Source organism: Ciconia boyciana, chromosome 1, assembly GCF_034638445.1.
Source record: "Ciconia boyciana chromosome 1, ASM3463844v1, whole genome shotgun sequence".
In the NCBI taxonomy this organism is placed as follows: domain Eukaryota; kingdom Metazoa; phylum Chordata; class Aves; order Ciconiiformes; family Ciconiidae; genus Ciconia; species Ciconia boyciana.
Window position 1 is genome coordinate 97,947,225 of NC_132934.1, and position 70,211 is coordinate 98,017,435.

The 70,211-nt window shown below is 52.9% G+C and overlaps 1 protein-coding gene across 3 annotated transcripts; it reads right to left on the minus strand.

Annotated features, from left to right (window-relative positions):
* Nucleotides 1-219: 219 nt before the first annotated feature.
* Nucleotides 220-31,238, minus strand: CIP2A (cellular inhibitor of PP2A). 3 transcript variants are annotated; one of them, XM_072884677.1, is made up of 21 exons: nt 31,031-31,238; nt 29,279-29,426; nt 27,828-27,940; nt 26,131-26,225; nt 25,400-25,496; nt 24,307-24,429; nt 24,006-24,151; nt 23,242-23,317; nt 21,901-22,128; nt 21,259-21,418; nt 20,260-20,401; nt 19,391-19,490; nt 18,413-18,531; nt 13,237-13,339; nt 10,863-10,937; nt 10,669-10,779; nt 9,710-9,906; nt 7,928-8,041; nt 4,040-4,122; nt 3,398-3,537; nt 220-2,347 (listed from the first exon to the last, which is right to left on the minus strand). In XM_072884677.1, exons 1-21 carry the CDS (start codon nt 31,130-31,132, stop codon nt 2,177-2,179), a joined length of 2,643 nt encoding a protein of 880 aa, XP_072740778.1. In that variant the 5' UTR covers nt 31,133-31,238; the 3' UTR covers nt 220-2,176. The 3 variants fall into 3 exon arrangements, with proteins under 3 accessions (XP_072740778.1, XP_072740765.1, XP_072740771.1); XM_072884664.1 differs by having other exon boundaries at nt 13,147-13,339; XM_072884670.1 differs by lacking the exon at nt 10,863-10,937 and having other exon boundaries at nt 13,147-13,339.
* Between the last annotated feature and the right edge of the window lie 38,973 nt (nt 31,239-70,211).

Genomic DNA, 70,211 nt, shown 5'->3' on the forward strand with positions numbered 1-70,211 from the left:
CTGCATGAATTAAGTGTAAAAATCTACAGGGTTTTCTACAGTGAAGAGAGCTATGTGTTTTGAACAAAATCTTAACCAGACATCAATTTAGTTGCTAGTTCCATTAGCCACTATTAATTACCAACTGGAAAAGCACCGCCAGGAAAGAATGCAGAAATGCTGTCAGAGTAGCTTGATGTGTCCATGCATTTATTTGCCACGCAACCCAGAGTTCAGCAACACTTGGCTTAGAACAGCATACTGAAGCAGCACATTTTTCCAGGGAAAGAAAAAACAATCAGTATTTATACACCATGCTTATTACTGTGGATTCTATCATGTAAACTCCAAAGATTTGTTTACTATTTTCTAGGGACATGAACCTTATTACAGCATAACCTTACTCTGGTGAGCAGCTTGATGTTTTTGCCCTCCCATTCCACCATTTGAAAACAAAGTCAGACCAGCATTTATCAGTTTAATTAGTAACACACTTGACACTTCCTACTTTAATTTCTTTACATGAGCAGTTTCTGGCAGAAAAGGAGAAAAAAACCCCAAACCAGCACACCATTTATTTACCCTTTCCCCATGACCAAAAGACTTAAACAGAAGTGAACCCACATCTGCAAATTTACTTTGACACTCACATTTCTTAACCCATTAGACTGAAATAAAAATTTATGGTTAATGAAGCTTTCTTTCCCAATTGAGTTTGCAAAACTAACAAAACCCCTCACCTCAGCAATTCTGATAACTTTTTTTTACCTTCCTAAGCAATAACTGCATTTTATGCAAAGAGGCAGCCAAACTGCATGTATTGTGCACAAAGTTGGCAGTCATCCCTATAATCTACCTCACTTAAGAGAATACATAAAACACAGAAAATAGAACAATTTTTTTTATTCCCCTGGTCTTCACAGATACTAGAAGAATGTCTATAAATCTTACCTGTGGTTAAGTTATAAAAAATATATTTCAGGAACAGATACAATTCATCTGGTGTTGTATAATTGCAACAGAATGTACAAGGCTGTACTTCGACATGAGTTGAACAGATTCAGTAAGACATATCTATTACACAACTGAAAAAACAAAGAATCTCAGTATTTTAAAATCTAGCCATTACAAATTAGATACAAATAAAGACAGTAATGCTACAGAAAAAGATATATTAGATCACCCAAAATTCTGGTAGTTCTATCAAAATAGAGATACTAATGAAATAATTCTGCCAGCTGCTAAAAGACATGTTATTCATGTCACATGTGAACTAAGGACAGTGTTCTGCCACTCAAAAACATGCATTAAATTCTAGTACTAGTCTTCCATAAGAAAGTACATTTAAAAAAAAGATTACCTAAATAGTTATACTATGAACTATATATGAAATCATGTTGGTGTACAGCAGAAAGTGACAATGCTGACAATAGCTAGCATGCACCGGATAGGACTGTCAAAAAAGTGCAGATCTTTTTTAAAGAATGAAAGGAAGTGTTGTAGGATTAGGAGAATTATTATCTAGTATTTAAGAAATATTTTCACATTCATGTATTTCATTTTAGCATGCTTTCCCTAATTGATGCTATTTGCTGAAAAGTCATTCAGATGTGGTGTTCTACTTGCTCAAATTCGTATCTCCTCATAATTAGAAACGCCTCCACATATTTACTACACGAAGCTCTTGCACCAATACGCTGATAAATACAGCTTTCAATGTAATATGTTCTAATTTATATAATCCATTTTATTTTTATGTTTGTACCTTAGACATGAGGAAGCAACATTGCAGAAATAGTAATGGTATTCAGAAGAGTCAAAGTTAACAAGATTAAACTATAAAAGTGCTTAACCTATGAAGCACGCTGCTTGCCAGACAGCCAACAGAAGAATATACAGACAAAAAAGTTGACAGTGATTCCTGTTTTGCTTTATGTTTCCCTATATATATATTTAGGAAGGTTAGTCACTGACAGAAGTTGCATTCAGCTCCCAATACAGGTGATAATAGTTCTACCAAGACCATCAGTAGCTCAGCTTTTTTTAGACCAAAGCTTCCACAACTACTGCTTTTTCTTCTCAATTGACAGTTAAGCTACTTTAGATTTAAGCCAGATAGTATGCTAGCTTCAAGTTTAAAAATCTTTACATATATTCATACATATGTATAAAATACTAAAACCTTAACAACACAGCCCTATAAAGTGAGGTTCACTGTTTCTGCACTTAACTTGCCACCACTTAGACTGTGAATCATTGCAATCATATTGGAGTGTTTGTTCAATTCCTCCTTCTGTAGTTTTACTAGAGCTTCTTTTTCTTCCAAGCGTCCTTCCAACTGGGATTTTTGAACTTCCAGAGAAGATGCCTGCAGAAAAACTAAATGTTATCATTTGCTCCATTATCAGCTGAAAAACATATACAATACAGTGAAAGCTGAGTGGCCTGGTGGTAAATTTAAGTAATTAAAAAGTACAGTTTTAAAATTACAGGCTTGTTTCAGAAATATCTCTCAGCTATACATTTGGTGCACATGAATGATTACAGCTACTGCCATATTTCAAAACATTAGATACCACGGAAAAGCACCAACACCCATGTTATCATTGTTCTATTTAAGCAGAAGTGTTCACAGTGAAGCTATCCATATTTCATTTCAAGCCCCACACCAGTAAATATTTACCGAGAACAAGGGAAATTTGCTATATACCGGATAATATTGCCTGGAGAGATTAGACTTAGTTTCCAGGGAATGCAAATACCACAAATGCTTTGCCAGACTGCACAGTTGCTGATCAGTTTGCATGTAAAATGAATCTCTGCCTTGTGAGTTTATAGGCTACACTGAAGTTTTGGGGATTTTGTTTTGTTTTTTAAACATTACCTGGTTAACTTGGTATAGCCAAAGTGGTCGCTGTTTTGAAAAAAGACACTATTTTTCTTAGAGATAAAAATAGATATTAGAATTTCAAAGATCAAAAAGAAAGTCAGATGCATTTTGGTGTGTACATATGTAGCATATGTACCTTAATTCAGGACACAAGAAAGGAGAGAAAGTAAGCCAATCCACATTTTACAGTAGTGAAAACTACTGAAGAGGAGTGTGCTACTTTCTCTTATTTAATATTGCACTACAGGCGGGGGTTTTTTTCTTCCAAACTTTGTGTACTCACACACCATCCCTCATATAGCCTCATTAGAACCTGACCCTAATTTCTTTTCTCTTAAATTCAAGCTCAGATGCTCAAAACTCAAAAGGTATACAATTAAAGCTGAGATTATTTGTTCTTGTCCACTACATAGACTGCTCTAGTTTATTTAGGCACTTTACCACTGAAATATCGATTTACCAAATCTATCAGTTATATAGATTGCTAAAATTCCAGTCTCTAGAATGCAGGTGCAAATAATTCCTTACCTTGATACTCAGTTCCTTCCTTGCTTGTTCCGTTTTACTTAATTCCTTTCTAAGAATATCTATAGTTTGTTCCATATCTGTTTTTTCTTTCTGCTGAGCTTTCAGTTTTTCTTCCAGAACTTTTATTTTCTGTTGCAAGGCTTAAGAAAATGAACACATTAAAAGATGGGTTGCCAAACTTAGAAAAGAGGTACTGCATTGCCTGGGAAACAAGTTTGGTGGGGTTTGGTTTTTTTTTTTTTTTAGACTCAACATGGCTGCTAGTAATTGTATTACTGAGTAGTGCCACCTACTGCTAAGTTTTAGTGGTTGCTTCCAGTCATTTACAGAAGAGTTAAATTAAGCTCTTGCAATTTGCAGTTCCTATAGAAAATAGTTCTATGGACATGCTGTAAAAAGATCCTGAAGGGACATATGATGCTGTGCAGAGATTCAGTGAAGTCCATATAGTCTAGGAAATCACATTTGTGTATCACTTCAAAAAATAAAAATCTATATTTGTTTCATTCAACTGTTAAATTACATATCCCTGGCTAACTAAGATTTACAAGTTACTAAGTAAGACATAGCTGCTTATCTAGAGCACTTAACATCTAGTTAACCAGTTAGTTGTCTAGATTCATTGACCTTTAAGTGACTTACTCTCTATTTTCCCATCTCTCTCCTGTAGCTGTTGCTGTAATTCTTTTCTGTGATCTTCAGTTTCTACCAACTGTGCAGCAGTCCTAAAATTGCAGAGAAATAGATTTTAATGATCAAAATGAGATAAGCCACCATTTCTTTGTCCTAAGAAGCTAGAATGATTTTTGTATCATTTCCAATTGCCATCAGGCACTTCAAATCAACAAACCTATGAATTTGCAGGGTATGAGTACAGACAAATTCCCCCCCCGCCCCCATGAAACAGTCATTTCCCTTCTCTGATTATGGACACATGGTAGAAACTACTGAAAAGGTTCATGCCTGGAGCTTAAACACCAGAAATTGTTGCCTTTGCTTACAGCCACAAAGCATTCAAAACACCATGATAGAACTGAAATTGTTGTTCAACCCAAGTCAAAATTCACTGCCATTAGTGTTTGAGTATGCTGGGTTTTTAACTCTTAGCATGCTCCTGAATTGACTGGGGCAGGCAAGTCAGGAGGACTACAAAGGCATAGCAAGGTTGAGCAGGGAGAAAATTAGAAGGGCCAAAGCCGAGCTAAAGCTCAATCTGGCTACTGCCGTAAAAGACAACAAAAAATACTTCAAATACATTAGCAGCAGAAGGAGAGCTAAGGAGAATCTCCAGCCTCTAGTAGACGGGGGAGGGAACACAGTGACAAAGGATGAAGAAAAGGCTGAGATACTTAATGCCTTCTTTGCTTAAGTCTTTAATAGTAGTGCCAATTGTTCTATGGGTACCCAGCCCCCCCCCGACTCAGAAGATAGGGATGGGGACCAGAATGGAGCCCCCATAATCCAGGGGGAAATGGTTAGTGACCTGCTGCACCACTTAGACACTCACAAGTCTCTGGGGCCTGATGAGATCCACCTGAGAGTACTGAAGGAACTGGCAGAAGTGCTCACCAAGCCCCTTTCCATCATTTACCAGCAGTCCTGGCTAACTGGGGAGGTCCCAGTTGACTGGAGATTAGCGAATGTGACACCCATCTACAAGAAAGGTCAGAAGGAGGATCCGGGGAACTACAGGCCTGTCAGCCTGACCTCAGTACCAGGGAACTTATGGAGCAAATCATCTTGAGTGCCATCACACAGCACATAGAGGATAACCAAGCGATCAAGCCCAGTCAGCATGGGTTTAGGAAAGGCAGGTCCTGCTTGACCAACCTGATCTCCTTCTATGACAAGGTGACCCGCCTAGTGGATGAGGGGAAGGCTATGGATGTTGTCTACCTAGACTTCAGTAAAGACTTTGACATGGTTTCCCACAGCATTCTCCTGGAGAAACTGGCTGCTCATGGCTTGGATGGGTGTACTCTTCACTGGGTAAAGAATGGCTGGATGGCTGGGCCCACAGAGTGATGGTGAGCAGAGTTTACTCCAGTTGGCGGCCGGTCACAAGCGGTGTCCCCCAGGGCTCTGTGCTGGGACCACTCCTGTTTAATATCTTTACCAATGATCTGGATGAGGGGATCGAGTGCACCCTCAGTAAGTTTGCAGACGACACCAAGTTGGGCAGGAGTGTTGATCTGCTTGAGGGTAGGAAGGCTCTACAGAGGGACCTGGACAGGCTGGATAGATGGGCCCAGGCCAACTGTATGAGGTTCAACAAGGCCAAGTGCAAGATCCTGCACTTGGGCCACAACAACCCCATGCAATACTACGGGCTTGGGGAAGAGGGGCTGGAAAGCTGCCCAGCAGAGAAGGACCTGGGGGTGCTGGTTGACAGCCACCTGAATGAGCTGGCAGCGTGCCCAAGTGGCCAAGAAGGCCAATGGCATCCTGGATTGTATCAAAAATAGTGTGGCCAGCAGGAGTAGGGAAGTGATCATGCCCCCTGTACTTGGCACTGGTGAGGCCGCACCTCGACTACTGTGTTCAGTTTTGGGCCCCTCACTAACAAGAAAGACACTGAGGTGCTGGAGCACGTCCAGAGAAGAGCAATGAAGCTGGTGACGGGTCTAGAGCACAAGTCTGATGAGGAGGCAGCTGAGGGAATTGGGGTTGTTTAGCCTGGAGAAAAGGAGGCTGAGGGGAGACCTTATCCCTCTCTACAACCACCTGAAAGGAGGTTATATAGAGGTGGGTGTCGGTCTCTTCTCCCACGTAAGAAGTGATAGGATGAGAGGGAATGGCCTCAGGTTGTGCCAGGGGAGATTTAACACTGGATATTAGGAAATTTTACTTCACTGAAAAGGTTATCAAGCATTGGAACAGGCTGCCCAGGGAAGTGGTTGAGTCGCCATCCCTGGAGGTATTTAAAAGACGTTTGGATGAGGTGCTTAGGGACATGGTATAGTGGTGGTCTTGGACTAGATGGTCAAGGACCACCTTGGACTAGGTGGTCTAGGTTTACAGTTGGACTAGATGATCTTAGAGTTCTTTTCCAACCTATACAATTCTGTGATTCTGTGAATTGACAATACCATTAGTAAAACCTTTCTGGTATTATCCATGCAAGCACATCTATGTGTAAGGATTTTCCAGTGCCATTCTGAACATCTTCCAGATTGTCACACAACACTCAAAAACCATTTCAGAAGATATCGCTGTAACCCATTATACATCTGCTGCAGTCCTCACTAGTTAGGATAATATTTAGTTTCCACAATCATTTAATATATCGGTACTGTCATCTACCAGCATTATAGCTATAACCTGAGCACTTTATACTCTGTGAAGCTAATCTACTTTTTCCATTACTAGCTAGCCTAATTTCTAAGGCAAAAATCTAACTGCCACTTGCTTTGCCTAGATGGCATCTGCTGCACTCTTGTTTACCCACTTCCTATCTACTATTTTCTAAGCTGCAGCCTCTAGCAAGAGAGGAGGAGGACTGTATTTCCATGGTCTCCATTTTATTTGTGGCAGTTCTAGAACATCTATATAATAACTGCTCTGCCAACTTGCCTTTAAAAAGGGGCAGCTTTCATCAGACTATCTCCCCAATTACACTGAGCTGCATATTGCACCAGTGAAAGTAAGATTCCAAATTTATTCAGTAGCAGACTAATGTATCGGTATGAAAATTTTTCCATTTGAATCAGAACTCAAGGCAGTGATTTGGACTGCTCTGATTACTGACAAGGCAAGAGCCTGGAAGGATGAAGTGAACTTTGTAAGTAAAACCAAGAATAGCATTTTATTTCTAAACTGAATACAAGGCCTGCCTCTGAGCATATTTTAAAGATATCTTCTGCAAAATTAAGTATTAAATAAAATTTCTGAAATAGTAACCCTATTCCCTTAGTTACCTTGGTGAAAGGTACATCACACCTCTATTTTAAGCCATCAAAAAGGAAAAAAAAAATATAATTAGTCCTCAAGAAGATGTAAGTAATGCTAGTTTTATGGTTGAGGAATGATGTTTTATACCACAGACAGAATACCAACCATCACTATTTCCAATATAATTTTTAAATGTATTCGTTTAGTAGGGTTGTTTTTTTTCTTATCTGATAACATTACAGAGAAACCTTGCAGGCTAAAAGGGAATATGTGAAAATCTTTGTGTGATAACATCATTTAAGAATTCAACAACAACCAAAAAGACACCTCCCCACCCTCTCAAATGCACCTAAGAATTGGGTTGTCTTCACTGCTCTTTTTAATTTCTACTGTCACTGAAGTCTGTGGGCATTCCTCCCCACCCCCAACCAATACAGGAACAAACAAAATAAACCAAAGTCATTACCTATGGATTTTCATCTAACATACATGTATAAAATAATACAGAAACATCTTTTGCTTCTTCTAACTCTACTTCTCAGATGTTACTTAAAGCACAACTGAAAAACTGAGACTAAAGTGCTATTTACTTTTACTGTTTATCTTTAATTTGCTTTAAAAAGACTGGATTGAACTTACCTGTCATTCTGCTGCTTGAGTGATTCATTTAGTTTCATCATTGCTTCTATTTGTTTATTTAGTGAATTGCATGTAATCTGTAGATCTTTATATTGTCTTTCAGTTGTTTCATACCTACAAATGAATTAGGGGGTTATGGTTGAAGAGTATAAGTGCTTTTGAAGAGCTCTTACTTTAATAATTTGTAAAATAAAAATACTTGACATCATGTGTGCAATCATCCCACTCAAGCTATAAGCAAGGTGGTTTGGGGCAGGTCCGGCTGAGGATTCTTTTGGTGGTAGTTTGTTGTTTGGGTGTTGGGTTTTTTTTTTTATTTTGTTTTTTAAATGAACATACCTGGAGGAAGAAAAAAACGAAGCCAAGCTTCAGTGGATCCCTTACATATCCTTAGTTATTAACAAGCAGGTAGCAACCTTCCCCCAGTAAAAAACACTTAGGAACTGACAAAACATACAGATGCCTTTAGAAATCTGACATACACAAACTGTTATAAATTAGCTATTTGCAGTCATCTTTAAGAGACTTGTTGAGTCAGTCTATGACTCCTAGTTGTCTAGTGATACTAAAAACTGAACATACTGAAGACACTGCAATATGCATTTAATACAAGTTTGAGGCAGATCTCATGCTCTAAGCAAATGTTTTCCTACTTTCCTATCAAAAGGAAAATTCTATCCCCTGATGTCAGTTATCTGATTGTTTTTAAGGAACAGTATATTTAAAGAGTGCAGATTGTTTAGAAAGCAAGTTTATGCTTTATAAACACATTGTAAGAATTGGAAAGCTATTTTATTCCTACTTTGGAGAATTTACAACTGCTAAAGATACTAGATTGAGGCTGGTTTGTTTCACATTAATTAGTCAAATACATGTTCAGAGTGTATGGCTGCATACAATTCAAGCAAAAAAGGAGGCACTTCCACAGTAACCATATTAGATATTTATTCAAGAAACCCCATAATGGACAAAAGTTTGATACATTTTTCCTCCCTCAATGACTCCCTTATTGGCAGCAATATGCCTTCAGAATTGTCTAATATAATACTGCTCCCATTATTAAGCAAGAAACTTGCTCTCAATTTTATCAGCTTCTTTACCTTGCTGACACCTAGTGATGATGAGACCAGCTCATGTGAGTTGAAAAGCCAAAGCTCTTTTAAGCCTTTATTCTTCCAAAGCATGTTCTATTTTCATAAAGTTTCTATCTCTATGTACTTTGTGTCTCACGTGTCCTTTTTTAGCTTAAGATCCTAAAGAAATAACGTTTATAAAGAATTCAGGACACACAAGGTGCCTCCTTCCTCCCTACACCACTTTTACCTAATTTCAGTCAAATTTGCTATAGAAGTGATCAAAAATGCAAGTTCCTACCTTATGCAGACATACTCTATTGGCTGCTTCTCCAGACTATTTATAGCATGTCAAAGACAGCATATAAGATCAAAGAAAGAAGCCAACAGTACGGTATAAACTAATAGAAACTAAGCATTGTTAATTCTGTTTTAGAGAACAATGCTCCCTTTTATACAAAGTTCATGCTATTTCCTGAACTGGACCTTCAACATCTACAATTTCAGTTCTCACTCCATTTCACATAGTAAGCTCTTGAATGACCTAAGTTAATCTCATTGACAAGCATATAGAAGAAAAAATAATGAATTTTTCACTTAAAACCATGAAGTAGCATGTAAAGTTGCCCTTCTAATGTGTTTAGCCCAGTAAAGGGCTTCATCTCTCTCTGAATACAAAGTATCTGCTTAGAGATCTTATGCGCCTTACCTTTGAAGAAGATCGACAGAGGATTTTTTCAGTATTTCATGTTCTTCAGCAACTGTTTGTAATTTCCTGTTGTGTTGAAAGAGCTGTTCAATATCAGTCTGCGCTCTTTCAGATTCTACCTGCTGAGCTTTCAGCAAATCGTTAAGTTCTTCATTTTTTCGTTCTGCATCCTTCAACATTGCAGCAAGAGTTCTTGCCTTTGAGTGGAAAGACACCCCCCACCAAAAATAACCCCACAATTACAAGCAATTCTGTTTCACAAGTCACTTTGTAGTAGGCATATTTGAGGCCATAGATCTAACACTAAAATGACATCAGCTACATCAAAGAAAAGGATTTCTCTCACCTAACGTTAACTACAAATTAATTTGTTCACTAAATTCATTTAGCTCCCTTTATAGACAGTGTGAGGAAAGAGGGAAGAAGAAAGTAAAAGATAATACATTTTAGCTATGGATTTAGTAATGTGCAGCCCAATCTTTATTATAACCTTTAAAGAATAGAAATTATTCTGAGTTTTCAATGCACACCTGAAATACATACCCCATGGAAGCAAGCTTTATTTGAAAGTTCATCTTTGACAAGTGATTAAAAGGCACAACCAGGAAACAGTTCTTCATATAGCAGCAAATTCTATATAGAACTCTAGTAAGTGGCTTTATTAATTTTCAAGATTACTACCCTTAAATTAACACTAATGATTAACAAACGATAATCAGTACAGTAGGTTAGTTTTGTTGACTTCCTATAAGGGAAAGGACATAAAAGAGAAAACTGTTCCAAAGAACAATCCAGAGGAAAACAGGATGTTTATGATGAAAATTAAGACTGCCCTAACTCACAAGCATAGCTTACAGCTAAGCAGCATAGTTTGCACACATGCAATCACAGCTACAGCTACTCAGACAATTGTTACTCAGCCCCACCCCAGAGTCCCAGAAGGAAGCTCCTGTACTTACCTCAGACTCAGCCTGGGCTCTCTGACATCTGTACTGAGCCATCAACCTATCCGCCTGAGCCAGAGCTAGTGCCTTTGCTTCCAGAAGGTCTTGCAGCCTAGTTTCTTTAGACTGTACATGGGAAGAACATTTTTCAATAACATTTTCTGAATGTACAGACAGCAACGTACCCATACACATTAGGTTGCACTCACTGCTAATGCCGACAGCTTCTGCTCATAGACATCCATTATGTCAGATATCCTCATATCAGTGATCGGCTCCTTCATCTGTGGAAATGTTCTCCAATTACTGCTACTGTAAATTTGTATTTACTTACAGATAGGTAATGTGCGCCTAAAGAGCTCAGCAGTTTTGTGAACTCCACCCTCCACTAGCTTTTTAAGTTCTTATTTTTATACCTGAGACTGTCTGCTCAAATGCATCCACCTGACTCTCGTGGAAAGACTGAATACTTGAACTATTTAGGCTGAATAGGATTCATCTGCAGAAGACTCACTCCAGCACAATGAAAAGGTAACATCACCACTCTAAAATGGTTCCGCTTGGTCTAATCTTTGCTGGAGAATTAGCAGTCCCCTCATAGGACACCTAAAGTAATTTGCCCTAATATTAACGGCATGAAATGCACATGGCTAAAAATCCTTGTTCATACTCCGTGGCCTTCTCAACATACAGATTATCAGAAAAGGCCCAGGAAAGTTGTTCTGAAAGGATACTGTCCAGAACAGAACTTACTATGTTAACCCCCTGACTTACTAGAGGAAATTTATTTACCATATATGGCACAATGAGTCCTAAGTGTTTATTAATATATATGCCCAAGTCAAGTGAAAATGCTACTTGGTGATTTCAGGATATTTTTTCTTAGGCAGTGCTACTATAACACAAGTTTTGAGCAGCTGTTCATATATGCTGATGCATGACCAAGTGCAAGCTATCCCAGCTGTTCATGCAATGAACACCTATGGAGAAGCTACCATCTCTGCACCACTTTGAACCATCATGTAAGAATTTTTGTATAGTAACAGTAGCCCCTACATAGCTCCAGTTCTTGGCTCATTTTCCTGTCCCTGAAGTAGGAAACAAGCAGTTTCTTTCTTTCGCAAACTTGTCATCTCTATGTCCTTTTAGACATTACTACTATACAAAAAGCTTATGTAAGTTCCCTTCACTCTCTCTGTATAGTATTACTATTAAAAGTTTTTTCTCAATTATGTTTTTACACACATTTGAGTTTCACACAACATATGGAACACACACAGAGATGAAGTACTGGATATTTTAAGTGAATGTGTATATTGAATTTTAAAGGAAAGTTCTACTAATTAGAAGGTCTAAGAAAAGATTCACTCAACAATTCAACAACTTTCTCCCCTCAAAAATCGAAGCAGCTTTACAATCTGTCACATTACTGGAAGCTGCTGCACTAGTGCTGTTAGGCACCTGTGGCTGCTTTGACTTACATTAATATATACACAGCAGTGCACCTACAGACTGCCACATGCAGTCGTGAAAAGGATGATCGATGGGAGCATCCAGTAGCAGAGTACTAAGTAAGCCAATGAAGACTCACTTGACCTCTTTCACTATTATTCTAGCAGTTGACTGGAACTGGTAGCTTGCTGAGTTTCATTCTTATCAGCTACAACAAAGAGAGGAGGGTTGCAAAGCTAAGGCTGGAGGCAATGCCACTAATACAAATATCAAGCTGTTACCAGGCACTTTTTCCTTAACTTCCCAATTTGCATACTGTTCTTTTAAGCCAAAAGAAAATAGAAACAATAATCCATCACTCAGTCTGAAGCAGCTACAAAGCAACTAACTTGCTTTGAACAGAAGAGAAAGAGGAAATATATTCAGTATCTGACAGTATGGCTTGCAGAGAAACACACTGTATGTGGTGCCTGTTTGAGTGTCTTATTCACAACGCATGTGGCTGCAGAGGGAAGTAAAAACTTTCTTCTGAAGTAATAATAATGCCTTTTCAAGAAGGCCACAAAAATTGAACTGCAAATGCTAAGTAGTCAGCTACAGGCAAGAAAAGAAAAGTATTCATATGCCTGTTTGGGCATACAAGAGATGCACCATACTCTCCTAAAGCAGCATATCATCTCTATTTTATCACAGGCTATTTCTTAGGAAGGGGGATGGGAGGAGGCTCCTTCTATGTGTCCCAGCAAGTCTAGGCAGTTGCTACTATATCTGACACCTGCCTCCAAATCTGACAGCTAGAAGAGTGTGGACAACTCCACTGGAGAAGGGGATCTCAATAAGGAGCCCAGCTTCTGATGTAGCACAAAGAATCATCATTGAATTCTGCTACTGAGCTTAGTCAAAGGAGCACATTCTAAATAGGTAGAAATCTAAACTGAACTCAATTGATACATGCACTATAGGCTGACACTTGGATTTTAATTTCCATCCCCCTTAGTAAAAGTGTCAAATATTTAACAACAGTATATAAATTCTAACAACCTCTAGTCCAGAATGAAGTTTTTGTATTAATTCCTGAATATTTGAAGTTGTGGATTCATCACTTGAAGGACAGGATGAGGAACACCTCACCGAAGTAACACTGGTCACGGGGGACTGCATTTGGATTCTTTTTGATGCATGCTCCATTTCTTGTTGTCTGTAAGCATTATTTGCTGCAATGCTTTCACCAAGCCTGTATAAACATAAAGGCTATTAATGAAACAGCCTGCTACAAATACTGTTGCAAGGACTGAAGATGAGAAAAATTTCATAATATAATTAACTTATCTTTAGTTGAAAACAGACTACTGGGAACAGTCACATTCGCATTATCACACAACGTTAAGATGTAGTAACAGACACATGCCCAAACTGTCCAGAGATACAGAAAGCAGAAAAAAAATGAAAGCCTGTCATGGCTGGCCTTTTAGGAACAAATGCAGTATCTCTCCAGAAAGGGCATGGTGTTCAGCTCTTCCTGAGCAGAACAGATCAGATAACCTGTTTCTCAAGCTAATAAGAGACATGATTTCACATGTCATTGTTCAACTTAACTAGGCCACTGTTTGTAAGTAGCAAGATTGAGAAGGTATTTAGTAAGGATTTTTTAGGCATAAAAATAAGATTGACTCATGAAAAGGCAGAGTGCTACCAATAAACCTTAGTTTTCCCTTGTCTGCAATGCTATATTGAATACATATTGAATGTCAATGCTCTATTGACTACTATATTGTATTCAATACAATATAGTCAATGCTATATTGAATACAATACTATATTGAATACAGCACATTTCATTTTGTAAGTTTTAACCAAAATTCAAGTATGCAGATAAAAGTGTAGTCAGTTAAAATTTGTACAAGGAAGAAAACACAAAAGCTTAGACACAAGTAATTACAGTACTTCTATTCCAGTGTCTGTATGTAACTTGTGGTTGGTATTTTCAAGGCAGCTACTAATGACATGTTCCAAATCAGAAAGAATGAGAAGTCAAAAGAGCTGATTTTTGAGACACCAGTCAAAAAAAAAAAATATTTTCCTTTCCATAGTTTCCCTAATTACTAAATTATCCCAACCACCTCACTGAAGTGCTGTCTCAATTTTTTCTTAAGTGAACAGAGCCTATTTTTAACTCACATTTATAGACATGTTATTTGGCTATTCCACTGTACAACTCCAGGCATAATGGATTGTACAGATCCTTCATTCTGCCAGAGTATTTGTTACTGGCCATTATAAAAATGTTTCCTATATCCACAAAAACCAGGTGATCACAGAACAGTTGAGGTTGAAAGGGACCTCTAAAGATCATCTAGTTCAACTCTCCTGCTCTAAGCAGGTTGCCCAGGACTACATCCAGTAGTTTTGACTATCTCAAAGGACGAAGACTCCACAGCTTCTCTGGGAAGCCTTTTCCTTTGTTTGACTCCCCTTACAGTAAAAAGTTTTTTTTCTTGTATTTCGGGTTTGTGCCTACCTCTTGTCCTGTCAACGGATACCACTGAGAAGACTCTGTCTCCATCTGTCCTGTCAACGGATACCACTGAGAAGACTCTGTCTCCATCTTTTTTGTTCCTTTCCATCAGACATTTATACACATTGATAAGATCCTGCCCATGTCTTCTCAAAACAAAACAATCCCAGCTCTCTCAGTCTCACCTTGTATGACAGATGCTCATCCCTCAAAGATCTTAATGGCCCTTAACTGGACTCACTCTAGCATGTCTGTCTGTCCTCTATTGGGGAGCCCAGACCTGGACATACCACTCCAGATGTGGTCTTGCCAAGGTTGAGCAGAGGGGAATGATCACCTTCGACCTGCCAGCAGTACTCTTCCTAATGCAGTCCAGGGTGCTATTGATCATCTTCACTATTCTTGAAGACAGAAGTCACATTTGCTTTCTTCTAGTCCTCAGGAACCTTTCCCAATCACCATGACTTTTCAAAGATAATCTGGGGTGGCCTTGCAATCAGTCAACTCCCTAAGCACTCATGGATGCATCCTGTCAGGTCTCGTGGACTTCTGTATAGTCCAGTTGGTTTAAATGTTCCATAACCTGATCCTCTGCCACCCAGGGTAAGTCTTCCTTCCTCTAGACTGTCCCATTGGTCTCAGGGACCTAGGATTCCCAAAGGCAAATCATACCAAGACCATATCAAGACCAAGCTGAACAAGGCATTGAGTAAGTAAACCTTTTCCATGTCCTTTGTCATCAGGTCCACTGCCCCATTCAGCAGAAAGGCACACATTTTTCATAGTCTGTCTTCTGCTGCTGATGATGTACTGGTAGAAGTCTTTCTTGTTGCCCTTCACATCTGTCACCAGGTTCAACTCCAGGTGAGCTCTGGCTTTTCTAACCCCATCCCTGTATACTTGGACACTTTCTCTATATTCCTCTCAAGTCCTCTGTCTCTGCTTCTGCCTCTTGTATGCTTCCTTTTTATATTTGAATTTTGTCAGGAGCTCCTTGCAGGTCTCCTGTCACATTTGTTTGATCTTCTGCTTGTTGGGATGGGATGGACCATTAAGGCCTTGAAGAAAATGATCCTTTGGGGAGGAGAAGTGAAGAGGATGGGGCAGGAGGGGAAAAAGAAAAAATAATCAACCAACCAACTCTCCTTGACCCCTTGTCTCCCTAGGGCTGCATCCCATGCGATTCTTCCAAGCAGATCATGAAAAAGAGGCCAAGATTTGCTCTCCTGAAGTCCAGGGTTGTGATCCTACTTTTTGCCCTGTTCCCTCATCTCAGGAACTTGAGCATCACCATCTCATTGTCACTGCAGCCAAGGACGTCACTGACCTTCACGTCACCAGACAGTTCTTCCTTGTTTAGTAGTAATCAGATCCAGCAGAATGTCTCCTATCATCAGCTCCTCCAGTCCTCTGTGTTACAAAATGGTCATCAATGTGCTCCAGAAACCTGGATTGCTTGTGCCCTACTTTGCTACCTCTCCAGCAGATATCAAGATGGTTAAAGTCTCCTACAAGGACCACAACCTGTGAATGTGAGGCTTTTCCCAGTTGTCTAAAGGCTTCATCTACTACTTCTTTCTGATCTGGCAGTCTGCAGCAGACACCCACTACAACATTGCCCATTTTGGTCTGCCTCCTAATCCTAACTCAAACTCTCAGCTAGTTTATCTGTCCCAAGGCAGAGTTTCATGCGTTCCCTCTGCTCTCTCATAAAAAGGGCAAGTCTCCTTCCTCACCTTTCTGGCCTATCCTTCCTAAAGATCCTGTATCCATCCATTGCAGCACTCCAGTCATGTGAGCCATCCCACTACAGGTCTGTGATTCCATAGCCCTGTAACTGCATGCAGACTTCCAGTTCCTCCTGTTTCTTCCCAATGCCATGTGCATTATTTTGCACACACTTCAGAGAGACACACCATCTTGCTGATTTCCTAGGAAGAGTACGAGGGCTTCTGCCCCACAATACTGTCCTGTAGGCAGTCTCTTATTTATGTGCATATTGGGGTGACCCAGCTTTAGCCCTATTATGTTGATTGTAAGGTTCCTCCTGTTCACATAAACCCAAACCCAGTATACCACTTCCTCACTTGATTGTTGGTCCTCTTTTTCCCTCTCGTTGCTTTTTGTTTAAAAGTCTCCTCATCATGTTGGCTAGTCCTTGATCTTCAGTCTCACGGTCATGGAAACCAAACCAAAACTGTTTCTGACACTGAATGCACAACCAATTGTTGACCTACAGGATCTGTCTACTCCTCCTCAAGCCCTTCCCTGCTCCCTGGCAGAATCGAGGGGAACATGTGCCCCCATGGCTTCCAGCCATTGCCTTCATAGGAATCTGTTTCCCAGCCCAACAGGCATAGACTCTGTCTACGCCTCCTTTGGTACTTCTGGGGTCTCAGGCACTTGAAACTGCAACGTCTTGAAGAAGGATCCGGTTAATCTTTTCCTCATCATCTCCAGTACTCACAGGCTGCTGACCTCCTGCAGCTCCTTTACTTGGCACCACAGATCCTCAGCAACTGCACACCTCCTGCAGCCTAGAAGACCACCTCCTACTGACCCAGCCTTAGTAAGAGGTCCCAAACACTCCCTGCAGCACAAGACCTCCAGAGCTGCATACGTCTTCTGAAACTATTTGGGTTGGCACTTCAGCTTTCAAAGTTTATTTTGTACCTGTTTTGATGGTTTTACAGACATTCCTCTATGTAAACAACACGCCCACCCTAGCCCCCTGTATTCTCTCCTGAAGTCTACATATATATTGATATATAGTACTAGATATATTGATATATAGTACTAGTTGGTAATCATAAAAACAGCACTGATGTTTTCAGTATGAACACAGTTTTAGACTCTTATTACTGTGCTCTTATCACTAGCCTATTTTTGTGTTATGATAGAAAAGAGTATGATTCCCTAGGGTGTAGGGAGGGTTTTTTTGTTTTAGTTTTGTGGGGTTTTTTTAAGTTCTGTACATGCCACTATCTTCACAAGCTTTCACAAAAACAACCAAAAAACCACAATGAGGTAGATTACCATAATTTGGTTAGGTCATCTTCCTTTACTTTTTCCCCCCCATATAAGCAGTAATTCAGTCACTGTTCTAAGATAAGCTAGTTATGTTAGAAGTCTTTCACTTGAGAAAAGCAGCTCAAATGCCAAAGGCATCCAATCTGAAAGTCCTTTCAAACAACTCCTATTTTTGTTTTCAAAAAGCTCTGCTAACAAAAAGGGCAGAAGTTTCATATTGGTTTTCTAGGTTGCAAAGACCATGATAAAACAGGAAAAAACAATCTTAAATTGTATTACATATACAGAAATAACTCCATCAAATAGCTTCTCAATATTTTTCCCCCTACTTAGAACACCTTAAATACTACGTGAACTGCCATCTGCCTGAGTCTTAACCTATTCTGTTCTTTCTTGGAAGTTACTGCAAAGGGTAAGCAAAGCTTTAGGAACCAAAGAGTGACATGTGTGACGAAGTTCAGTAGAGAGAGGAATCTGAGTCAGAATATTAGATGCACTCCAAGTAGCAAGTTTCAAGAACAGACTTCAGACAAATGAACCCTGAGGGACAGCAGTCAGTCACTACTATGCTGTCTAGGATCTGATGTTAATTGAATACCATCAGCATTTGAAATACTTCCTCCAGCCTCACTACTGCCTCTTAACTTAACAAGACAATTTTTCTAAAGTTTCTGTCTCTGATGAACTGAATATGCCAAGAAGCATATCACTAAACCCATAAAAATGTCAAATCCTACCAGATTACCACAAAAATAAACTTACACTATGGCAGGAAAATCTGGTAAGGGTGCAGCCTCAAACAGTATTCCAAGTCCCACTTGGACTTGCTCTCTATGGTCTGATGTTAAAGCAAGCGTCAGAGGCGTAATCAAGCGTTGATCCTAAAAAAGGAACTACTTTGGTCAACACAAGATATAACAGTCAACAAAACCACCACGCAGACATAACAATATTAAGGCCTATGAGCACAGAAATGTTTTATTCAAAGCTTAAGCTACCTTCTTAAAGTTTGCCCTTCTAAGTTTCTGAGCCTGAAGTCAATGGAATATAAGTGATTTTTAAAATAGTTTACATTTCGGACTATTTAGAAACATGTTTTCCCATTAAAGCCAATGCAACAGGTAAAGAGACTAAAACTTGAAGGAATTAAGTGCTTGATTTCTATCATCAAGGGTCACAAGCTTAAGTTTTATAAGGATTTTCTGAGGACTGCAAAACTCTCATTGCTATCCATTAAATTACATAATTCCTGTTCTTGAAAGAAAACCTTCTAAAACAGCATGAAGTGTTTGACTATCTGGATTACTTTTCCACCTACAAAGTAAATTGTTAAGGTACCATCTGACCAATAGTTACCAGAAGCTGTTTTGACTATGCAAAGTCATAAATTAGATGTAGATATTTAATAGTAACAAACACCACAAATAATTATATGGTTATGATAACTTTTTCTAGTTCGCTACCTTTAAATTGCAGTCCTAATGCAGTCTTAAAAGGATAATTCTTACCAGGCAGCTGAAGTATGATTTCACATGCATTACTGAAATAAATGATTGGAGTAAAAGCAAACTGCTCTTATTTTAGAAGAATTAACAATGAAACAACCTTTAAGAATTGTGCTCAGGGGACTATATCTTCCTAGAAGTTTTACCACTTCAGAGATAAGCATGCAAAATGTTCAGAACTAAAACTATGATACTTTTTCACAGATGCACTTCATAAGACATTTTAAAATCGTACCTGCAAAATTTTGTAGAAGCTGACCTCCATACCAGGTACATCCTGCTTCAGTCTGCTCATAAGATCAAGTGTTTTCAAAATAATATCAGCAGCAAGTTTGCTTTTAAACATACAAATAGAAAAGCAAAGTGGGAGAAAAGTCAGAGCTAGATTTGTCAAATCAGCACTGATAAATAGATTCAGTCAATTTAAAAAAGTTAATAAATACCTTCACAAAGAAATGAAATATGTCTAGCAAGGCAACAATGCCAACACCAAGAGAGATCACTGAGTTCCTTGGACATGCTGCTGAGCTTCTCCAGCATACCAAGAACAGCAACAGTGAAGACCAAAAAAACCACTTTCAGCTTGAATGTGAGGAGGGTTTAATCATAGGTCCAATTATATTTCACTGGTTTTTGGCCATATAACTTAGTTATATCGACATTCAGGTTAATGACACTGAGCCAAAGGAATGCATATTCCATTTTCAGTGCAATAATTCCCTGTCCCTCCCAATACATTATATTTTTGAACTCTGGTTGCATAAAATCAAAGTGAAAAATTAGGTGCTATGAGCAGTTCTGGTAAGCTTCAACTTGGATAAGCTTGAACTACTGCATGAGGCTTAAGGTCATTGTTCCACATCAGTGGATCTCCAGCTTATGCTGAAAACAATATCCGAATGTTTAAGCTAGGTTTTACTTATTGAACTGACCAGCAACATTACTTTCTATTGCCACAAAAATACTAAGTTTGATTTAAAAATAGTATTGATTTATACACATTTAAATGGTACTTTCAACTACAACATATTTTCCATGGGAACAATATCACAACTGTCATACAAGTCTTGCTAAATCAGATTTTAGATAAATTTGTGTGCTCACCACATTTTAGAGTCCACTACTTTTGTCCCCAAACCAGTATCAATCCCACTATAGGTAAACTGGTGTTCTATTAGAGACATGCATTGGCTGGCAGTCAGTACCTTCGAGGCACGCATTTTCAGTATGTCATCTCTACAGAGCAGTAGACTGAGTTAAGAATAAACTTAATACACCTATGCTTAGGTATTGGCACTAAAAGGCAACATTTTCTAATAATAAAGGACACAAAAGTTAGTGTATTGAAGCACAAGAGCCTCCAAAAATGCTTTTAAAACCCAACTACATAAACCACTTAAGTCATGCTTAACTCACAAACCAAGTAAGCTTCACTTTTCAATTAAAACACACACTTACTTGGAAACAGACAGCTAAGGGAAACCACAATAAAGTGAGTGGCATAAAGAAAGATGATGAACAAAAGGCAGTGAACAATCAGTCCCTAATACAAGAACTAGTTCTCTAGGAGCAAATAGCAAAGAGACTTTTTCACAGAACACAGCTTAGATGCAGGACTACGTCCTGCAGTCATGTCCGCCTTACTACATGACAGTGTATATACTAAGGACTCCAAGAGGACTGTAAAACTGTATCATTCCACATTATTTTCCCTCATTCCACTGATCTAAATTTATATCATATTTATCTGGGAGCTGCACTTGACTTAGCTAGGTGAAGATACTATACTGATCAAGAAGATGGCCACCCAAACTCCCCTTGTAATTTCAACAGAAAACACTAATCTTCATTTTTGATCTGCGAAGTGCTTCTATGCTGTTGATCAGCCACCACATTTTATCCTGCACCACTGTATTACACAATAATTTCACAGCAATTAGAAAGCTACTTAAGGTCTTTCAAGATGACAGTCCTAAGTAAAATTAGGGCAATTACTGTCATTAAAAGCTATTAAAGTGACCCAAGATGGACATTTCTAATATCTTAAGCAGATCATGGTGGAAGCATAAATTTACTGCCAACAGGCGCACACAAAAAGGATATTTGTCAGAACATTAATAGCCTTGACCATTCTTTCACACTTTTTCTTCAATAATAGCTCATCCACAGTCTGTTCTGGCATCTGAAGATGATCAAGAAGAACAGGCAGCAAAAGATCCACAAAGTGTTCAGCTGAGGTGCTGTTCCCACTATTAATAACATCCTGTAATAAACACATTTTATTTTATGTCAATATTTAAAACTACAGAACAAGGAAGCCAAGCCTACCCTACCCCTTCCTCTACCAGCCTGTCTTCTAGCTTTCCCAGCCTCTTCCTGTTTCAGGTTTAAGACTGCTGATCAGTATCATACTGGAGGAAGTTTAACAAAGAGCACAGAAACAGCAGAAACTTCCTCACTTCTAAAAGTCCTAGAAAGCAATTCTTTGATAGCTTTGTATCTACCTCATGACTTCATGAACTGCCATATCTTCCACTTAACTTTCAATGCAGACATATTCCTAAAATACAGCATGACTTTAAAATAAAAGTTGGTTTAAAGTATGGAATTCTAGAACAGGAAGAATTTTGTTTCAGGTATATTTTTACATGCTATTTTTCAAGGAAAATACTAACAGTTGTTTAAAAAATAAATTAAAATATAGCTGCTAAGAAGCTCTTTAAACTCAGTTATCAGTCTTGGTACCTCAAAAATCTCTTTGAAAAGTTGCAATGCTAGAACTGAACAGTCTTCAGAGCCTTCCAATGGCTGGTTTGACAAGTGCACCAGTGCAACAGATGGTTCAAAAGTCTTTGAGCGAGTCACAAATCTGGTATTTCCAGAGACTGGCAAGCCAGATGGTTCCAGTATTGCCTGCCGCAGGGTATGACGCAGTTCTATCACAGAACAGAAGGCAAGCAGCAGTTCTAAGATCTGTGTGAAGTGAATGAGAGTTCAAATGCTTTTAAATCAAGTACTTATACAGAAATTGCAACTCCCATAGCACAAGTCTAAAAAGATATGTAAGTTCTATGCAACTCCTTTTAGCACTTTAAAGTTTTCTGAAGAATAGTTTTCTTTCCTTAAAGTCAAGTCAACAGGAGAAATACAGTTCATTAGACTGGTGAAGGCTTGTGACAGTTAGTATTCAGTGTATTGCTTTCCCTTCTTTTTTAAAAAGCATGACTGTTGGCTAGCTATCTAATAAGCAATAGAAATGTGTATATGCTCAGAATGAAGAAAGCTATGGAAGGGAAAATATTCTGAGACACAAATGGATGCACATATGCATACTCAGAGATGAAGAGGAAAGCACTCTGGAAAGCTCCTTGTCAATATGCCTTTCTAAATAAAACCAATAAACCAAAACAACAACAAAAAAATCATACACAGAAACATTAGCATTTAACATTTACTATGATGCAAGACACATTCATAAAAAAAGCTTAAGATTAATTTCACAGATGTATCAAGCCCAAATATTTTCACAACATTTCATATTTTAGCCTTTAGCAACAGCTGACCAATGTTTAATTTATGTAAGGTGGCAGTGAGAAAGTCGAATGCAACAGTTAACTGCTTAACCAAACATGGCATCAATTTGTTCAACTAATATGAAAGAACTTATTCCTGAGTCTTTGAAATTAGCATCATGGTTCCCTGATCATCAGTTCAAATTCTGAGTAGTATTAATTCAAGTTTTAGCCAATGAAGTGGGGTGCACACTGCATTTCTGGTAGACCCCAAAATTTCTTATTAGCCAAAGCACAAAAGGTGTTTATGTTGGCTTTTTGCCTTTATGTCTGTTGCCTGAAAGCAGACACACATAATCTGGCAAAAAACCCAACCATTACAAATTCAACCTGACAGCCTTGTGAACAACTAGAAAAATTTAAGTGATCTACAGTATTCACCAAGCTTATGAGTCCTGAAGTCAATGTATTTCATTATCAATCCTTGTACACAAGGAACCTACTTATGACTACAGAAGTGGAACTAGATTAGGAATTGTACCCTCTTAGGCTTAAACTGAAAAAGTATAAATACCTTAGATGATGAATTGGGATCCCTTCCATGAAGAAGATCTAATACTTGACGAAGGCATGAGGTAAAGTGCTCATATCTACAGCATACATAGATGAGACAAAAAGAGTTGGAATTTCAACACTCATTTATACCAAATGAGGAATGCAAGCGCCGTATTCTCCTCCTTATCCCCAAACACTCCAATTACAGTGATAGTTTTGGTAATGTAATTTCTATTTAACATAGACTAAGCTTTAAAAATATTTTAAGACTAAAAGCAAATTCCTTAAAATAAGACAAGATTTTCCAGGTATTTTTACTGCTAGATATAGATTAAAATTTAGCAACTAAATTCTACTAGCTGAATTTGCAGAACCAGTCAAGCCCTCCACAGAACTACTCTGTAATGTCCTCCAGTAAAATTATTACAACTTGAACCATACTATTCCACTTCAAGATAATACAGGCCTGCAAAAGGCAAGATGCTCTTCATCAAGTTGTCTGACAACCAATACTGTCCAGAGAAAGAATTACTGAACACAACTATTAAATATTCCTTAAGTGACAATGAAAAAACAGTTTTTGATTCACACTGCTGTGTGAAACTAGAAACACAAGAATCCTTTAGTTTCAGGTACAGCAGTTATAATCAACCAGTAAGTTTCAAAAAAGCATCTAGGGAATTTTTTTCCAATGTTTGGTTCAGAATACAAATAGCATATAGCAAAGGAACTGAACAAGAGCTTCGGAAAAATATCCTGTACTTTTAGGAAGTGAAGCCATACCTGGTAAGATAATCTGCAACTTTGGGGTTCTTCAGAAGATCCATGAGTAGATCAACAGAGTATTTTCTTGTTAGAGTACCATCTCCATTTACAACAATATTGAATATTAACTGAAATGTCTGATGGATATTTCGAGCATGAAAGAGCTGAAAGGAAGAAGAAAATTATGTATGGGCACATACTTACTTTGCTGTGTCTCTTGCTTATTAAAACTAGCTGGCATTAGAATTTTATTTTGCCAGTGTGACTATTAGTTTTATCTACAACTAAAGAATAGAACAGACTTTAAAATATCACTTACTTTTTCTCCTACTTCTTCATTTAAAGTAAGGCTTGATAATACTGAAAGTGCAAACACAACCATAGTCAAACTACTATGGGCCAGGAAACTTATTAAGGTACGATAGAAACTCTTCACATTATTCTAAAGCAAAAGGGAGAAACATAGGCATTATACATTTTATTCTGTTCTATAAAAACAGCAACTTACAGATTGTACATATTTACTAATAAGCTGTACAAATCATGAATAATACAAAAAATATTAGAATAATAACTGTTCTCTAGGAAATCTATTTTTGGGTTCTACTGCACAATACTGGTGTTGATGTCAATGACTAAATTCGCTGTTGAACTTGTATAAGGAAAAGGAAAAAAAGGAAGAAATTCCATCATTATTTTAAAGAAAGATGAGAAAGTCATTTTGCTAAAGTCTCTAATCAAAAATAACCACTGAAAATTGACACCCACCTCTTCTCTGCTCAGTGACCAGACCTGACAATAGTTCCTCCTTCCCCCCCCACCTTTCTTCCAAGGTAAACAGTACAACATTCACTGCCATGTAGATGAATTTGTATTTCTGAATTGAAAAATAAGCTATGCTTGCACTGATTTCTGGAGAGACAGGAACTGAGTAGCTCAGATATGGATGTGTATTTGAGGATTCAAGGGCCCTGACCTGACATAAAGATCAGTGGTATTTTATTGATTTTTCTTTTAAAAGGCAGAGCTCTTTCTTGGCCAAAGTTAATGCAGCTTACCAAAAATCCAACTACAGTCCTTATGTGTTAACAACATTTAGTTTTTCTAAGGACGAATGCTCAAATTTTAAATTCGTCTTTCATTTGCAGAGAACAGTTGCAGAAACTGAATGCATAACACAAACTACTGCAACAACACAGAAATGTAGAGAAGGAAAGAGAATAACCAGTAGAACAGGAGGTTGGGTATTTTCTCCAATACAGGAGAAATAACCGCCAACTCTGGAGAACAAACAGGTCAGGGTTATTATTGCTGCAAACAAGTGCGTAAGAAATACTAAGGTGATTCCCCAGAGTCAAGTAACTCTTTTGCCCTCAAGCCAGAGACTCACGTGACAAAAGCAAAACTCTTACCAAAGATTTTATCTGAGTCTGAATAGATAAGTTGTGACGACAGAGGTTTGCCAGGAGTCCTAAACACGGTATCGTTAACTCATCTTCAGTGGACTGACTTAAAAGAAAAGTCCAGAAATTTATACAAAGATGTTTATTAAAGCATCCAGAACTTAGTTACAAGAATTTGTGGGTTGGGGGGCAGGGTGGTTGGGGGACTTTTTATTTTGGGGGTTTTTTTGTTTCATTTTTTAATTAGATACCATTCCACCAAGCAAAGCAAAATTCAGATTGCAATCCCCATAGTGTGGGCAGTTTTTAACTGAACACATCTGTAAAAAAAACAGTATCAGAGATCAGTACTATCAAAGGTTGTTTATTGCAGGTGCTTTTAATAGTAATTAGATCTTACAAGGAGATTTGCACAAAATTCATATTAATCTAACATAAGTCTGTTCCTAATGACAAGCATGAATTTTCTCCTGCCTTTTCTCTTTGTTAGCTCCCTGCTCCTGGGGGTTTGGAGGTGGGCTAAGAGGCCAATTAATATTCAATCACCCAAAGTCCCACAATCACTGCATTTGACAATCTGTAAAAACGTGGTTTTCAAAGAAAAAACTGTTAACTTCAGAGCAAAAGTGCCACAGCTTACTCTGGAGACCAGGTTAATGCAATATGCTAATGGCCTTCAGAAAGTTTAGAAACTTAGCTAGGTATTTCCCATAAGAAAAGACAACTGAGTACACACTTACACATGATGCATTAGAAATGAAATTAATTCATCGATGTTGGCACCAGCGCAAAAAACTTGAACATTGTAGGTTAGCCTCTGCAGCAACTGAATACTCTGAGGAAATAAAAACCTATTCACATGTCTTTCCTATAGCATGTCACTGAAGAATGTTACAAGTTACAAAAGCTGAAACTGAAAGGACAAATAACAAGACACCACAACTGAATTAACTTTCAGACTCTAATGTTAACATAACAATTACACAAGCTGTTGCAAGCCCATCAAGTAATGTCCTACCACACTCACATACTTATTAAAAGCCCAAGCAGATGAATAAGGTTTTATTTTGACAGAGCAGTTACCTTTTTAGCCCATTCAATTCTCCCTTTTGCTTCATCAGCAAGTTCTCCATTCTGTCAGTGAGAAAGGAGCTTTGTCCTATTGAAAGATCTAGAAGTCTCACCAAAATCCAAAAAATACTTTGCAACCTCTTGCAGCAAGTATGTTTACAGGAAAACAGGTTTGCTGTAAAGACTGCCAACACATCTAATGGTAGTAAAGTCCTTCATACAGCATTCTTTCAGCACATAACAGAACTGAGTTAATATAAAGTTAATATACTCAAACATGACAAAAATCACAGCATAGGATAGCAGCTGAAACATATAAATATCTAAGAACTTAAAGGTCTTATAATGGGATCTACTTGGTGACTACAAAATCTCTCCCACTGACTGGGAAGTCACCTGGATCCCTCACCTTCTGGTACTCCTAGTGCTTTGAGAAACTGACAAACTGTGAGAAAAGCATTCTTTACTGGATGCTTGACTAATTTTCCACAGATCAAGGGCAACAGAACTGCTAGCAAATTCATTTTCTATTTTCCCTCTCCAGAAAAGAGATGTGACCACAGGTAGCCAGCAAGCACTTGCTGAAGTCTGAGCCACATATGGGAAAACCTGTGCATATTTAAAAAACAAATAAAGAAAAATTTGCTCAACTTTACTGTTCAATACACAGAAAGTACAGGTTAAAATTGGTGAAGTCAGACTGTGAGATAGCATGTGTTCACAAAAAAAAAAAAAAAAAATCAATGTCTGCACTTGGCTCCTAAAAGTAAGCTTCCATTAGCACAGCCCCCTGCATTCACTGGCAGATAGCACTGACCAGAGGGAAGGAGGCATACATGCCCTGCAAACCTTCCATGAGAACTGGTAGCCACAGCTTTCCTTCCACTCCTTCACAATTACCTGTCAAAGAATTGATTAGGCAAAACAATCTTCAGGCTTTTGTTATGAACATTAGGAGAAATAACTAAATACCTCAACTGAGAAATAACTTTCCAAGCTCTCAAGCAGGGATTTCTTGAAATAATTTCAAACCCAGGCTTTTTGTTTGGTTGTTGGTTTTGGTTGGTGTTTTTGGTTTGTTGGGGTTTTTTTGCGGGGAGGAGGGTTTGTTTGTTTTTTGTTTGTTTGTTTTAAATTAGAGCAGGGGAGAAGCACAAGCAAGATTAAAGAGAAAATACAGATAACTCTATGCAATATTAAAATCCTGTCATACTAGCCTCATACAGCAAATAAAGTACACAGCTAAAGTCAACTTTCCCTCAACACATTATTTCAGATACAGCTTTTAAAGAGTTATTATACACATACAGTATAATGTATACTATGTAACAGTAGCAAAATATTATTAAGAATTAGTTCCCGTTACCTGTAATAAGACTGGGTCGCTAAGATTAGTAGAACTTCGATGAACCACTCCTGCCAGCACACTGGTCAGATTGTAGGTATCCTGGAGAGCTTCTCTAATTTCATTGTCTAAAGCTAGAATTTAAGAATTATTAACAAAAAACCCCATCCAATAGCAAAAGCAACTGTTATATTAGCTACCAATCTAAGCAGAAGCCAAAGTCTTTGACCAGTGTTTCATGTATATTTCACAAATAATTACAAATAAATCACAGCTCCTATGCACTTGCATCTCTACCTTACTTCTGAACTTACAGTTAATTGAAACACTAATACTTTTCCTTAAGATGCTTGTACACTGAAGGAATGGCCTACCTCCTACCTACAACAAAATTTTAGTTTTGTTTGAGATCTTGAAACCTGAACTTAAAAGGCTTTAAAGCTTAAAATCAATGATCTCAGTTTCTTGCTTCACACTATGGTGGGCAACTAGAGTAAAACTGATGCCTTGATAGGTTTATCTAGTAATAGTTAAATAAAAAAGCCAGTTCTGCTTAGGCAGTCCTGGAAAAGATGTAGCAAACAAGGATGACAGGTAAAGCAACAGGTCAGTTGGAGCAGGACTAATTCTTAAAATTTTCCAGACCCAACAGGTTGGAAAAGACAGTTAAGAACCCCAGCAACAAACATAATTTTACAGTAACTGTTTCAAAAACCTAAAAGGAAACTCAAAGAGGCTAAAAACCCCAAGAATCAGAGAAGATAAACAAGGGGTCATCATAAAGGACTCAAATCTTGAATAACTACTCATACATGATGAGAAACTAAGCAGTGAAGGGATAATTTTTCCATGTATATGTAACCTCCACACGTAGGTTATGGTGAGCACAGAGCTCCCTAGACAATGAAGTCCTACTTCTGTGAAATGGAAAGAAAAAAAAAATGCATCTCAAGAAACAAGTAAGAGGCAGTAGAACTTAATATGTAATTGGGAAACTTGATGCACACAGGCCCAGGCCACTGGAGAGCCCAAACTGACGCCCAGCAAACACTCCAATGGGAGAGGTAAACTGAGGTGATGACAATTGTTGATATAACATGGCTTGTCCCTGTCTTTGCATCCCCTAGGCAGGTTTCTTCACTTCATTAAAAAAAGGTAGTCTTTTCAAGCTCCAAAAATCAAGGACAAGAGAATAATTCCCCACCCACTGAGGAAACAAATTCTGAGAAGCATGATCATTGTCATTTCACAGTGATGACTTCAAATCTGCTTCTCATGTTGATTTAACATCTTATCTGGCCTTGTATGTATAGTCAGGTGGCTCAGCCAAGCACTCCACTACAATGAAAAACACTTAATCTTTCACACCTTATGCTTTTTCCAAGAAGTTCATCACCCACGCCACAGAATCAGCACCTGTCTTGTCTTCTCTTTCCCAGACCAAAGATAAAAAGTTCAGATGCAAACCTTACCTAGCTGTGATAGCAAAGTAACCACAGACAAGGTTAGAGATGGGTTTATATTAGCATCCTCAAGGAGTTCTACTAGGCAACTGAGACATTCACTTGGTAGAATCTGGTTTGAAGCAAATAATCGTGTAAGCTTCAGTCCAGAGATAACCTGGAGATGAAGGGAGAAAAACAACCTTAATTACTCAACTGCAAAGTATTTAACACAGAAGTCAAAGCACAGAGTTGTATGAAATAGATCTTGCCCTATTTGGCAAACCAGGAATGTATTGCACTCTAACAGGACATTTGTATTCACATTTGCTGCAGAAAAAAAGTTTTTTAAAAAAAAGGTTTTCATTCTTGTGGATGCATTACCTTTACTCTTGGAAAGTAGTAAGTTTACATTGTGATCATTTATAATATATTGGATCTTCTTTTGTTTGCTTGCTGACAGCATTCATAGTAAGAGCACTGTTTTCAATCTCATAGATGTAGCAGAGCAACACATTGTATTTCCTCACACACTGAACAGAATTAATACCACATTACTCTTCCTACATATGTTCTAGCATAGATAAAAGGTAGGGGTTTTTTATTTTGAAAGAACAGCCAAACAGATTGCTCAACACAGACATTTAATAATCAGCCTTCAGCTCAGCCCAACAGCCTGCTTTCTAAAGACATGGACAGGAATCCAAAGGTGCCACTCTGCAGGAAGGATAAGCAGTAACAGGTAGTGCTGCTCTGGGAGCACTCTGTGCTCGAGATTAAAAAATGGAACCCGAGTTCAGGGAAACCTATATAAGAAGATGCTGAAAGTTATACACGTGCACATCAATACAGGTAGACACGAGTTATACTTGCATAATAGAGCAACATAGTGTTTTTGCATATCCCATCTACCTCTTTACAATGGATACAGAGAAAAAAAGCTAAGCTGAGTACTAACTCTTATATTAATGTTTTAACAATTAAAAAAATAAATCTGTATTTGAAAAAAGTACCCTGCAGGATAAGCAATTCAGTCAATGTGTCAATCTCTTGCCAAACCAAACATGCCCACCGCAAGGGTCGTACACAAGGCTCTACCTGGAGGTCAAGGAAATGGAAAGGCCTATGCCTCAGCAGCAAAAGCCTTCGATTACGCGTTGCACAAAACTGGCAAACTCCAGATAAAAGACCAGTTCATCAGTCAAAGTCTATTTTTACATTGTGAAAAGAAATGATCCTTGTGGGTCAGAATTTAGGGGATATGGAAAAAAAAAAAAGAAAACTCCCTCATAAAACACATTATATGCTTAGCCTAGGTGCACATAAACGTACTGCACACATCTGTAAGTACACACAAAAACCGTAAAACGTTATAATAACGGACATAGAAACAGTCCGGAGATATTGCTAAAAACAGAAAAATTTCTTCTGTCCGACGGCCTCGCTTGGCCACCAGCTCCCCTGGCAATCGGTCAGCGGGCGACAGGCCCCGTCTCCGGCCGCTGAGCCACAAAGGAAGCCACGGGCCTGGCCGAGCCAGCCCAAACGGGCGCCTACAGGCAACGCCGGGACAGAGCCGGCCAGGGCCCCAGCGGCTCCAGAGCCCGCTGCAGCCGCCCAGGGCGATGACGGCGAAAAGAAACCACCCTAGGCCGGGCTCCGAGAAAAGCCACGCGTGCCCCCAAGGTGGAGGGAACACCACGCTCAGCCCCACATTCGCGGCCGCGCCGCGCTGCCCGCTCCCACCGCGGCCCTAGGACCCAGGACCGGCGCCGCTCTCACCTCCAAGCTCCGCTGCAGGACCGCCGCGTTGGACGGTGTCTTGGCGGTCCGGTACTGTGTGGCTGCCAGGAGAAGGGACTTCAGAGAACCCACAGCATCCATGGCGTGTCACCTACCCTCTCACACACTGACTATATAAACCCAAATCATATATCCCGCCGCTGCCGCCATTTTGATGGCAGCGTCCACTAAGAAGAAGCAGCAGCCGAACCCACAAAGCATGACGGGAAAAGTGACCTCCGCCATCCTCCTTTAACAGGAAAGGAAGAGGGGAGGAGCCACGGCATGCTTTAGCTCGGAGAATGGGCGGGGCGTGTCGGGGAGCTGCAAGTTTAACCAGAGAGAGAAGTGAGGGAAATCCAGTACATACAGCCGCTTCGGTGGGGCCTCCGGCTTTGGGGCTCACATGCGGCCGCGGTAATGAAGAAAGCTGACGAACGCGACTTTTCCTACGAGGAGGTGTATGTGGCTGGGGCGTGCCGAGTCGTGCAGCCCCCCCGCCTCTGGCAGGCAGCCGCAGGACTGGAGCCGCCGCAGGTTTCCCGCTGCGCCCGCAGCCCTCCTTTGCCTTGCTGCTGCCTCGCTTTTCCAGGTCAGCCTTTCCTCTGGCTGGGGTGTGGGGTTGAGCGCGGGCAGCAGGCAGGCGCCCCTGCTGCCTGGGGCTCCCTGCCCTCTCCCGTGGGAGGGGGAGGACAGAGCCAGAGGGCAAGAAGGATGCTGCGGGCTGCGGCTCGTGTCGGGTGAAGGAGGAAAGGCAAAGGTGCCCGTGCGGCGCTAGCCCAGGTGCGGCCGAGGCGATGGCGAGAGGCGGAGCAAGGTGCGCGGGGCCCCCGTGGCGGGCTGCCCGCGGGCAAAAGGTGGTGGTGGGGATCGAACTCGGTGCCCTGCGGACCAGCGTCCCGCGACCTGGCCGCTCGTCTAACGCCGATCCCCACCACCGGGGCGCGCACAGCGACCCCTACAGGCCTCACACCGCCCTGCGCCCCACCGCTCGCACCCGCGCCCCGCGCGCCCGCCCCGCGGACGCGCCGCCGCCCACGGCCGCGGGACCCGACACCGACCGCCTGACACCCCCCTCTGCTCCTCCGCCACACGCACACCCGCCTGCCCCTCCCGCGCACACCCGCCTCTCGCCCCCCGCCTCCATTTCCCCCGCTCTCCACAGGCCCCCAGGCCCTGCACCGACCCCACCTGCCCCCGCCTCCAGCTGCAGCCGGGCGGCACCGCCGCGGCCCCTCGCCTTCCTCCCCGCTTCCCTGCCCCTGCTTCCCCTCCGGCCAGCTTCTCCTCTGCTGCCAGAGCGGAAGGCCTCCTGCTGCTGCCGGGTGCCTGCTCGGGGCCTCCCGGTGTCACCAAACTTTCGCCAACCGGCCCGTGCCGGCCCACGAGAGAGGCGGCGACGCCAAGGACCGCGTGACAAGAGTCGTTCCGTCCTCATGGGCGTGAGGTGGCCCCTTCCCGTCGGGACACCCCGGCTGCGCTTTCACACTTGGTCCTTAGACCTCTGGAGCGCTCAGGTACAACGTGATTCGGCCCCTCGCTGCTCAGCCCGCACGCAGACGCGCACACACACGTCCTGCTGTTTTGCAGAGCACCTCGAGTCTACGGCGTCATCATCCGTCTGCTTCTCTCTTGATCGAAAGGTCCCTGGCGTCGCTCTCGCTACCGTCACTTCTCTGGCATGCCAGCTAACGGGAGGGTTTTGCAGCGGTGTGGCAGGGGCTGGGGTGCTGGCCTTCTCTCGATAGTCCAGGGGTGTCCTTTATTCCTCAGGGTGGGGGCTGTCCTTCTCCTCCTTGCAATCAGCTGGGCTCCTTCAGGCAGGCTTACCTGACCGTGACTACTACACAGGAGACAACGTCAACTCTCTATCTACCTACGCATCTTTATCTTAAGACAGTTCATCCGGGTTAGACTCGTAGGATCATAGAAGCCTTTGGGCTGGAAAAGACCCTTAAGGTCATCGCGTCCAGCCGTAAACCTGACGCTGCCCAGCATGTCCCGAAGCGCCACGTCTACAGGTCCTTTGACTACCTGCGGGGACGGTGGCTCCAGCACTTTCCTGGGCAGCCTCTTCCAGTGCTCGACAGTGCTTCTCCGGTGAAGAAATTTTTCCTAACGTGCCACGGAAACCTCCCCTGGCGCAACCTGAGGCCGTTTCCTCTCGTCCTGTCGCTTGTTACCTGGGAGAAGAGACCGAGCCCCTCCTGGCTACAGCCTCCTTTCAGGTGGCTGTCGATCTGCCTGAGGGTAGGACGGCTCTGCAGAGGGGTCTGGGCAGGCTGGATCGATGGGCCCAGGCCAGCTGTATGAGGTTCAACAAGGCCAAGCGCCAGCTCCCGCCCTTGGGTCGCAACAACCCCATGCAACGCGACGGCCTTGGGGAAGAGTGGCTGGAAAGCTGCCCGGCGGAAAAGGCCCCGGGGGTGCTGGCTGACAGCCGGCTGAACATGAGCCGGCGGTGTGCCCAGGTGGCCAAGAAAGCCAACAGCATCCTGGCTTGCATCAGGAATAGCGTGGCCAGCAGGAGTAGGGAAGCGATCGTGCCCCTGCGCTCGGCACGGGTGAGGCCGCACCTCGACTGCTGTGTTTCCGTTTTGGGCCCCTCAGTACAAGAAGGACACTGAGGTGCGGGAGCGTGTCCAGAGAAGGGCAAGGAAGCTGGCGAAGGGTCTGGAGAACAAGTCTGATGAGGAGCGGCTGAGGGAACTGGGCTCGTTTAGCCTGGAGAAGCGGCGGCTGAGGGGAGACCTTCTCGCTCTCTCCAAGTACCTGTGAGGAGGTTGTAGCGAGGTGGGTGTCGGTCTCGTCTCCCAAGTAACTAGCGATAGGACGAGAGGAAATGGCCTCAAGTTGCCTCAGGAGAGGTTTAGATTGGATATTAGGAAAAATTTCTTGACTGAAAGGGTGGTCAAGCGCTGGAACAGGCTGCCCGGAGAGGTGGTGGAGTCACCATCCCTGGAGGCGTTCAAAAAACGTGTAGACGTGGCGGTTTGGGACGTGGTTTAGCAGGCATGGAGGTGTTGGGTTGACGGTTGGACTAGATGATCTTCGAGGTCTTTTCCAACCTGACCGATTCTATGATTCTGTCCCTCTGGAGAGCCTTCCTGCCCTCAAGCAGATCAACGCTCCCGCCCAACTTGGTGTCGGCTGCCACCCTTCAGAGGCTAAAGACGAAGCGGCCCCATAGCGAAAGACGAATTGGTCCCAGAGTCAGGGAACGCGACTTTTCCTACGAGGAGGTGTATGTGGCTGGGGCGTGCCGAGTCGTGCAGCCCCCCCGCCTCTGGCAGGCAGCCGCAGGACTGGAGCCGCCGCAGGATTTCCGCTGCGCCCGCAGCCCTCCTTTGCCTTGCTGCTGCCTCGCTTTTCCAGGTCAGCCTTTCCTCTGGCTGGGGTGTGGGGTTGAGCGCGGGCAGCAGGCAGGCGCCCCTGCTGCCTGGGGCTCCCTGCCCTCTCCCGTGGGAGGGGAGGACAGAGCCAGAGGGCAAGAAGGATGCTGCGGGCTGCGGCTCGTGTCGGGTGAAGGAGGAAAGGCAAAGGTGCCCGTGCGGCGCTAGCCCAGGTGCGGCCGAGGCGATGGCGAGAGGCGGAGCAAGGTGCGCGGGGCCCCGTGGCGGGCTGCCCGCGGGCAAAAGGTGGTGGTGGGGATCGAACTCGGTGCCCTGCGGACCAGCGTCCCGCGACCTGGCCGCTCGTCTAACGCCGATCCCCACCACCGGGGCGCGCACAGCGACCCCTACAGGCCTCACACCGCCCTGCGCCCCACCGCTCGCACCCGCGCCCCGCGCGCCCGCCCCGCGGACGCGCCGCCGCCCACGGCCGCGGGACCCGACACCGACCGCCTGACACCCCCCTCTGCTCCTCCGCCACACGCACACCCGCCTGCCCCTCCCGCGCACACCCGCCTCTCGCCCCCCGCCTCCATTTCCCCGCTCTCCACAGGCCCCCAGGCCCCGCACCGACCCCACCTGCCCCCGCCTCCAGCTGCAGCCGGGCGGCACCGCCGCGGCCCCTCGCCTTCCTCCCCGCTTCCCTGCCCCTGCTTCCCCTCCGGCCAGCTTCTCCTCTGCTGCCAGAGCGGAAGGCCTCCTGCTGCTGCCGGGTGCCTGCTCGGGGCCTCCCGGTGTCACCAAACTTTCGCCAACCGGCCCGTGCCGGCCCACGAGAGAGGCGGCGACGCCAAGGACCGCGTGACAAGAGTCGTTCCGTCCTCATGGGCGTGAGGTGGCCCCTTCCCGTCGGGACACCCCGGCTGCGCTTTCACACTTGGTCCTTAGACCTCTGGAGCGCTCAGGTACAACGTGATTCGGCCCCTCGCTGCTCAGCCCGCACGCAGACGCGCACACACACGTCCTGCTGTTTTGCAGAGCACCTCGAGTCTACGGCGTCATCATCCGTCTGCTTCTCTCTTGATCGAAAGGTCCCTGGCGTCGCTCTCGCTACCGTCACTTCTCTGGCATGCCAGCTAACGGGAGGGTTTTGCAGCGGTGTGGCAGGGGCTGGGGTGCTGGCCTTCTCTCGATAGTCCAGGGGTGTCCTTTATTCCTCAGGGTGGGGGCTGTCCTTCTCCTCCTTGCAATCAGCTGGGCTCCTTCAGGCAGGCTTACCTGACCGTGACTACTACACAGGAGACAACGTCAACTCTCTATCTACCTACGCATCTTTATCTTAAGACAGTTCATCCGGGTTAGACTCGTAGGATCATAGAAGCCTTTGGGCTGGAAAAGACCCTTAAGGTCATCGCGTCCAGCCGTAAACCTGACGCTGCCCAGCATGTCCCGAAGCGCCACGTCTACAGGTCCTTTGACTACCTGCGGGGACGGTGGCTCCAGCACTTTCCTGGGCAGCCTCTTCCAGTGCTCGACAGTGCTTCTCCGGTGAAGAAATTTTTCCTAACGTGCCACGGAAACCTCCCCTGGCGCAACCTGAGGCCGTTTCCTCTCGTCCTGTCGCTTGTTACCTGGGAGAAGAGACCGAGCCCCTCCTGGCTACAGCCTCCTTTCAGGTGGCTGTCGATCTGCCTGAGGGTAGGACGGCTCTGCAGAGGGGTCTGGGCAGGCTGGATCGATGGGCCCAGGCCAGCTGTATGAGGTTCAACAAGGCCAAGCGCCAGCTCCCGCCCTTGGGTCGCAACAACCCCATGCAACGCGACGGCCTTGGGGAAGAGTGGCTGGAAAGCTGCCCGGCGGAAAAGGCCCCGGGGGTGCTGGCTGACAGCCGGCTGAACATGAGCCGGCGGTGTGCCCAGGTGGCCAAGAAAGCCAACAGCATCCTGGCTTGCATCAGGAATAGCGTGGCCAGCAGGAGTAGGGAAGCGATCGTGCCCCCTGCGCTCGGCACGGGTGAGGCCGCACCTCGACTGCTGTGTTTCCGTTTTGGGCCCCTCAGTACAAGAAGGACACTGAGGTGCGGGAGCGTGTCCAGAGAAGGGCAAGGAAGCTGGCGAAGGGTCTGGAGAACAAGTCTGATGAGGAGCGGCTGAGGGAACTGGGCTCGTTTAGCCTGGAGAAGCGGCGGCTGAGGGGAGACCTTCTCGCTCTCTCCAAGTACCTGTGAGGAGGTTGTAGCGAGGTGGGTGTCGGTCTCGTCTCCCAAGTAACTAGCGATAGGACGAGAGGAAATGGCCTCAAGTTGCCTCAGGAGAGGTTTAGATTGGATATTAGGAAAAATTTCTTGACTGAAAGGGTGGTCAAGCGCTGGAACAGGCTGCCCGGAGAGGTGGTGGAGTCACCATCCCTGGAGGCGTTCAAAAAACGTGTAGACGTGGCGGTTTGGGACGTGGTTTAGCAGGCATGGAGGTGTTGGGTTGACGGTTGGACTAGATGATCTTCGAGGTCTTTTCCAACCTGACCGATTCTATGATTCTGTCCCTCTGGAGAGCCTTCCTGCCCTCAAGCAGATCAACGCTCCCGCCCAACTTGGTGTCGGCTGCCACCCTTCAGAGGCTAAAGACGAAGCGGCCCCATAGCGAAAGACGAATTGGTCCCAGAGTCAGGGAACGCGACTTTTCCTACGAGGAGGTGTATGTGGCTGGGGCGTGCCGAGTCGTGCAGCCCCGCCGCCTCTGGCAGGCAGCCGCAGGACTGGAGCCGCCGCAGGTTTCCCGCTGCGCCCGCAGCCCTCCTTTGCCTTGCTGCTGCCTCGCTTTTCCAGGTCAGCCTTTCCTCTGGCTGGGGTGTGGGGTTGAGCGCGGGCAGCAGGCAGGCGCCCCTGCTGCCTGGGGCTCCCTGCCCTCTCCCGTGGGAGGCGGAGGACAGAGCCAGAGGGCAAGAAGGATGCTGCGGGCTGCGGCTCGTGTCGGGTGAAGGAGGAAAGGCAAAGGTGCCCGTGCGGCGCTAGCCCAGGTGCGGCCGAGGCGATGGCGAGAGGCGGAGCAAGGTGCGCGGGGCCCCCGTGGCGGGCTGCCCGCGGGCAAAAGGTGGTGGTGGGGATCGAACTCGGTGCCCTGCGGACCAGCGTCCCGCGACCTGGCCGCTCGTCTAACGCCGATCCCCACCACCGGGGCGCGCACAGCGACCCCTACAGGCCTCACACCGCCCTGCGCCCCACCGCTCGCACCCGCGCCCCGCGCGCCCGCCCCGCGGACGCGCCGCCGCCCACGGCCGCGGGACCCGACACCGACCGCCTGACACCCCCTCTGCTCCTCCGCCACACGCACACCCGCCTGCCCCTCCCGCGCACACCCGCCTCTCGCCCCCCGCCTCCATTTCCCCCGCTCTCCACAGGCCCCCAGGCCCGCACCGACCCCACCTGCCCCCGCCTCCAGCTGCAGCCGGGCGGCACCGCCGCGGCCCCTCGCCTTCCTCCCCGCTTCCCTGCCCCTGCTTCCCCTCCGGCCAGCTTCTCCTCTGCTGCCAGAGCGGAAGGCCTCCTGCTGCTGCCGGGTGCCTGCTCGGGGCCTCCCGGTGTCACCAAACTTTCGCCAACCGGCCCGTGCCGGCCCACGAGAGAGGCGGCGACGCCAAGGACCGCGTGACAAGAGTCGTTCCGTCCTCATGGGCGTGAGGTGGCCCCTTCCCGTCGGGACACCCCGGCTGCGCTTTCACACTTGGTCCTTAGACCTCTGGAGCGCTCAGGTACAACGTGATTCGGCCCCTCGCTGCTCAGCCCGCACGCAGACGCGCACACACACGTCCTGCTGTTTTGCAGAGCACCTCGAGTCTACGGCGTCATCATCCGTCTGCTTCTCTCTTGATCGAAAGGTCCCTGGCGTCGCTCTCGCTACCGTCACTTCTCTGGCATGCCAGCTAACGGGAGGGTTTTGCAGCGGTGTGGCAGGGGCTGGGGTGCTGGCCTTCTCTCGATAGTCCAGGGGTGTCCTTTATTCCTCAGGGTGGGGGCTGTCCTTCTCCTCCTTGCAATCAGCTGGGCTCCTTCAGGCAGGCTTACCTGACCGTGACTACTACACAGGAGACAACGTCAACTCTCTATCTACCTACGCATCTTTATCTTAAGACAGTTCATCCGGGTTAGACTCGTAGGATCATAGAAGCCTTTGGGCTGGAAAAGACCCTTAAGGTCATCGCGTCCAGCCGTAAACCTGACGCTGCCCAGCATGTCCCGAAGCGCCACGTCTACAGGTCCTTTGACTACCTGCGGGGACGGTGGCTCCAGCACTTTCCTGGGCAGCCTCTTCCAGTGCTCGACAGTGCTTCTCCGGTGAAGAAATTTTTCCTAACGTGCCACGGAAACCTCCCCTGGCGCAACCTGAGGCCGTTTCCTCTCGTCCTGTCGCTTGTTACCTGGGAGAAGAGACCGAGCCCCTCCTGGCTACAGCCTCCTTTCAGGTGGCTGTCGATCTGCCTGAGGGTAGGACGGCTCTGCAGAGGGGTCTGGGCAGGCTGGATCGATGGGCCCAGGCCAGCTGTATGAGGTTCAACAAGGCCAGCGCCAGCTCCCGCCCTTGGGTCGCAACAACCCCATGCAACGCGACGGCCTTGGGGAAGAGTGGCTGGAAAGCTGCCCGGCGGAAAAGGCCCGGGGGTGCTGGCTGACAGCCGGCTGAACATGAGCCGGCGGTGTGCCCAGGTGGCCAAGAAAGCCAACAGCATCCTGGCTTGCATCAGGAATAGCGTGGCCAGCAGGAGTAGGGAAGCGATCGTGCCCCCTGCGCTCGGCACGGGTGAGGCCGCACCTCGACTGCTGTGTTTCCGTTTTGGGCCCCTCAGTACAAGAAGGACACTGAGGTGCGGGAGCGTGTCCAGAGAAGGGCAAGGAAGCTGGCGAAGGGTCTGGAGAACAAGTCTGATGAGGAGCGGCTGAGGGAACTGGGCTCGTTTAGCCTGGAGAAGCGGCGGCTGAGGGAGACCTTCTCGCTCTCTCCAAGTACCTGTGAGGAGGTTGTAGCGAGGTGGGTGTCGGTCTCGTCTCCCAAGTAACTAGCGATAGGACGAGAGGAAATGGCCTCAAGTTGCCTCAGGAGAGGTTTAGATTGGATATTAGGAAAAATTTCTTGACTGAAAGGGTGGTCAAGCGCTGGAACAGGCTGCCCGGAGAGGTGGTGGAGTCACCATCCCTGGAGGCGTTCAAAAAACGTGTAGACGTGGCGGTTTGGGACGTGGTTTAGCAGGCATGGAGGTGTTGGGTTGACGGTTGGACTAGATGATCTTCGAGGTCTTTTCCAACCTGACCGATTCTATGATTCTGTCCCTCTGGAGAGCCTTCCTGCCCTCAAGCAGATCAACGCTCCCGCCCAACTTGGTGTCGGCTGCCACCCTTCAGAGGCTAAAGACGAAGCGGCCCCATAGCGAAAGACGAATTGGTCCCAGAGTCAGGGAACGCGACTTTTCCTACGAGGAGGTGTATGTGGCTGGGGCGTGCCGAGTCGTGCAGCCCCCCCGCCTCTGGCAGGCAGCCGCAGGACTGGAGCCGCCGCAGGTTTCCCGCTGCGCCCGCAGCCCTCCTTTGCCTTGCTGCTGCCTCGCTTTTCCAGGTCAGCCTTTCCTCTGGCTGGGGTGTGGGGTTGAGCGCGGGCAGCAGGCAGGCGCCCCTGCTGCCTGGGGCTCCCTGCCCTCTCCCGTGGGAGGGGAGGACAGAGCCAGAGGGCAAGAAGGATGCTGCGGGCTGCGGCTCGTGTCGGGTGAAGGAGGAAAGGCAAAGGTGCCCGTGCGGCGCTAGCCCAGGTGCGGCCGAGGCGATGGCGAGAGGCGGAGCAAGGTGCGCGGGCCCCCGTGGCGGGCTGCCCGCGGGCAAAAGGTGGTGGTGGGGATCGAACTCGGTGCCCTGCGGACCAGCGTCCCGCGACCTGGCCGCTCGTCTAACGCCGATCCCCACCACCGGGGCGCGCACAGCGACCCCTACAGGCCTCACACCGCCCTGCGCCCCACCGCTCGCACCCGCGCCCCGCGCGCCCGCCCTGCGGACGCGCCGCCGCCCACGGCCGCGGGACCCGACACCGACCGCCTGACACCCCCTCTGCTCCTCCGCCACACGCACACCCGCCTGCCCCTCCCGCGCACACCCGCCTCTCGCCCCCCGCCTCCATTTCCCCCGCTCTCCACAGGCCCCCAGGCCCCGCACCGACCCCACCTGCCCCCGCCTCCAGCTGCAGCCGGGCGGCACCGCCGCGGCCCCTCGCCTTCCTCCCCGCTTCCCTGCCCCTGCTTCCCCTCCGGCCAGCTTCTCCTCTGCTGCCAGAGCGGAAGGCCTCCTGCTGCTGCCGGGTGCCTGCTCGGGGCCTCCCGGTGTCACCAAACTTTCGCCAACCGGCCCGTGCCGGCCCACGAGAGAGGCGGCGACGCCAAGGACCGCGTGACAAGAGTCGTTCCGTCCTCATGGGCGTGAGGTGGCCCCTTCCCGTCGGGACACCCCGGCTGCGCTTTCACACTTGGTCCTTAGACCTCTGGAGCGCTCAGGTACAACGTGATTCGGCCCCTCGCTGCTCAGCCCGCACGCAGACGCGCACACACACGTCCTGCTGTTTTGCAGAGCACCTCGAGTCTACGGCGTCATCATCCGTCTGCTTCTCTCTTGATCGAAAGGTCCCTGGCGTCGCTCTCGCTACCGTCACTTCTCTGGCATGCCAGCTAACGGGAGGGTTTTGCAGCGGTGTGGCAGGGGCTGGGGTGCTGGCCTTCTCTCGATAGTCCAGGGGTGTCCTTTATTCCTCAGGGTGGGGGCTGTCCTTCTCCTCCTTGCAATCAGCTGGGCTCCTTCAGGCAGGCTTACCTGACCGTGACTACTACACAGGAGACAACGTCAACTCTCTATCTACCTACGCATCTTTATCTTAAGACAGTTCATCCGGGTTAGACTCGTAGGATCATAGAAGCCTTTGGGCTGGAAAAGACCCTTAAGGTCATCGCGTCCAGCCGTAAACCTGACGCTGCCCAGCATGTCCCGAAGCGCCACGTCTACAGGTCCTTTGACTACCTGCGGGGACGGTGGCTCCAGCACTTTCCTGGGCAGCCTCTTCCAGTGCTCGACAGTGCTTCTCCGGTGAAGAAATTTTTCCTAACGTGCCACGGAAACCTCCCCTGGCGCAACCTGAGGCCGTTTCCTCTCGTCCTGTCGCTTGTTACCTGGGAGAAGAGACCGAGCCCCTTCCTGGCTACAGCCTCCTTTCAGGTGGCTGTCGATCTGCCTGAGGGTAGGACGGCTCTGCAGAGGGGTCTGGGCAGGCTGGATCGATGGGCCCAGGCCAGCTGTATGAGGTTCAACAAGGCCAAGCGCCAGCTCCCGCCCTTGGGTCGCAACAACCCCATGCAACGCGACGGCCTTGGGGAAGAGTGGCTGGAAAGCTGCCCGGCGGAAAAGGCCCCGGGGTGCTGGCTGACAGCCGGCTGAACATGAGCCGGCGGTGTGCCCAGGTGGCCAAGAAAGCCAACAGCATCCTGGCTTGCATCAGGAATAGCGTGGCCAGCAGGAGTAGGGAAGGGACTCCACCCCCTGCGCTCGGCACGGGTGAGGCCGCACCTCGACTGCTGTGTTTCCGTTTTGGGCCCCTCAGTACAAGAAGGACACTGAGGTGCGGGAGCGTGTCCAGAGAAGGGCAAGGAAGCTGGCGAAGGGTCTGGAGAACAAGTCTGATGAGGAGCGGCTGAGGGAACTGGGCTCGTTTAGCCTGGAGAAGCGGCGGCTGAGGGAGACCTTCTCGCTCTCTCCAAGTACCTGTGAGGAGGTTGTAGCGAGGTGGGTGTCGGTCTCGTCTCCCAAGTAACTAGCGATAGGACGAGAGGAAATGGCCTCAAGTTGCCTCAGGAGAGGTTTAGATTGGATATTAGGAAAAATTTCTTGACTGAAAGGGTGGTCAAGCGCTGGAACAGGCTGCCCGGAGAGGTGGTGGAGTCACCATCCCTGGAGGCGTTCAAAAAACGTGTAGACGTGGCGGTTTGGGACGTGGTTTAGCAGGCATGGAGGTGTTGGGTTGACGGTTGGACTAGATGATCTTCGAGGTCTTTTCCAACCTGACCGATTCTATGATTCTGTCCCTCTGGAGAGCCTTCCTGCCCTCAAGCAGATCAACGCTCCCGCCCAACTTGGTGTCGGCTGCCACCCTTCAGAGGCTAAAGACGAAGCGGCCCCATAGCGAAAGACGAATTGGTCCCAGAGTCAGGGAACGCGACTTTTCCTACGAGGAGGTGTATGTGGCTGGGGCGTGCCGAGTCGTGCAGCCCCCGCCTCTGGCAGGCAGCCGCAGGACTGGAGCCGCCGCAGGTTTCCCGCTGCGCCCGCAGCCCTCCTTTGCCTTGCTGCTGCCTCGCTTTTCCAGGTCAGCCTTTCCTCTGGCTGGGGTGTGGGGTTGAGCGCGGGCAGCAGGCAGGCGCCCCTGCTGCCTGGGGCTCCCTGCCCTCTCCCGTGGGAGGGGGAGGACAGAGCCAGAGGGCAAGAAGGATGCTGCGGGCTGCGGCTCGTGTCGGGTGAAGGAGGAAAGGCAAAGGTGCCCGTGCGGCGCTAGCCCAGGTGCGGCCGAGGCGATGGCGAGAGGCGGAGCAAGGTGCGCGGGCCCCCGTGGCGGGCTGCCCGCGGGCAAAGGTGGTGGTGGGGATCGAACTCGGTGCCCTGCGGACCAGCGTCCCGCGACCTGGCCGCTCGTCTAACGCCGATCCCCACCACCGGGGCGCGCACAGCGACCCCTACAGGCCTCACACCGCCCTGCGCCCCACCGCTCGCACCCGCGCCCCGCGCGCCCGCCCCGCGGACGCGCCGCCGCCCACGGCCGCGGGACCCGACACCGACCGCCTGACACCCCCTCTGCTCCTCCGCCACACGCACACCCGCCTGCCCCTCCCGCGCACACCCGCCTCTCGCCCCGGCCGCCTCCATTTCCCCCGCTCTCCACAGGCCCCCAGGCCCCGCACCGACCCCACCTGCCCCCGCCTCCAGCTGCAGCCGGGCGGCACCGCCGCGGCCCCTCGCCTTCCTCCCCGCTTCCCTGCCCCTGCTTCCCCTCCGGCCAGCTTCTCCTCTGCTGCCAGAGCGGAAGGCCTCCTGCTGCTGCCGGGTGCCTGCTCGGGGCCTCCCGGTGTCACCAAACTTTCGCCAACCGGCCCGTGCCGGCCCACGAGAGAGGCGGCGACGCCAAGGACCGCGTGACAAGAGTCGTTCCGTCCTCATGGGCGTGAGGTGGCCCCTTCCCGTCGGGACACCCCGGCTGCGCTTTCACACTTGGTCCTTAGACCTCTGGAGCGCTCAGGTACAACGTGATTCGGCCCCTCGCTGCTCAGCCCGCACGCAGACGCGCACACACACGTCCTGCTGTTTTGCAGAGCACCTCGAGTCTACGGCGTCATCATCCGTCTGCTTCTCTCTTGATCGAAAGGTCCCTGGCGTCGCTCTCGCTACCGTCACTTCTCTGGCATGCCAGCTAACGGGAGGGTTTTGCAGCGGTGTGGCAGGGGCTGGGGTGCTGGCCTTCTCTCGATAGTCCAGGGGTGTCCTTTATTCCTCAGGGTGGGGGCTGTCCTTCTCCTCCTTGCAATCAGCTGGGCTCCTTCAGGCAGGCTTACCTGACCGTGACTACTACACAGGAGACAACGTCAACTCTCTATCTACCTACGCATCTTTATCTTAAGACAGTTCATCCGGGTTAGACTCGTAGGATCATAGAAGCCTTTGGGCTGGAAAAGACCCTTAAGGTCATCGCGTCCAGCCGTAAACCTGACGCTGCCCAGCATGTCCCGAGCGCCACGTCTACAGGTCCTTTGACTACCTGCGGGGACGGTGGCTCCAGCACTTTCCTGGGCAGCCTCTTCCAGTGCTCGACAGTGCTTCTCCGGTGAAGAAATTTTTCCTAACGTGCCACGGAAACCTCCCCTGGCGCAACCTGAGGCCGTTTCCTCTCGTCCTGTCGCTTGTTACCTGGGAGAAGAGACCGAGCCCCTCCTGGCTACAGCCTCCTTTCAGGTGGCTGTCGATCTGCCTGAGGGTAGGACGGCTCTGCAGAGGGGTCTGGGCAGGCTGGATCGATGGGCCCAGGCCAGCTGTATGAGGTTCAACAAGGCCAAGCGCCAGCTCCCGCCCTTGGGTCGCAACAACCCCATGCAACGCGACGGCCTTGGGGAAGAGTGGCTGGAAAGCTGCCCGGCGGAAAAGGCCCCGGGGTGCTGGCTGACAGCCGGCTGAACATGAGCCGGCGGTGTGCCCAGGTGGCCAAGAAAGCCAACAGCATCCTGGCTTGCATCAGGAATAGCGTGGCCAGCAGGAGTAGGGAAGCGATCGTGCCCCCTGCGCTCGGCACGGGTGAGGCCGCACCTCGACTGCTGTGTTTCCGTTTTGGGCCCCTCAGTACAAGAAGGACACTGAGGTGCGGGAGCGTGTCCAGAGAAGGGCAAGGAAGCTGGCGAAGGGTCTGGAGAACAAGTCTGATGAGGAGCGGCTGAGGGAACTGGGCTCGTTTAGCCTGGAGAAGCGGCGGCTGAGGGAGACCTTCTCGCTCTCTCCAAGTACCTGTGAGGAGGTTGTAGCGAGGTGGGTGTCGGTCTCGTCTCCCAAGTAACTAGCGATAGGACGAGAGGAAATGGCCTCAAGTTGCCTCAGGAGAGGTTTAGATTGGATATTAGGAAAAATTTCTTGACTGAAAGGGTGGTCAAGCGCTGGAACAGGCTGCCCGGAGAGGTGGTGGAGTCACCATCCCTGGAGGCGTTCAAAAAACGTGTAGACGTGGCGGTTTGGGACGTGGTTTAGCAGGCATGGAGGTGTTGGGTTGACGGTTGGACTAGATGATCTTCGAGGTCTTTTCCAACCTGACCGATTCTATGATTCTGTCCCTCTGGAGAGCCTTCCTGCCCTCAAGCAGATCAACGCTCCCGCCCAACTTGGTGTCGGCTGCCACCCTTCAGAGGCTAAAGACGAAGCGGCCCCATAGCGAAAGACGAATTGGTCCCAGAGTCAGGGAACGCGACTTTTCCTACGAGGAGGTGTATGTGGCTGGGGCGTGCCGAGTCGTGCAGCCCCCCCGCCTCTGGCAGGCAGCCGCAGGACTGGAGCCGCCGCAGGTTTCCCGCTGCGCCCGCAGCCCTCCTTTGCCTTGCTGCTGCCTCGCTTTTCCAGGTCAGCCTTTCCTCTGGCTGGGGTGTGGGGTTGAGCGCGGGCAGCAGGCAGGCGCCCCTGCTGCCTGGGGCTCCCTGCCCTCTCCCGTGGGAGGGGAGGACAGAGCCAGAGGGCAAGAAGGATGCTGCGGGCTGCGGCTCGTGTCGGGTGAAGGAGGAAAGGCAAAGGTGCCCGTGCGGCGCTAGCCCAGGTGCGGCCGAGGCGATGGCGAGAGGCGGAGCAAGGTGCGCGGGGCCCCCGTGGCGGGCTGCCCGCGGGCAAAGGTGGTGGTGGGGATCGAACTCGGTGCCCTGCGGACCAGCGTCCCGCGACCTGGCCGCTCGTCTAACGCCGATCCCCACCACCGGGGCGCGCACAGCGACCCCTACAGGCCTCACACCGCCCTGCGCCCCACCGCTCGCACCCGCGCCCCGCGCGCCCGCCCCGCGGACGCGCCGCCGCCCACGGCCGCGGGACCCGACACCGACCGCCTGACACCCCCCTCTGCTCCTCCGCCACACGCAGACCCGCCTGCCCCACCCGGGCACAGCCGCCTCTCGCCCCCCGCCTCCATTTCCCCGCTCTCCACAGGCCCCCAGGCCCGCACCGACCCCACCTGCCCCCCGCCTCCAGCTGCAGCCGGGCGGCACCGCCGCGGCCCCTCGCCTTCCTCCCCGCTTCCCTGCCCCTGCTTCCCCTCCGGCCAGCTTCTCCTCTGCTGCCAGAGCGGAAGGCCTCCTGCTGCTGCCGGGTGCCTGCTCGGGGCCTCCCGGTGTCACCAAACTTTCGCCAACCGGCCCGTGCCGGCCCACGAGAGAGGCGGCGACGCCAAGGACCGCGTGACAAGAGTCGTTCCGTCCTCATGGGCGTGAGGTGGCCCCTTCCCGTCGGGACACCCCGGCTGCGCTTTCACACTTGGTCCTTAGACCTCTGGAGCGCTCAGGTACAACGTGATTCGGCCCCTCGCTGCTCAGCCCGCACGCAGACGCGCACACACACGTCCTGCTGTTTTGCAGAGCACCTCGAGTCTACGGCGTCATCATCCGTCTGCTTCTCTCTTGATCGAAAGGTCCCTGGCGTCGCTCTCGCTACCGTCACTTCTCTGGCATGCCAGCTAACGGGAGGGTTTTGCAGCGGTGTGGCAGGGGCTGGGGTGCTGGCCTTCTCTCGATAGTCCAGGGGTGTCCTTTATTCCTCAGGGTGGGGGCTGTCCTTCTCCTCCTTGCAATCAGCTGGGCTCCTTCAGGCAGGCTTACCTGACCGTGACTACTACACAGGAGACAACGTCAACTCTCTATCTACCTACGCATCTTTATCTTAAGACAGTTCATCCGGGTTAGACTCGTAGGATCATAGAAGCCTTTGGGCTGGAAAAGACCCTTAAGGTCATCGCGTCCAGCCGTAAACCTGACGCTGCCCAGCATGTCCCGAGCGCCACGTCTACAGGTCCTTTGACTACCTGCGGGGACGGTGGCTCCAGCACTTTCCTGGGCAGCCTCTTCCAGTGCTCGACAGTGCTTCTCCGGTGAAGAAATTTTTCCTAACGTGCCACGGAAACCTCCCCTGGCGCAACCTGAGGCCGTTTCCTCTCGTCCTGTCGCTTGTTACCTGGGAGAAGAGACCGAGCCCCTTCCTGGCTACAGCCTCCTTTCAGGTGGCTGTCGATCTGCCTGAGGGTAGGACGGCTCTGCAGAGGGGTCTGGGCAGGCTGGATCGATGGGCCCAGGCCAGCTGTATGAGGTTCAACAAGGCCAAGCGCCAGCTCCCGCCCTTGGGTCGCAACAACCCCATGCAACGCGACGGCCTTGGGGAAGAGTGGCTGGAAAGCTGCCCGGCGGAAAAGGCCCCGGGGTGCTGGCTGACAGCCGGCTGAACATGAGCCGGCGGTGTGCCCAGGTGGCCAAGAAAGCCAACAGCATCCTGGCTTGCATCAGGAATAGCGTGGCCAGCAGGAGTAGGGAAGCGATCGTGCCCCCTGCGCTCGGCACGGGTGAGGCCGCACCTCGACTGCTGTGTTTCCGTTTTGGGCCCCTCAGTACAAGAAGGACACTGAGGTGCGGGAGCGTGTCCAGAGAAGGGCAAGGAAGCTGGCGAAGGGTCTGGAGAACAAGTCTGATGAGGAGCGGCTGAGGGAACTGGGCTCGTTTAGCCTGGAGAAGCGGCGGCTGAGGGAGACCTTCTCGCTCTCTCCAAGTACCTGTGAGGAGGTTGTAGCGAGGTGGGTGTCGGTCTCGTCTCCCAAGTAACTAGCGATAGGACGAGAGGAAATGGCCTCAAGTTGCCTCAGGAGAGGTTTAGATTGGATATTAGGAAAAATTTCTTGACTGAAAGGGTGGTCAAGCGCTGGAACAGGCTGCCCGGAGAGGTGGTGGAGTCACCATCCCTGGAGGCGTTCAAAAAACGTGTAGACGTGGCGGTTTGGGACGTGGTTTAGCAGGCATGGAGGTGTTGGGTTGACGGTTGGACTAGATGATCTTCGAGGTCTTTTCCAACCTGACCGATTCTATGATTCTGTCCCTCTGGAGAGCCTTCCTGCCCTCAAGCAGATCAACGCTCCCGCCCAACTTGGTGTCGGCTGCCACCCTTCAGAGGCTAAAGACGAAGCGGCCCCATAGCGAAAGACGAATTGGTCCCAGAGTCAGGGAACGCGACTTTTCCTACGAGGAGGTGTATGTGGCTGGGGCGTGCCGAGTCGTGCAGCCCCCCCGCCTCTGGCAGGCAGCCGCAGGACTGGAGCCGCCGCAGGTTTCCGCTGCGCCCGCAGCCCTCCTTTGCCTTGCTGCTGCCTCGCTTTTCCAGGTCAGCCTTTCCTCTGGCTGGGGTGTGGGGTTGAGCGCGGGCAGCAGGCAGGCGCCCCTGCTGCCTGGGGCTCCCTGCCCTCTCCCGTGGGAGGGGGAGGACAGAGCCAGAGGGCAAGAAGGATGCTGCGGGCTGCGGCTCGTGTCGGGTGAAGGAGGAAAGGCAAAGGTGCCCGTGCGGCGCTAGCCCAGGTGCGGCCGAGGCGATGGCGAGAGGCGGAGCAAGGTGCGCGGGCCCCCGTGGCGGGCTGCCCGCGGGCAAAAGGTGGTGGTGGGGATCGAACTCGGTGCCCTGCGGACCAGCGTCCCGCGACCTGGCCGCTCGTCTAACGCCGATCCCCACCACCGGGGCGCGCACAGCGACCCCTACAGGCCTCACACCGCCCTGCGCCCCACCGCTCGCACCCGCGCCCCGCGCGCCCGCCCCGCGGACGCGCCGCCGCCCACGGCCGCGGGACCCGACACCGACCGCCTGACACCCCCCTCTGCTCCTCCGCCACACGCACACCCGCCTGCCCCTCCCGCGCACACCCGCCTCTCGCCCCCCGCCTCCATTTCCCCCGCTCTCCACAGGCCCCCAGGCCCCGCACCGACCCCACCTGCCCCCGCCTCCAGCTGCAGCCGGGCGGCACCGCCGCGGCCCCTCGCCTTCCTCCCCGCTTCCCTGCCCCTGCTTCCCCTCCGGCCAGCTTCTCCTCTGCTGCCAGAGCGGAAGGCCTCCTGCTGCTGCCGGGTGCCTGCTCGGGGCCTCCCGGTGTCACCAAACTTTCGCCAACCGGCCCGTGCCGGCCCACGAGAGAGGCGGCGACGCCAAGGACCGCGTGACAAGAGTCGTTCCGTCCTCATGGGCGTGAGGTGGCCCCTTCCCGTCGGGACACCCCGGCTGCGCTTTCACACTTGGTCCTTAGACCTCTGGAGCGCTCAGGTACAACGTGATTCGGCCCCTCGCTGCTCAGCCCGCACGCAGACGCGCACACACACGTCCTGCTGTTTTGCAGAGCACCTCGAGTCTACGGCGTCATCATCCGTCTGCTTCTCTCTTGATCGAAAGGTCCCTGGCGTCGCTCTCGCTACCGTCACTTCTCTGGCATGCCAGCTAACGGGAGGGTTTTGCAGCGGTGTGGCAGGGGCTGGGGTGCTGGCCTTCTCTCGATAGTCCAGGGGTGTCCTTTATTCCTCAGGGTGGGGGCTGTCCTTCTCCTCCTTGCAATCAGCTGGGCTCCTTCAGGCAGGCTTACCTGACCGTGACTACTACACAGGAGACAACGTCAACTCTCTATCTACCTACGCATCTTTATCTTAAGACAGTTCATCCGGGTTAGACTCGTAGGATCATAGAAGCCTTTGGGCTGGAAAAGACCCTTAAGGTCATCGCGTCCAGCCGTAAACCTGACGCTGCCCAGCATGTCCCGAAGCGCCACGTCTACAGGTCCTTTGACTACCTGCGGGGACGGTGGCTCCAGCACTTTCCTGGGCAGCCTCTTCCAGTGCTCGACAGTGCTTCTCCGGTGAAGAAATTTTTCCTAACGTGCCACGGAAACCTCCCCTGGCGCAACCTGAGGCCGTTTCCTCTCGTCCTGTCGCTTGTTACCTGGGAGAAGAGACCGAGCCCCTCCTGGCTACAGCCTCCTTTCAGGTGGCTGTCGATCTGCCTGAGGGTAGGACGGCTCTGCAGAGGGGTCTGGGCAGGCTGGATCGATGGGCCCAGGCCAGCTGTATGAGGTTCAACAAGGCCAAGCGCCAGCTCCCGCCCTTGGGTCGCAACAACCCCATGCAACGCGACGGCCTTGGGGAAGAGTGGCTGGAAAGCTGCCCGGCGGAAAAGGCCCCGGGGGTGCTGGCTGACAGCCGGCTGAACATGAGCCGGCGGTGTGCCCAGGTGGCCAAGAAAGCCAACAGCATCCTGGCTTGCATCAGGAATAGCGTGGCCAGCAGGAGTAGGGAAGCGATCGTGCCCCCTGCGCTCGGCACGGGTGAGGCCGCACCTCGACTGCTGTGTTTCCGTTTTGGGCCCCTCAGTACAAGAAGGACACTGAGGTGCGGGAGCGTGTCCAGAGAAGGGCAAGGAAGCTGGCGAAGGGTCTGGAGAACAAGTCTGATGAGGAGCGGCTGAGGGAACTGGGCTCGTTTAGCCTGGAGAAGCGGCGGCTGAGGGAGACCTTCTCGCTCTCTCCAAGTACCTGTGAGGAGGTTGTAGCGAGGTGGGTGTCGGTCTCGTCTCCCAAGTAACTAGCGATAGGACGAGAGGAAATGGCCTCAAGTTGCCTCAGGAGAGGTTTAGATTGGATATTAGGAAAAATTTCTTGACTGAAAGGGTGGTCAAGCGCTGGAACAGGCTGCCCGGAGAGGTGGTGGAGTCACCATCCCTGGAGGCGTTCAAAAAACGTGTAGACGTGGCGGTTTGGGACGTGGTTTAGCAGGCATGGAGGTGTTGGGTTGACGGTTGGACTAGATGATCTTCGAGGTCTTTTCCAACCTGACCGATTCTATGATTCTGTCCCTCTGGAGAGCCTTCCTGCCCTCAAGCAGATCAACGCTCCCGCCCAACTTGGTGTCGGCTGCCACCCTTCAGAGGCTAAAGACGAAGCGGCCCCATAGCGAAAGACGAATTGGTCCCAGAGTCAGGGAACGCGACTTTTCCTACGAGGAGGTGTATGTGGCTGGGGCGTGCCGAGTCGTGCAGCCCCCGCCTCTGGCAGGCAGCCGCAGGACTGGAGCCGCCGCAGGTTTCCCGCTGCGCCCGCAGCCCTCCTTTGCCTTGCTGCTGCCTCGCTTTTCCAGGTCAGCCTTTCCTCTGGCTGGGGTGTGGGGTTGAGCGCGGGCAGCAGGCAGGCGCCCCTGCTGCCTGGGGCTCCCTGCCCTCTCCCGTGGGAGGGGAGGACAGAGCCAGAGGGCAAGAAGGATGCTGCGGGCTGCGGCTCGTGTCGGGTGAAGGAGGAAAGGCAAAGGTGCCCGTGCGGCGCTAGCCCAGGTGCGGCCGAGGCGATGGCGAGAGGCGGAGCAAGGTGCGCGGGGCCCCCGTGGCGGGCTGCCCGCGGGCAAAAGGTGGTGGTGGGGATCGAACTCGGTGCCCTGCGGACCAGCGTCCCGCGACCTGGCCGCTCGTCTAACGCCGATCCCCACCACCGGGGCGCGCACAGCGACCCCTACAGGCCTCACACCGCCCTGCGCCCCACCGCTCGCACCCGCGCCCCCCGCCCCCCCCCCCCCGACGCGCCGCCGCCCCCCGCCGCGGGACCCGACACCGACCGCCTGACACCCCCTCTGCTCCTCCGCCACACGCACACCCGCCTGCCCCTCCCGCGCACACCCGCCTCTCGCCCCCCGCCTCCATTTCCCCCGCTCTCCACAGGCCCCCAGGCCCCGCACCGACCCCACCTGCCCCCCGCCTCCAGCTGCAGCCGGGCGGCACCGCCGCGGCCCCTCGCCTTCCTCCCCGCTTCCCTGCCCCTGCTTCCCCTCCGGCCAGCTTCTCCTCTGCTGCCAGAGCGGAAGGCCTCCTGCTGCTGCCGGGTGCCTGCTCGGGGCCTCCCGGTGTCACCAAACTTTCGCCAACCGGCCCGTGCCGGCCCACGAGAGAGGCGGCGACGCCAAGGACCGCGTGACAAGAGTCGTTCCGTCCTCATGGGCGTGAGGTGGCCCCTTCCCGTCGGGACACCCCGGCTGCGCTTTCACACTTGGTCCTTAGACCTCTGGAGCGCTCAGGTACAACGTGATTCGGCCCCTCGCTGCTCAGCCCGCACGCAGACGCGCACACACACGTCCTGCTGTTTTGCAGAGCACCTCGAGTCTACGGCGTCATCATCCGTCTGCTTCTCTCTTGATCGAAAGGTCCCTGGCGTCGCTCTCGCTACCGTCACTTCTCTGGCATGCCAGCTAACGGGAGGGTTTTGCAGCGGTGTGGCAGGGGCTGGGGTGCTGGCCTTCTCTCGATAGTCCAGGGGTGTCCTTTATTCCTCAGGGTGGGGGCTGTCCTTCTCCTCCTTGCAATCAGCTGGGCTCCTTCAGGCAGGCTTACCTGACCGTGACTACTACACAGGAGACAACGTCAACTCTCTATCTACCTACGCATCTTTATCTTAAGACAGTTCATCCGGGTTAGACTCGTAGGATCATAGAAGCCTTTGGGCTGGAAAAGACCCTTAAGGTCATCGCGTCCAGCCGTAAACCTGACGCTGCCCAGCATGTCCCGAAGCGCCACGTCTACAGGTCCTTTGACTACCTGCGGGGACGGTGGCTCCAGCACTTTCCTGGGCAGCCTCTTCCAGTGCTCGACAGTGCTTCTCCGGTGAAGAAATTTTTCCTAACGTGCCACGGAAACCTCCCCTGGCGCAACCTGAGGCCGTTTCCTCTCGTCCTGTCGCTTGTTACCTGGGAGAAGAGACCGAGCCCCTCCTGGCTACAGCCTCCTTTCAGGTGGCTGTCGATCTGCCTGAGGGTAGGACGGCTCTGCAGAGGGGTCTGGGCAGGCTGGATCGATGGGCCCAGGCCAGCTGTATGAGGTTCAACAAGGCCAAGCGCCAGCTCCCGCCCTTGGGTCGCAACAACCCCATGCAACGCGACGGCCTTGGGGAAGAGTGGCTGGAAAGCTGCCCGGCGGAAAAGGCCCCGGGGGTGCTGGCTGACAGCCGGCTGAACATGAGCCGGCGGTGTGCCCAGGTGGCCAAGAAAGCCAACAGCATCCTGGCTTGCATCAGGAATAGCGTGGCCAGCAGGAGTAGGGAAGCGATCGTGCCCCCTGCGCTCGGCACGGGTGAGGCCGCACCTCGACTGCTGTGTTTCCGTTTTGGGCCCCTCAGTACAAGAAGGACACTGAGGTGCGGGAGCGTGTCCAGAGAAGGGCAAGGAAGCTGGCGAAGGGTCTGGAGAACAAGTCTGATGAGGAGCGGCTGAGGGAACTGGGCTCGTTTAGCCTGGAGAAGCGGCGGCTGAGGGGAGACCTTCTCGCTCTCTCCAAGTACCTGTGAGGAGGTTGTAGCGAGGTGGGTGTCGGTCTCGTCTCCCAAGTAACTAGCGATAGGACGAGAGGAAATGGCCTCAAGTTGCCTCAGGAGAGGTTTAGATTGGATATTAGGAAAAATTTCTTGACTGAAAGGGTGGTCAAGCGCTGGAACAGGCTGCCCGGAGAGGTGGTGGAGTCACCATCCCTGGAGGCGTTCAAAAAACGTGTAGACGTGGCGGTTTGGGACGTGGTTTAGCAGGCATGGAGGTGTTGGGTTGACGGTTGGACTAGATGATCTTCGAGGTCTTTTCCAACCTGACCGATTCTATGATTCTGTCCCTCTGGAGAGCCTTCCTGCCCTCAAGCAGATCAACGCTCCCGCCCAACTTGGTGTCGGCTGCCACCCTTCAGAGGCTAAAGACGAAGCGGCCCCATAGCGAAAGACGAATTGGTCCCAGAGTCAGGGAACGCGACTTTTCCTACGAGGAGGTGTATGTGGCTGGGGCGTGCCGAGTCGTGCAGCCCCCGCCTCTGGCAGGCAGCCGCAGGACTGGAGCCGCCGCAGGTTTCCCGCTGCGCCCGCAGCCCTCCTTTGCCTTGCTGCTGCCTCGCTTTTCCAGGTCAGCCTTTCCTCTGGCTGGGGTGTGGGGTTGAGCGCGGGCAGCAGGCAGGCGCCCCTGCTGCCTGGGGCTCCCTGCCCTCTCCCGTGGGACGGGGAGGACAGAGCCAGAGGGCAAGAAGGATGCTGCGGGCTGCGGCTCGTGTCGGGTGAAGGAGGAAAGGCAAAGGTGCCCGTGCGGCGCTAGCCCAGGTGCGGCCGAGGCGATGGCGAGAGGCGGAGCAAGGTGCGCGGGGCCCCCGTGGCGGGCTGCCCGCGGGCAAAAGGTGGTGGTGGGGATCGAACTCGGTGCCCTGCGGACCAGCGTCCCGCGACCTGGCCGCTCGTCTAACGCCGATCCCCACCACCGGGGCGCGCACAGCGACCCCTACAGGCCTCACACCGCCCTGCGCCCCACCGCTCGCACCCGCGCCCCGCGCGCCCGCCCCGCGGACGCGCCGCCGCCCACGGCCGCGGGACCCGACACCGACCGCCTGACACCCCCTCTGCTCCTCCGCCACACGCACACCCGCCTGCCCCTCCCGCGCACACCCGCCTCTCGCCCCCCGCCTCCATTTCCCCGCTCTCCACAGGCCCCCAGGCCCCGCACCGACCCCACCTGCCCCCGCCTCCAGCTGCAGCCGGGCGGCACCGCCGCGGCCCCTCGCCTTCCTCCCCGCTTCCCTGCCCCTGCTTCCCCTCCGGCCAGCTTCTCCTCTGCTGCCAGAGCGGAAGGCCTCCTGCTGCTGCCGGGTGCCTGCTCGGGGCCTCCCGGTGTCACCAAACTTTCGCCAACCGGCCCGTGCCGGCCCACGAGAGAGGCGGCGACGCCAAGGACCGCGTGACAAGAGTCGTTCCGTCCTCATGGGCGTGAGGTGGCCCCTTCCCGTCGGGACACCCCGGCTGCGCTTTCACACTTGGTCCTTAGACCTCTGGAGCGCTCAGGTACAACGTGATTCGGCCCCTCGCTGCTCAGCCCGCACGCAGACGCGCACACACACGTCCTGCTGTTTTGCAGAGCACCTCGAGTCTACGGCGTCATCATCCGTCTGCTTCTCTCTTGATCGAAAGGTCCCTGGCGTCGCTCTCGCTACCGTCACTTCTCTGGCATGCCAGCTAACGGGAGGGTTTTGCAGCGGTGTGGCAGGGGCTGGGGTGCTGGCCTTCTCTCGATAGTCCAGGGGTGTCCTTTATTCCTCAGGGTGGGGGCTGTCCTTCTCCTCCTTGCAATCAGCTGGGCTCCTTCAGGCAGGCTTACCTGACCGTGACTACTACACAGGAGACAACGTCAACTCTCTATCTACCTACGCATCTTTATCTTAAGACAGTTCATCCGGGTTAGACTCGTAGGATCATAGAAGCCTTTGGGCTGGAAAAGACCCTTAAGGTCATCGCGTCCAGCCGTAAACCTGACGCTGCCCAGCATGTCCCGAAGCGCCACGTCTACAGGTCCTTTGACTACCTGCGGGGACGGTGGCTCCAGCACTTTCCTGGGCAGCCTCTTCCAGTGCTCGACAGTGCTTCTCCGGTGAAGAAATTTTTCCTAACGTGCCACGGAAACCTCCTGGCGCAACCTGAGGCCGTTTCCTCTCGTCCTGTCGCTTGTTACCTGGGAGAAGAGACCGAGCCCCTTCCTGGCTACAGCCTCCTTTCAGGTGGCTGTCGATCTGCCTGAGGGTAGGACGGCTCTGCAGAGGGGTCTGGGCAGGCTGGATCGATGGGCCCAGGCCAGCTGTATGAGGTTCAACAAGGCCAAGCGCCAGCTCCCGCCCTTGGGTCGCAACAACCCCATGCAACGCGACGGCCTTGGGGAAGAGTGGCTGGAAAGCTGCCCGGCGGAAAAGGCCCCGGGGGTGCTGGCTGACAGCCGGCTGAACATGAGCCGGCGGTGTGCCCAGGTGGCCAAGAAAGCCAACAGCATCCTGGCTTGCATCAGGAATAGCGTGGCCAGCAGGAGTAGGGAAGCGATCGTGCCCCTGCGCTCGGCACGGGTGAGGCCGCACCTCGACTGCTGTGTTTCCGTTTTGGGCCCCTCAGTACAAGAAGGACACTGAGGTGCGGGAGCGTGTCCAGAGAAGGGCAAGGAAGCTGGCGAAGGGTCTGGAGAACAAGTCTGATGAGGAGCGGCTGAGGGAACTGGGCTCGTTTAGCCTGGAGAAGCGGCGGCTGAGGGAGACCTTCTCGCTCTCTCCAAGTACCTGTGAGGAGGTTGTAGCGAGGTGGGTGTCGGTCTCGTCTCCCAAGTAACTAGCGATAGGACGAGAGGAAATGGCCTCAAGTTGCCTCAGGAGAGGTTTAGATTGGATATTAGGAAAAATTTCTTGACTGAAAGGGTGGTCAAGCGCTGGAACAGGCTGCCCGGAGAGGTGGTGGAGTCACCATCCCTGGAGGCGTTCAAAAAACGTGTAGACGTGGCGGTTTGGGACGTGGTTTAGCAGGCATGGAGGTGTTGGGTTGACGGTTGGACTAGATGATCTTCGAGGTCTTTTCCAACCTGACCGATTCTATGATTCTGTCCCTCTGGAGAGCCTTCCTGCCCTCAAGCAGATCAACGCTCCCGCCCAACTTGGTGTCGGCTGCCACCCTTCAGAGGCTAAAGACGAAGCGGCCCCATAGCGAAAGACGAATTGGTCCCAGAGTCAGGGAACGCGACTTTTCCTACGAGGAGGTGTATGTGGCTGGGGCGTGCCGAGTCGTGCAGCCCCCCCGCCTCTGGCAGGCAGCCGCAGGACTGGAGCCGCCGCAGGTTTCCCGCTGCGCCCGCAGCCCTCCTTTGCCTTGCTGCTGCCTCGCTTTTCCAGGTCAGCCTTTCCTCTGGCTGGGGTGTGGGGTTGAGCGCGGGCAGCAGGCAGGCGCCCCTGCTGCCTGGGGCTCCCTGCCCTCTCCCGTGGGAGGGGAGGACAGAGCCAGAGGGCAAGAAGGATGCTGCGGGCTGCGGCTCGTGTCGGGTGAAGGAGGAAAGGCAAAGGTGCCCGTGCGGCGCTAGCCCAGGTGCGGCCGAGGCGATGGCGAGAGGCGGAGCAAGGTGCGCGGGGCCCCCGTGGCGGGCTGCCCGCGGGCAAAAGGTGGTGGTGGGGATCGAACTCGGTGCCCTGCGGACCAGCGTCCCGCGACCTGGCCGCTCGTCTAACGCCGATCCCCACCACCGGGGCGCGCACAGCGACCCCTACAGGCCTCACACCGCCCTGCGCCCCACCGCTCGCACCCGCGCCCCGCGCGCCCGCCCCGCGGACGCGCCGCCGCCCACGGCCGCGGGACCCGACACCGACCGCCTGACACCCCCCTCTGCTCCTCCGCCACACGCACACCCGCCTGCCCCTCCCGCGCACACCCGCCTCTCGCCCCCCGCCTCCATTTCCCCCGCTCTCCACAGGCCCCCAGGCCCCGCACCGACCCCACCTGCCCCCGCCTCCAGCTGCAGCCGGGCGGCACCGCCGCGGCCCCTCGCCTTCCTCCCCGCTTCCCTGCCCCTGCTTCCCCTCCGGCCAGCTTCTCCTCTGCTGCCAGAGCGGAAGGCCTCCTGCTGCTGCCGGGTGCCTGCTCGGGGCCTCCCGGTGTCACCAAACTTTCGCCAACCGGCCCGTGCCGGCCCACGAGAGAGGCGGCGACGCCAAGGACCGCGTGACAAGAGTCGTTCCGTCCTCATGGGCGTGAGGTGGCCCCTTCCCGTCGGGACACCCCGGCTGCGCTTTCACACTTGGTCCTTAGACCTCTGGAGCGCTCAGGTACAACGTGATTCGGCCCCTCGCTGCTCAGCCCGCACGCAGACGCGCACACACACGTCCTGCTGTTTTGCAGAGCACCTCGAGTCTACGGCGTCATCATCCGTCTGCTTCTCTCTTGATCGAAAGGTCCCTGGCGTCGCTCTCGCTACCGTCACTTCTCTGGCATGCCAGCTAACGGGAGGGTTTTGCAGCGGTGTGGCAGGGGCTGGGGTGCTGGCCTTCTCTCGATAGTCCAGGGGTGTCCTTTATTCCTCAGGGTGGGGGCTGTCCTTCTCCTCCTTGCAATCAGCTGGGCTCCTTCAGGCAGGCTTACCTGACCGTGACTACTACACAGGAGACAACGTCAACTCTCTATCTACCTACGCATCTTTATCTTAAGACAGTTCATCCGGGTTAGACTCGTAGGATCATAGAAGCCTTTGGGCTGGAAAAGACCCTTAAGGTCATCGCGTCCAGCCGTAAACCTGACGCTGCCCAGCATGTCCCGAAGCGCCACGTCTACAGGTCCTTTGACTACCTGCGGGGACGGTGGCTCCAGCACTTTCCTGGGCAGCCTCTTCCAGTGCTCGACAGTGCTTCTCCGGTGAAGAAATTTTTCCTAACGTGCCACGGAAACCTCCCCTGGCGCAACCTGAGGCCGTTTCCTCTCGTCCTGTCGCTTGTTACCTGGGAGAAGAGACCGAGCCCCTTCCTGGCTACAGCCTCCTTTCAGGTGGCTGTCGATCTGCCTGAGGGTAGGACGGCTCTGCAGAGGGGTCTGGGCAGGCTGGATCGATGGGCCCAGGCCAGCTGTATGAGGTTCAACAAGGCCAAGCGCCAGCTCCCGCCCTTGGGTCGCAACAACCCCATGCAACGCGACGGCCTTGGGGAAGAGTGGCTGGAAAGCTGCCCGGCGGAAAAGGCCCCGGGGTGCTGGCTGACAGCCGGCTGAACATGAGCCGGCGGTGTGCCCAGGTGGCCAAGAAAGCCAACAGCATCCTGGCTTGCATCAGGAATAGCGTGGCCAGCAGGAGTAGGGAAGCGATCGTGCCCCCTGCGCTCGGCACGGGTGAGGCCGCACCTCGACTGCTGTGTTTCCGTTTTGGGCCCCTCAGTACAAGAAGGACACTGAGGTGCGGGAGCGTGTCCAGAGAAGGGCAAGGAAGCTGGCGAAGGGTCTGGAGAACAAGTCTGATGAGGAGCGGCTGAGGGAACTGGGCTCGTTTAGCCTGGAGAAGCGGCGGCTGAGGGGAGACCTTCTCGCTCTCTCCAAGTACCTGTGAGGAGGTTGTAGCGAGGTGGGTGTCGGTCTCGTCTCCCAAGTAACTAGCGATAGGACGAGAGGAAATGGCCTCAAGTTGCCTCAGGAGAGGTTTAGATTGGATATTAGGAAAAATTTCTTGACTGAAAGGGTGGTCAAGCGCTGGAACAGGCTGCCCGGAGAGGTGGTGGAGTCACCATCCCTGGAGGCGTTCAAAAAACGTGTAGACGTGGCGGTTTGGGACGTGGTTTAGCAGGCATGGAGGTGTTGGGTTGACGGTTGGACTAGATGATCTTCGAGGTCTTTTCCAACCTGACCGATTCTATGATTCTGTCCCTCTGGAGAGCCTTCCTGCCCTCAAGCAGATCAACGCTCCCGCCCAACTTGGTGTCGGCTGCCACCCTTCAGAGGCTAAAGACGAAGCGGCCCCATAGCGAAAGACGAATTGGTCCCAGAGTCAGGGAACGCGACTTTTCCTACGAGGAGGTGTATGTGGCTGGGGCGTGCCGAGTCGTGCAGCCCCCCCGCCTCTGGCAGGCAGCCGCAGGACTGGAGCCGCCGCAGGTTTCCCGCTGCGCCCGCAGCCCTCCTTTGCCTTGCTGCTGCCTCGCTTTTCCAGGTCAGCCTTTCCTCTGGCTGGGGTGTGGGGTTGAGCGCGGGCAGCAGGCAGGCGCCCCTGCTGCCTGGGGCTCCCTGCCCTCTCCCGTGGGAGGGGGAGGACAGAGCCAGAGGGCAAGAAGGATGCTGCGGGCTGCGGCTCGTGTCGGGTGAAGGAGGAAAGGCAAAGGTGCCCGTGCGGCGCTAGCCCAGGTGCGGCCGAGGCGATGGCGAGAGGCGGAGCAAGGTGCGCGGGGCCCCCGTGGCGGGCTGCCCGCGGGCAAAAGGTGGTGGTGGGGATCGAACTCGGTGCCCTGCGGACCAGCGTCCCGCGACCTGGCCGCTCGTCTAACGCCGATCCCCACCACCGGGGCGCGCACAGCGACCCCTACAGGCCTCACACCGCCCTGCGCCCCACCGCTCGCACCCGCGCCCCGCGCGCCCGCCCCGCGGACGCGCCGCCGCCCACGGCCGCGGGACCCGACACCGACCGCCTGACACCCCCCTCTGCTCCTCCGCCACACGCACACCCGCCTGCCCCTCCCGCGCACACCCGCCTCTCGCCCCCCCCGCCTCCATTTCCCCCGCTCTCCACAGGCCCCCAGGCCCCGCACCGACCCCACCTGCCCCCCGCCTCCAGCTGCAGCCGGGCGGCACCGCCGCGGCCCCTCGCCTTCCTCCCCGCTTCCCTGCCCCTGCTTCCCCTCCGGCCAGCTTCTCCTCTGCTGCCAGAGCGGAAGGCCTCCTGCTGCTGCCGGGTGCCTGCTCGGGGCCTCCCGGTGTCACCAAACTTTCGCCAACCGGCCCGTGCCGGCCCACGAGAGAGGCGGCGACGCCAAGGACCGCGTGACAAGAGTCGTTCCGTCCTCATGGGCGTGAGGTGGCCCCTTCCCGTCGGGACACCCCGGCTGCGCTTTCACACTTGGTCCTTAGACCTCTGGAGCGCTCAGGTACAACGTGATTCGGCCCCTCGCTGCTCAGCCCGCACGCAGACGCGCACACACACGTCCTGCTGTTTTGCAGAGCACCTCGAGTCTACGGCGTCATCATCCGTCTGCTTCTCTCTTGATCGAAAGGTCCCTGGCGTCGCTCTCGCTACCGTCACTTCTCTGGCATGCCAGCTAACGGGAGGGTTTTGCAGCGGTGTGGCAGGGGCTGGGGTGCTGGCCTTCTCTCGATAGTCCAGGGGTGTCCTTTATTCCTCAGGGTGGGGGCTGTCCTTCTCCTCCTTGCAATCAGCTGGGCTCCTTCAGGCAGGCTTACCTGACCGTGACTACTACACAGGAGACAACGTCAACTCTCTATCTACCTACGCATCTTTATCTTAAGACAGTTCATCCGGGTTAGACTCGTAGGATCATAGAAGCCTTTGGGCTGGAAAAGACCCTTAAGGTCATCGCGTCCAGCCGTAAACCTGACGCTGCCCAGCATGTCCCGAGGCGCCACGTCTACAGGTCCTTTGACTACCTGCGGGGACGGTGGCTCCAGCACTTTCCTGGGCAGCCTCTTCCAGTGCTCGACAGTGCTTCTCCGGTGAAGAAATTTTTCCTAACGTGCCACGGAAACCTCCCTGGCGCAACCTGAGGCCGTTTCCTCTCGTCCTGTCGCTTGTTACCTGGGAGAAGAGACCGAGCCCCTTCCTGGCTACAGCCTCCTTTCAGGTGGCTGTCGATCTGCCTGAGGGTAGGACGGCTCTGCAGAGGGGTCTGGGCAGGCTGGATCGATGGGCCCAGGCCAGCTGTATGAGGTTCAACAAGGCCAAGCGCCAGCTCCCGCCCTTGGGTCGCAACAACCCCATGCAACGCGACGGCCTTGGGGAAGAGTGGCTGGAAAGCTGCCCGGCGGAAAAGGCCCCGGGGGTGCTGGCTGACAGCCGGCTGAACATGAGCCGGCGGTGTGCCCAGGTGGCCAAGAAAGCCAACAGCATCCTGGCTTGCATCAGGAATAGCGTGGCCAGCAGGAGTAGGGAAGCGATCGTGCCCCCTGCGCTCGGCACGGGTGAGGCCGCACCTCGACTGCTGTGTTTCCGTTTTGGGCCCCTCAGTACAAGAAGGACACTGAGGTGCGGGAGCGTGTCCAGAGAAGGGCAAGGAAGCTGGCGAAGGGTCTGGAGAACAAGTCTGATGAGGAGCGGCTGAGGGAACTGGGCTCGTTTAGCCTGGAGAAGCGGCGGCTGAGGGAGACCTTCTCGCTCTCTCCAAGTACCTGTGAGGAGGTTGTAGCGAGGTGGGTGTCGGTCTCGTCTCCCAAGTAACTAGCGATAGGACGAGAGGAAATGGCCTCAAGTTGCCTCAGGAGAGGTTTAGATTGGATATTAGGAAAAATTTCTTGACTGAAAGGGTGGTCAAGCGCTGGAACAGGCTGCCCGGAGAGGTGGTGGAGTCACCATCCCTGGAGGCGTTCAAAAAACGTGTAGACGTGGCGGTTTGGGACGTGGTTTAGCAGGCATGGAGGTGTTGGGTTGACGGTTGGACTAGATGATCTTCGAGGTCTTTTCCAACCTGACCGATTCTATGATTCTGTCCCTCTGGAGAGCCTTCCTGCCCTCAAGCAGATCAACGCTCCCGCCCAACTTGGTGTCGGCTGCCACCCTTCAGAGGCTAAAGACGAAGCGGCCCCATAGCGAAAGACGAATTGGTCCCAGAGTCAGGGAACGCGACTTTTCCTACGAGGAGGTGTATGTGGCTGGGGCGTGCCGAGTCGTGCAGCCCCCCCGCCTCTGGCAGGCAGCCGCAGGACTGGAGCCGCCGCAGGTTTCCCGCTGCGCCCGCAGCCCTCCTTTGCCTTGCTGCTGCCTCGCTTTTCCAGGTCAGCCTTTCCTCTGGCTGGGGTGTGGGGTTGAGCGCGGGCAGCAGGCAGGCGCCCCTGCTGCCTGGGGCTCCCTGCCCTCTCCCGTGGGAGGGGAGGACAGAGCCAGAGGGCAAGAAGGATGCTGCGGGCTGCGGCTCGTGTCGGGTGAAGGAGGAAAGGCAAAGGTGCCCGTGCGGCGCTAGCCCAGGTGCGGCCGAGGCGATGGCGAGAGGCGGAGCAAGGTGCGCGGGGCCCCCGTGGCGGGCTGCCCGCGGGCAAAGGTGGTGGTGGGGATCGAACTCGGTGCCCTGCGGACCAGCGTCCCGCGACCTGGCCGCTCGTCTAACGCCGATCCCCACCACCGGGGCGCGCACAGCGACCCCTACAGGCCTCACACCGCCCTGCGCCCCACCGCTCGCACCCGCGCCCCGCGCGCCCGCCCCGCGGACGCGCCGCCGCCCACGGCCGCGGGACCCGACACCGACCGCCTGACACCCCCCTCTGCTCCTCCGCCACACGCACACCCGCCTGCCCCTCCCGCGCACACCCGCCTCTCGCCCCCCGCCTCCATTTCCCCGCTCTCCACAGGCCCCCAGGCCCCGCACCGACCCCACCTGCCCCCGCCTCCAGCTGCAGCCGGGCGGCACCGCCGCGGCCCCTCGCCTTCCTCCCCGCTTCCCTGCCCCTGCTTCCCCTCCGGCCAGCTTCTCCTCTGCTGCCAGAGCGGAAGGCCTCCTGCTGCTGCCGGGTGCCTGCTCGGGGCCTCCCGGTGTCACCAAACTTTCGCCAACCGGCCCGTGCCGGCCCACGAGAGAGGCGGCGACGCCAAGGACCGCGTGACAAGAGTCGTTCCGTCCTCATGGGCGTGAGGTGGCCCCTTCCCGTCGGGACACCCCGGCTGCGCTTTCACACTTGGTCCTTAGACCTCTGGAGCGCTCAGGTACAACGTGATTCGGCCCCTCGCTGCTCAGCCCGCACGCAGACGCGCACACACACGTCCTGCTGTTTTGCAGAGCACCTCGAGTCTACGGCGTCATCATCCGTCTGCTTCTCTCTTGATCGAAAGGTCCCTGGCGTCGCTCTCGCTACCGTCACTTCTCTGGCATGCCAGCTAACGGGAGGGTTTTGCAGCGGTGTGGCAGGGGCTGGGGTGCTGGCCTTCTCTCGATAGTCCAGGGGTGTCCTTTATTCCTCAGGGTGGGGGCTGTCCTTCTCCTCCTTGCAATCAGCTGGGCTCCTTCAGGCAGGCTTACCTGACCGTGACTACTACACAGGAGACAACGTCAACTCTCTATCTACCTACGCATCTTTATCTTAAGACAGTTCATCCGGGTTAGACTCGTAGGATCATAGAAGCCTTTGGGCTGGAAAAGACCCTTAAGGTCATCGCGTCCAGCCGTAAACCTGACGCTGCCCAGCATGTCCCGAAGCGCCACGTCTACAGGTCCTTTGACTACCTGCGGGGACGGTGGCTCCAGCACTTTCCTGGGCAGCCTCTTCCAGTGCTCGACAGTGCTTCTCCGGTGAAGAAATTTTTCCTAACGTGCCACGGAAACCTCCCCTGGCGCAACCTGAGGCCGTTTCCTCTCGTCCTGTCGCTTGTTACCTGGGAGAAGAGACCGAGCCCCTCCTGGCTACAGCCTCCTTTCAGGTGGCTGTCGATCTGCCTGAGGGTAGGACGGCTCTGCAGAGGGGTCTGGGCAGGCTGGATCGATGGGCCCAGGCCAGCTGTATGAGGTTCAACAAGGCCAAGCGCCAGCTCCCGCCCTTGGGTCGCAACAACCCCATGCAACGCGACGGCCTTGGGGAAGAGTGGCTGGAAAGCTGCCCGGCGGAAAAGGCCCCGGGGGTGCTGGCTGACAGCCGGCTGAACATGAGCCGGCGGTGTGCCCAGGTGGCCAAGAAAGCCAACAGCATCCTGGCTTGCATCAGGAATAGCGTGGCCAGCAGGAGTAGGGAAGCGATCGTGCCCCCTGCGCTCGGCACGGGTGAGGCCGCACCTCGACTGCTGTGTTTCCGTTTTGGGCCCCTCAGTACAAGAAGGACACTGAGGTGCGGGAGCGTGTCCAGAGAAGGGCAAGGAAGCTGGCGAAGGGTCTGGAGAACAAGTCTGATGAGGAGCGGCTGAGGGAACTGGGCTCGTTTAGCCTGGAGAAGCGGCGGCTGAGGGAGACCTTCTCGCTCTCTCCAAGTACCTGTGAGGAGGTTGTAGCGAGGTGGGTGTCGGTCTCGTCTCCCAAGTAACTAGCGATAGGACGAGAGGAAATGGCCTCAAGTTGCCTCAGGAGAGGTTTAGATTGGATATTAGGAAAAATTTCTTGACTGAAAGGGTGGTCAAGCGCTGGAACAGGCTGCCCGGAGAGGTGGTGGAGTCACCATCCCTGGAGGCGTTCAAAAAACGTGTAGACGTGGCGGTTTGGGACGTGGTTTAGCAGGCATGGAGGTGTTGGGTTGACGGTTGGACTAGATGATCTTCGAGGTCTTTTCCAACCTGACCGATTCTATGATTCTGTCCCTCTGGAGAGCCTTCCTGCCCTCAAGCAGATCAACGCTCCCGCCCAACTTGGTGTCGGCTGCCACCCTTCAGAGGCTAAAGACGAAGCGGCCCCATAGCGAAAGACGAATTGGTCCCAGAGTCAGGGAACGCGACTTTTCCTACGAGGAGGTGTATGTGGCTGGGGCGTGCCGAGTCGTGCAGCCCCCCCGCCTCTGGCAGGCAGCCGCAGGACTGGAGCCGCCGCAGGTTTCCCGCTGCGCCCGCAGCCCTCCTTTGCCTTGCTGCTGCCTCGCTTTTCCAGGTCAGCCTTTCCTCTGGCTGGGGTGTGGGGTTGAGCGCGGGCAGCAGGCAGGCGCCCCTGCTGCCTGGGGCTCCCTGCCCTCTCCCGTGGGAGGGGAGGACAGAGCCAGAGGGCAAGAAGGATGCTGCGGGCTGCGGCTCGTGTCGGGTGAAGGAGGAAAGGCAAAGGTGCCCGTGCGGCGCTAGCCCAGGTGCGGCCGAGGCGATGGCGAGAGGCGGAGCAAGGTGCGCGGGGCCCCCGTGGCGGGCTGCCCGCGGGCAAAAGGTGGTGGTGGGGATCGAACTCGGTGCCCTGCGGACCAGCGTCCCGCGACCTGGCCGCTCGTCTAACGCCGATCCCCACCACCGGGGCGCGCACAGCGACCCCTACAGGCCTCACACCGCCCTGCGCCCCACCGCTCGCACCCGCGCCCCGCGCCCGCCCCGCGGACGCGCCGCCGCCCACGGCCGCGGGACCCGACACCGACCGCCTGACACCCCCTCTGCTCCTCCGCCACACGCACACCCGCCTGCCCCTCCCGCGCACACCCGCCTCTCGCCCCCCGCCTCCATTTCCCCGCTCTCCACAGGCCCCCAGGCCCCGCACCGACCCCACCTGCCCCCGCCTCCAGCTGCAGCCGGGCGGCACCGCCGCGGCCCCTCGCCTTCCTCCCCGCTTCCCTGCCCCTGCTTCCCCTCCGGCCAGCTTCTCCTCTGCTGCCAGAGCGGAAGGCCTCCTGCTGCTGCCGGGTGCCTGCTCGGGGCCTCCCGGTGTCACCAAACTTTCGCCAACCGGCCCGTGCCGGCCCACGAGAGAGGCGGCGACGCCAAGGACCGCGTGACAAGAGTCGTTCCGTCCTCATGGGCGTGAGGTGGCCCCTTCCCGTCGGGACACCCCGGCTGCGCTTTCACACTTGGTCCTTAGACCTCTGGAGCGCTCAGGTACAACGTGATTCGGCCCCTCGCTGCTCAGCCCGCACGCAGACGCGCACACACACGTCCTGCTGTTTTGCAGAGCACCTCGAGTCTACGGCGTCATCATCCGTCTGCTTCTCTCTTGATCGAAAGGTCCCTGGCGTCGCTCTCGCTACCGTCACTTCTCTGGCATGCCAGCTAACGGGAGGGTTTTGCAGCGGTGTGGCAGGGGCTGGGGTGCTGGCCTTCTCTCGATAGTCCAGGGGTGTCCTTTATTCCTCAGGGTGGGGGCTGTCCTTCTCCTCCTTGCAATCAGCTGGGCTCCTTCAGGCAGGCTTACCTGACCGTGACTACTACACAGGAGACAACGTCAACTCTCTATCTACCTACGCATCTTTATCTTAAGACAGTTCATCCGGGTTAGACTCGTAGGATCATAGAAGCCTTTGGGCTGGAAAAGACCCTTAAGGTCATCGCGTCCAGCCGTAAACCTGACGCTGCCCAGCATGTCCCGAAGCGCCACGTCTACAGGTCCTTTGACTACCTGCGGGGACGGTGGCTCCAGCACTTTCCTGGGCAGCCTCTTCCAGTGCTCGACAGTGCTTCTCCGGTGAAGAAATTTTTCCTAACGTGCCACGGAAACCTCCCCTGGCGCAACCTGAGGCCGTTTCCTCTCGTCCTGTCGCTTGTTACCTGGGAGAAGAGACCGAGCCCCTCCTGGCTACAGCCTCCTTTCAGGTGGCTGTCGATCTGCCTGAGGGTAGGACGGCTCTGCAGAGGGGTCTGGGCAGGCTGGATCGATGGGCCCAGGCCAGCTGTATGAGGTTCAACAAGGCCAAGCGCCAGCTCCCGCCCTTGGGTCGCAACAACCCCATGCAACGCGACGGCCTTGGGGAAGAGTGGCTGGAAAGCTGCCCGGCGGAAAAGGCCCCGGGGGTGCTGGCTGACAGCCGGCTGAACATGAGCCGGCGGTGTGCCCAGGTGGCCAAGAAAGCCAACAGCATCCTGGCTTGCATCAGGAATAGCGTGGCCAGCAGGAGTAGGGAAGCGATCGTGCCCCCTGCGCTCGGCACGGGTGAGGCCGCACCTCGACTGCTGTGTTTCCGTTTTGGGCCCCTCAGTACAAGAAGGACACTGAGGTGCGGGAGCGTGTCCAGAGAAGGGCAAGGAAGCTGGCGAAGGGTCTGGAGAACAAGTCTGATGAGGAGCGGCTGAGGGAACTGGGCTCGTTTAGCCTGGAGAAGCGGCGGCTGAGGGGAGACCTTCTCGCTCTCTCCAAGTACCTGTGAGGAGGTTGTAGCGAGGTGGGTGTCGGTCTCGTCTCCCAAGTAACTAGCGATAGGACGAGAGGAAATGGCCTCAAGTTGCCTCAGGAGAGGTTTAGATTGGATATTAGGAAAAATTTCTTGACTGAAAGGGTGGTCAAGCGCTGGAACAGGCTGCCCGGAGAGGTGGTGGAGTCACCATCCCTGGAGGCGTTCAAAAAACGTGTAGACGTGGCGGTTTGGGACGTGGTTTAGCAGGCATGGAGGTGTTGGGTTGACGGTTGGACTAGATGATCTTCGAGGTCTTTTCCAACCTGACCGATTCTATGATTCTGTCCCTCTGGAGAGCCTTCCTGCCCTCAAGCAGATCAACGCTCCCGCCCAACTTGGTGTCGGCTGCCACCCTTCAGAGGCTAAAGACGAAGCGGCCCCATAGCGAAAGACGAATTGGTCCCAGAGTCAGGGAACGCGACTTTTCCTACGAGGAGGTGTATGTGGCTGGGGCGTGCCGAGTCGTGCAGCCCCCCCGCCTCTGGCAGGCAGCCGCAGGACTGGAGCCGCCGCAGGTTTCCCGCTGCGCCCGCAGCCCTCCTTTGCCTTGCTGCTGCCTCGCTTTTCCAGGTCAGCCTTTCCTCTGGCTGGGGTGTGGGGTTGAGCGCGGGCAGCAGGCAGGCGCCCCTGCTGCCTGGGGCTCCCTGCCCTCTCCCGTGGGAGGGGGAGGACAGAGCCAGAGGGCAAGAAGGATGCTGCGGGCTGCGGCTCGTGTCGGGTGAAGGAGGAAAGGCAAAGGTGCCCGTGCGGCGCTAGCCCAGGTGCGGCCGAGGCGATGGCGAGAGGCGGAGCAAGGTGCGCGGGGCCCCCGTGGCGGGCTGCCCGCGGGCAAAAGGTGGTGGTGGGGATCGAACTCGGTGCCCTGCGGACCAGCGTCCCGCGACCTGGCCGCTCGTCTAACGCCGATCCCCACCACCGGGGCGCGCACAGCGACCCCTACAGGCCTCACACCGCCCTGCGCCCCACCGCTCGCACCCGCGCCCCGCGCGCCCGCCCCGCGGACGCGCCGCCGCCCACGGCCGCGGGACCCGACACCGACCGCCTGACACCCCCCTCTGCTCCTCCGCCACACGCACACCCGCCTGCCCCTCCCGCGCACACCCGCCTCTCGCCCCCCCCGCCTCCATTTCCCCCGCTCTCCACAGGCCCCCAGGCCCCGCACCGAGCCCAGGTCTAGCCCGCCTCCAGCTGCAGCCGGGCGGCACCGCCGCGGCCCCTCGCCTTCCTCCCCGCTTCCCTGCCCCTGCTTCCCCTCCGGCCAGCTTCTCCTCTGCTGCCAGAGCGGAAGGCCTCCTGCTGCTGCCGGGTGCCTGCTCGGGGCCTCCCGGTGTCACCAAACTTTCGCCAACCGGCCCGTGCCGGCCCACGAGAGAGGCGGCGACGCCAAGGACCGCGTGACAAGAGTCGTTCCGTCCTCATGGGCGTGAGGTGGCCCCTTCCCGTCGGGACACCCCGGCTGCGCTTTCACACTTGGTCCTTAGACCTCTGGAGCGCTCAGGTACAACGTGATTCGGCCCCTCGCTGCTCAGCCCGCACGCAGACGCGCACACACACGTCCTGCTGTTTTGCAGAGCACCTCGAGTCTACGGCGTCATCATCCGTCTGCTTCTCTCTTGATCGAAAGGTCCCTGGCGTCGCTCTCGCTACCGTCACTTCTCTGGCATGCCAGCTAACGGGAGGGTTTTGCAGCGGTGTGGCAGGGGCTGGGGTGCTGGCCTTCTCTCGATAGTCCAGGGGTGTCCTTTATTCCTCAGGGTGGGGGCTGTCCTTCTCCTCCTTGCAATCAGCTGGGCTCCTTCAGGCAGGCTTACCTGACCGTGACTACTACACAGGAGACAACGTCAACTCTCTATCTACCTACGCATCTTTATCTTAAGACAGTTCATCCGGGTTAGACTCGTAGGATCATAGAAGCCTTTGGGCTGGAAAAGACCCTTAAGGTCATCGCGTCCAGCCGTAAACCTGACGCTGCCCAGCATGTCCCGAGCGCCACGTCTACAGGTCCTTTGACTACCTGCGGGGACGGTGGCTCCAGCACTTTCCTGGGCAGCCTCTTCCAGTGCTCGACAGTGCTTCTCCGGTGAAGAAATTTTTCCTAACGTGCCACGGAAACCTCCCCTGGCGCAACCTGAGGCCGTTTCCTCTCGTCCTGTCGCTTGTTACCTGGGAGAAGAGACCGAGCCCCTTCCTGGCTACAGCCTCCTTTCAGGTGGCTGTCGATCTGCCTGAGGGTAGGACGGCTCTGCAGAGGGTCTGGGCAGGCTGGATCGATGGGCCCAGGCCAGCTGTATGAGGTTCAACAAGGCCAAGCGCCAGCTCCCGCCCTTGGGTCGCAACAACCCCATGCAACGCGACGGCCTTGGGGAAGAGTGGCTGGAAAGCTGCCCGGCGGAAAAGGCCCCGGGGTGCTGGCTGACAGCCGGCTGAACATGAGCCGGCGGTGTGCCCAGGTGGCCAAGAAAGCCAACAGCATCCTGGCTTGCATCAGGAATAGCGTGGCCAGCAGGAGTAGGGAAGCGATCGTGCCCCCTGCGCTCGGCACGGGTGAGGCCGCACCTCGACTGCTGTGTTTCCGTTTTGGGCCCCTCAGTACAAGAAGGACACTGAGGTGCGGGAGCGTGTCCAGAGAAGGGCAAGGAAGCTGGCGAAGGGTCTGGAGAACAAGTCTGATGAGGAGCGGCTGAGGGAACTGGGCTCGTTTAGCCTGGAGAAGCGGCGGCTGAGGGAGACCTTCTCGCTCTCTCCAAGTACCTGTGAGGAGGTTGTAGCGAGGTGGGTGTCGGTCTCGTCTCCCAAGTAACTAGCGATAGGACGAGAGGAAATGGCCTCAAGTTGCCTCAGGAGAGGTTTAGATTGGATATTAGGAAAAATTTCTTGACTGAAAGGGTGGTCAAGCGCTGGAACAGGCTGCCCGGAGAGGTGGTGGAGTCACCATCCCTGGAGGCGTTCAAAAAACGTGTAGACGTGGCGGTTTGGGACGTGGTTTAGCAGGCATGGAGGTGTTGGGTTGAC

Coding starts and splice junctions, on each gene's coding strand:
- CIP2A (XM_072884664.1), bottom strand. CDS start 31,132: ATGGATGCTGTGGGTTCTCTGAAGTCCCTTCTCCTGGCAGCCACACAG. Junction 10,938..13,146: donor AACTTCATTCTGGACTAGAG/GTTGTTAGAATT, acceptor ACATTTCCACAG/ATGAAGGAGCCGATCACTGA. Junction 10,780..10,862: donor AGAAGCTGTCGGCATTAGCA/GTGAGTGCAACC, acceptor TCCCATGTACAG/TCTAAAGAAACTAGGCTGCA.